The 72089-nt window shown below is 47.4% G+C and overlaps 2 protein-coding genes across 2 annotated transcripts; both read left to right on the top strand.

Moving 5' to 3' along the window:
• The first annotated feature begins 13570 nt into the window (after window positions 1-13570).
• On the top strand, window positions 13571-16558 carry LOC149367996 (uncharacterized). Its single transcript, XM_089569222.1, has 2 exons — window positions 13571-13720; window positions 13870-16558. Exon 2 carries the CDS (start codon window positions 15302-15304, stop codon window positions 16556-16558), a length of 1257 nt encoding a protein of 418 aa, XP_089425348.1. The 5' UTR covers window positions 13571-13720; window positions 13870-15301.
• A 12759-nt stretch (window positions 16559-29317) lies between these two features.
• Window positions 29318-54592, top strand: LOC149367995 (uncharacterized). Its single transcript, XM_089569205.1, has 4 exons — window positions 29318-29501; window positions 47928-48069; window positions 48652-48874; window positions 54425-54592. Exons 1-4 carry the CDS (start codon window positions 29318-29320, stop codon window positions 54590-54592), a joined length of 717 nt encoding a protein of 238 aa, XP_089425331.1.
• Window positions 54593-72089: the final 17497 nt, after the last annotated feature.

Raw genomic sequence — 72089 nt, 5'->3', positions numbered from 1 at the left:
CCACGACTTGAGGGAACTTGCAACTGAAGATGAGACTGAAGCAGCGGTGCCGTCTGCCGCAGGCTTACCATGCATGGTAATGAAACAAAAAGCGCATTATTCTGACTTGGTGTTTCACTCCGTAGAGCACATGCCGCAAGAATACAGCCCTTTAGAGTTGTTTTAAGGCAAATAAATATCCATGTGTGATTAAAATATTTACACAGAGACAACATAACTACACCTCACTTCTGACGACGACAACGATGAATACAAGGTTACTGCCCTTCCTGCTTCCATTTTCATTCCGGAAAGCAGTAAAACTTGATACCCGGTGAATTCCAATAAGCGCTGTTACTACCAATAACGCATCTGCTAGCGTTGCTCCTTTTATTGCCCTGAGGTGCCAGTAATAAACACCGCAACGAAACCGAAGATGGCAGTGAACTAACTTCCCAGCACGCCGAGTTGTCGTTGCCATCCTGCTTCGACCGCTCGTGCCGCCGCTAGAGCGCGCGCGTCGCTCCAGGGTTACAAGCCCACTGTGCCTACGGCATGCAAGTTGTTAGACACTAGGCTGTTGAGTATTGACTGGCCAAAAGACACGCGAAAATGCACGCTGTTTCTGTTGTCCTCTGCGATCGGACTGTAGAGATGTCGAAGGTTCTGTGAAGTGCATGCTACCTCTTATGAAATCCTAATTTTGGAGCCTCTCTGGTAGACGAAAGCCGAAACAAAACAATAAAGGTTAGTAGGTATTACCTACCCTAGCACAGCCCTATATACTTAAGGAGTATTTTTTCGAAATTAGTTCAATACAGAAACCGTAACTAAATGAAATTGTGCTCTAATGAGAAGCAAGCGTAGACATGTGTCCTTTGAAAAAAAAAAACCATCGTAGCTGAAGTTGCCCCACGAGGACTAGAAAACCAGAGCGCAAAGCTTAGTCCGAATAAAAAATGAGTCATATGCTGCTGATGTACGGATTAAACGAGCGAACTCTACCCATGAGAGCCTTCTTTGTCTTCTTGAGCCTCATTGCTTGGACTGTTTCGAGCGTGGTTTAATTTTATTTCTTCTCCAGTTCTACTTTACGATCCACTTAACGAAGCCACTTGTATCAGCGGCGAGTGCCAACATCACTTTCTTTTTTGCTTAAATTTGAAAAACGCTTTAGAAATGTGTGCGGTTCATCATTTGCAAAGCCGGAAATGAGCATAGGGTGGAAGTCCTACTGGTTTTTGACTTTTTCATTTCGTTCTCATATTCAGCAATTCTGGACGAGAGAATTTTTGAACGGGAAAACGTTTATGGACGCAACCTTTTAATTTATTGAAAAACTTCACGATAACACTCAATATACCGGCAGATGTTCCTTCGACAGGCTGGCATTTGTTTGCTATTAACGTCTTTGCTATCGTGAAAAGCGTTCCCGGTTGGTTTTCTCCATCCCAGTGATGGAAAAACTTAAAAGAAAGATTTTGCTATGCATCATAAGATTGGACAATTACCTTCAATATTTCCGTAAAAGTACCTTGTAATTATCGAATTTTCACATTTTTTCCGGGAATTCAGTGCAAGTTGGAAAACAATTCTTCAGTGCGATGTTTGTACAATACGTTAACAATATATTGAAGGGTTTTTTTTTTCTGGGAGTGAAATTTCGTTCGTATTTCTAATTGAGGTTCTTCTCCGAAGAAGTGAGCAGTAGTTTGAGAGCGATCTGAATAATGCATAGTAAATTAGAATTTTTATTTTTTAAGGTAAGAGCAACATCTGGCTAGTGCTCCTGATGCTGAAGATAGTGACTTGCGTAATGAATTCATAAGGTGTGTCCAGTTATATATGCCATAAATGCCACGCTGCGGATCTCATGCTCATTTGCAATTTAGCTAGCAGCAGTACCCAGCGTTAAATGATAATATAGGGTATGTTTGTTTCTTGGCTTAAATAATATAGTTTTAGATTTATTCGCCTGATATTTGAAACAGTTCAAACTGCACCAGTCTGTTAGGTTTTTCAGCGCAGTGTTCGTCTTTTTAACCACATCTTGTATATCGCGACCAGAAATAAAGAGGCTGGTATCATTGGCATAGAGCACATAACAAGCATTGGTATTGATTTGAACATTATAATTTACATATACATTAAAAAGAAACGGTCCCAAAAACTGCCTCAAGGCTCGCCATAAGCATTGTTTACAGATGAGATATAGCGCCTAATACCGACACACTGCAGTCGATTAACCAAGCATAGCTCAAACACTTGAGATATACCGCGGACTCGTTTAAGTTTTCGAAACGTCGGGTGGCCAGTTTGGGCTGGTCGGATGCTCGTCGTGAGCGACGAATGACGATGGCACGTTTACCAGTGATCGCATCCATGGCGTTAGCAGTACGAAGAGCACTTCGGGTCTTCGTCCTCTCGTCCGGTGACTCGTTGCCGGTTGGAGCAGCAACTCCAACTTCTTAAGAAACAAAGCTGCTTATTAAGGACGGGACCGCAATGCAAGGCAGCATGAGAAACAGGCAGTTTTAACGGGAGGCTGTCTAAAAGCGGCCGAGGCTAAGATTCGGCGCGCTTTCCTTGAACTCTTTGTTTGAAGCAGGTTTTAAACCCTCCGATAATAAGGCGGAGCTGTACTGTCCAGCTCTTTCCCAATTTCGACCAATATCCAATGACAATAAACCCTTTTCAGCCTTCAAGAAATATTGTAAACGAGTTCTTTTGTGTAGAAATGCTGCCTATTCCTCTCTTAAAAAATTCTCTTCCTCGAATGACCAGCCCATTTTTTTAACTACCATTGATTTTTCTGTTTGTTTCAGCGCACTTTTATGCTTGAAATGTCTTATCTGTACACCCACCTACCGTGCTTCTTCGTTCATATGTTCTATTTTCGGGACTGTTGTAAAAAGAGTAGGAAAACACGGACATCAATATGCTGTCTTATGCTGCATATGTATGGATCTTTATTTATCTATGATATATCTTGTTCACTGCCTACATCCTTATGAGAATGTACCTGTATGTATTTTTCTGTATACTCAGGCTATATTTGCGCCCATCATTATTTTTGATTTCAAGTCCTGATCGAGGACCTGTTGTGTACCTGCCTGCCGCACTATTGTATTTTCACGTTCGTCATTAATGTAACAGCGAGCTGAGGCCCCGTCACGTGACACGGAGCCTGTAGCCTCAGGCCACTTTTAGCCAAATTTCCAAGCAACAAACAAAGGAAGAAAGAAGGCAAAGAAACAACGCGGAAAAAACTGTTCCGCACTGGAAGAAAAAATATCCGAGTACGTCTCTGCATTAGTTGTGGCTCACCTGCTTTAGAAGTTGGGAGGTATAAATACTTGGGAGTTACGATTCGTAACAAACTCACAAGATTACCGCACATATCCGCATGTTCAGCATCATGGAAAGAAATTTTGCATATTGAAATATTGTAAGGAATTGTTATGGAAATATTCAGATTCAGATTCAGACTTTATTTCAGCATCAGACGAAACACAGAGCCTGATGCAGGGACAGAAGCTAAAGGCTAATGGTGCCTGACGAGGCCTCTGACAATACACAGCTCACAGCGGTACAGATACAATACGCATCTTAGAAACAAAATAATAAATCGTGCCTCCCAGCTCCAGTCACAAAAGATAAAAAAAACGCAACATTTGACACCTGACATAAACGTATTGCATATACAGGTGCACACACAAACAACAAGTCGCACATAATCGGACGTTACACAAATACCTTGAATAAATTAGCACAAATATCTGCTGTACAAAATAATACATAAATACATAATGCACTTTTTAAATTGTCAGTGAAAACTTCATAACACTGTTTGAAACGACAAAAGCAAGATACAAGCAACTGATAAAGTCATTTTGAGTTATACAGAGTTTTGTGTTTCTTTTTTGAGGCGACAGGAAAACATAAAAAACACTTCAATTATGACTATATTTAATTTGACAACATAACAATAGCTCCCTAAGTTGGCATTTAAAGGCTTTTAATTTGCATTCAAAGTTTAGCTTGCTATCAAATTTGTTTAAGATGGTAGGTATTTGATACGCCATTGTCTGTCTTCCATAATTTGTTCGGATTTTTGCTGTACGGTGTTTTCGGTGCCTCGAAAGGTACTCAGCGTTTTCGGAGGCAATAATTCCGTACAGTTTCTCCTGGTGTATTACTTGCAGTGCTTTGAAATAATACAACTGGTCTGCCTTTAGGATGTTGTGTTTTTTAAATAGAGGAGCGGTTCTTAAGTCCTGTGGAATGCCACGATAAGATTCGAAGCAGCGCAGGATTTTCTTCTGTAAAGTAATCAGCTTAGTATAATTGTATTGTGTAGTAGTGCCCCAACCCGTTAAGCCGAAGGTTAGTTTGGAATAAAAAAGTCAGTAATAAATATTCTTTTTCAGCCAGAGAGGTATGAGCGCAGATATTCTGTAAAGACATCCAACTGTGCGGGCAAGTTCTACACCTAGGTTTCTTACGTGTACAGACCAGCTCAAGTCTCCCTGAAACCAAACCCTGAGAAATGTTTGTGCCTGAACTTGTCTTATCAAGGTGTTCTCAAATTTCACGTCAAGGTTGTGCTAAAGAGGTTTGTTGGCGGGACGAAATATGACATATGTTCTTTTTGAGGCATTTAATCTTAACTTATTCCTCCTTAACCAGTTTGAAAGTTGTACAAGGTAGTAATTTACAGAAAATTCAAATGTCATTAGGTTATGTGAAGAGAAGAAGACATTGGTATCATCTGCATACATTATAGCTTGAGCCGAACTATATATTGATGATAATGGTTCATTCTTCCGATGCGAAGCAAAATATTTATTTTAAGTTTTTCCGTCCCTTGCACACAGCAGTTAAGACTGCCATAGAAAACCAATGGGGACCGTTTTTTTACGATAGCAACAATGTGCAAGCCTCCCGATGGGAGATCTGCGCATGTATTGATTGCTGTAGTAAAATCTTACAATATATGAAAAATTGCTTTCATAAACTCTTTTCCTTTGAAAAATGCCTTTGTCCAGCATCGCTGGGTACGGATATTTGTACAACGGCAGTAAGAATTCAAGGTGCTCCAGTAAATGCTATGATGATAGGCTATAAGTCTCTTGTAACATCCAAACTGGAAAACGCAGCATTAGTGTGAGCCCCTTATAATAAAAACAAATTAGTGGATTGCAGCGAGTCCAAAGAAAGGGGGTAAGGTATATTGTAGTGTCCGTTCGTTTGCCCAAGGCCGCAGGAAAGGGGTGTTATCATTTTTGTTAGTGACGCCAAAGCGACCGGACTAATCTCGATTGATCACAGCCATCAAGAGCTGCATCTTCGTGTTTCCAGGTTACTGTAGCTGATCTTGACCTGTTATCTCGAAGTTTCCTTGCCGGCTTTAAATTGAGCGATGACACGCGAACGCGGGAATTCGTAGTTCGACGACTGACTTTGTCAAGTTTGTTGCTTACACCGCATCTGAGTTATTCAGTTCTTTTCGGGCAAAAGTCAGCCCAAATAAAGAGCCTCGTTTGGAAGTCTTGTTGCTGTCCTCATGACCGCTAGACTGCCGTCACTACAACGTGACATGAAGATAGAAGAAAGGGTATAGCTGCTTATGCGAGGAGTAAAAGAGCAACTCTTTGCGGGCCTCGTCCGCAACCCACCGAAAACCGTCGCGGAATTCGTAGAAGAAGCATCCACCTTGGAAAAAACTCTTGATGCCAGAGCCCGCCAGTATGACCGCCAGCAGCGCGTTTTCTCACCAAGCTGCCTGGACACCGTTAACAACGATAACCTGCGGGACGTTATCCGTCGAGTTGTGCGAGAAGAGCTCCGACGATTGCTGCCAACGGGAATGCTGCCGCAGCTGGCATCGCTCACTGGCGTCACCTGGGACGAGGTTCAATAGGCCTTGGGCGTGACGCCGACAACCACGCAGCCTCTGCAGCCCCCAGCCATGACGTACGCCGCAGCAGTGCGCCGCCCTGCACCTCGACGACGGGACCCAAGCCCCTATCGCCCTCAGCCAGCTGCGTTGGACCGCCACCCTCTCGCCCCAACCTGCCCGTCTCACGAGTGTCGTCGCACACGGCCGAGGAAATGCGACGAGTGGAGAACTTTAACAGAGTACACTGTGGGGCCAGTTGGTCATACATAATCTGAACGAACAAACGTAGCGTTTAAAACAGGACACAGAAAGATGAGGACAGGACGGGGCTACAACTTACAACTGAATGAAATCGATAAACGAAAGAAACATCCCTTCTCGAGCAAAGACACGCATGCGCAAACTTGAAAGAACGACAAAACTGTGATAAACTAGAAAAAACCGGTAAAAGAAAAAAGAAAAAGAGATGAAAAGGCGTGGAATAGCCACCGGTCATGAAACTGTTTACAAACATTAAGTGCGTCTTAGAAAGTTTCTTTCTTTTTCCATTAGATAAATAGATGGTGTGCTAATGCACGTGTCACTACCGCGTTGTGATATTTCATGGAAGCTCATGAAGGCTACGCCGTGCGTGGACGCTCCCCCGCCCTGGAAGGTTAAACTGAATAAAGCAGCCTCTGGAGGTGAGGTTGCTTCTGAGCGCAAGAACAAAGATCCTCCATCTACGAGAACGCAAGACCATGCCTCAACTACGACGACAACACGACGACGACGACGCGGCCAGACTTGAAGTTTTTACCACCGCCCAGAGAAGTAATGTCGGAGTACACCCACCGCAGCCTCACTACTCGACAACGCCGAGATCGTACACCGAAGACAACGTGCAGTACGAAAACGTGAACAAGTTACCTTGAAGTTACGGTCGACGGTCACCCGGTTACTGCCTTGGACGACACGGGAGCTGAGTACTCCGTCAAGAGTGGTCTACTCGCTGTCCGGCTTAGGAAAGTAACAACAACTTGGGATGGCCCGCTGATCCGCACCGCAGGTGGTAACCTGATTACGCCGTTAGGACGCTGCACCGCGAGAGCTACAGTAAATGGGCGAACCTATGCTACAACCTTCCTGGTCCTACAGAAATGCTCCCGAGACGTGATTTTGGGAATGGACTTCCTGAATGAACATCGGGCGATCATCGACCTTCGATCTAAGTCGATCAAGCTTTCCACAGACAAAGCCATATCTGCTGCGACGATTGCGACTCATAACGTTGCCTTAAACGTTCTCGATGAAGCATTGAGCATGCCGACCCGATCCCGTGTCGTCGCCTGCATAGGTACTGGAGACATCGAAACTGCCGAAGACATCGTCGACGAGAACACCCAATTATTCCTGGATCGAGGAGGACTAGGCGTCGCAAGGGGAGTCGCCCAAATCCGAAATGGTCAAGCTCAGGTGCTGCGAACTAATTTCACCGAAGAATACCGGCATCTAAAGAAAGGTACAATGCTTGCTTTTCTCGACGAGCTGGCAGATATCAGAGACATATTTGCCCTCCCCGACCAACCCGTAGAAGCATCTGACCGAGGCCAACAACCCACGTTCGATATCAACCCAGCGTTACCATGGAGCAAACAAGACCAAATAGGCAGACTTGTTGAAAGGTACAGCGATTCCTTCTCATCAACATCGAATGTGCGATGAACCCGGATGGCCAAGCACCGCATTGTCACAGACAAACACGCCCGACCTCTGCGGCAGAGCCCCTACCGCGTATAGCCGCTAGAACGCCAAGATATTCGCAAACAAGTTGAGGAAATGCTTCGAGACGACGTCATCCAGCCATCGAGGAGCCCCTGGGCAGCACCAGTCGTCCTAGTGAAAAAGAAAGACGGCACCCTTCGCTTTTGCGTCGATTACCGCCGCCTGAACAGCATTACGAAGAAGGATGTCTACCCCCTCCCCCGCATCGACGACACATTGGATCGGCTGTGCAACGCTAAGTGCTTCTCATCGATGAACCTGAAGAGCGGTTACTGGCAAATTGAAGTCGACGAAAGAGATCGCGAGAAGACTGCGTTCATCACGCCAGACGGACTCTTCGAGTTCAAGGTCATGCCATTCGGCCTCTGTCTGCCCAAGCGACGTTCCAGCGAGTAATGGATACGGTACTCGCAGGCTTGAAGCGGCAAATTTGCCTAGTCTACTTAGATGACGTTGTTGTCTTCTCCTCAAGCTTTGAAGACCTCCTCACAAGGCTCTGGATAGTGCTGGAAACAATCACGTCTTCAGGCCTAGCATTGAAACCAGAGAAGTGCCACTTCGCCTGCGAGGAGCAGCTGTTTCTTGGTCACGTCGTAAGCAAGTATGGAGTTCGCCCAGACCATCAGAAGACGGCTGCGATCGCAGAGTTTCCACATCCTGATGACAAGAGAGCTATACGAAGATTCCTTGGATTGTGCGCTTATTACCGGCGATTCATCAAGAACTCTTCCCGCATCGCTGAACCTTTGGTCTAACTTACTAATGCTGACGCGCCTTTTAAATGGGAAACGCCACAAGAGGAAGCCTTCAAAGAGCTGAAGCGCCGCTTACAGTCTCCTGCTGTGGTCGGGCACTTTGATGAAAACGCCGAAACCAAAATCTATACCGATGCAAGCAGTGTGGGCTTAGAAGCGGTCCTCGTTCAGAAAAATGGAAGCCAGGAGAAAGTTATCGCGTACGCTAGCCGTTCACTGTCGAAAGTCGAGGTCAACTATTCGACCATCGAGAAAGAATGTCTCGCCATTATTTGGGCCACGTCGAAATTTCGCCCTTACCTGTACGGACGACCATTCAAGGTTGTGAGCGATCACCATGCTCTGTGCTGGCTAGCGAATTTGTAAGATCCGTCCGGCCGCCTTGCTTGTTGGAGCCAGCGCCTTCAAGAATTCGACATAACTGTAGTATACAAATCTGGCCGCACGCATTGCGACGCATACTGCTTGTCGCGAGCCCCCGTTGACGCAGCTCCGGAAGAGGAAGACGGCGACGCTTTCTTAGGACCGGTAAGCGCCAGCAGTTTCGCGTAGCAGCTGCGCTCGGATCCTTCGTCTTTCACAATAATGTCCTTCCGAAGAAGAACTTCGAGCCCAACAGGACAGTGCATCTTCTTCTTATGCCCAAAAATCTCAGGCAAGAAATTATGCAGGAATGTCATGATGAGCCGACTGCAGGGCATCTCGGGAATGCTGGCACGTTGCACCGCCTCCAGGAGAAGTACTTATTGACCGCGGCTTGCTGCCGACGTTTCCCATTGCGTGAAAACATGCCGTGAGTGTCAGCGACGCAAAAAGCCTCGGATTAGACCAGCCGGACTCCTGAACACCATATCACCTCTAACTAAGCCCCATCAGCCAATAGGGATCGACCTCCCCGGCTCCTTTCCGACTTCTTCATCGGGTAACAAGGGGATCATCGTGGCCACCGAATACATGACCGTCTACGCCGAAGCAAAAACGTTGCCTAATGGTACCGCAACAGAAGTCGCAAAATTTTTTGTCGAACGAATTCTCCTGCGACACGGCGCCCCTTTAGTACTCATCACAGACAGAGGAACGGCGTTTACAGCGGATCTGACGCAAGCCATTTTAAACGACAGTCAGACAAGCCATCGGAGCACAACTGCCTATCATCCGCAAACCAGTGGACTCACAGAGCGTCTGAACAAAACCATCGCAGACATACTCTCCATGTACACCGACGCCGAACACAGGACGTGGGACACCATTCTGCCCTACGTGATCTTTGCTTATAATACTGCCGCCCAGGAGACAACCAGGTTTACCCCATTTCAGCTTGTATACGGCCGGAAGCCCACGACAACCCTCGGCCCAATGCTCCCGCACGTTTCAGAGGAAGACAACCTCGACGTCGCCGCTTACCTTCATCGCGCCGAGGAAGCCCGAAAAATTGCGCGGCTTCGTATAAACATCAGCAGCACACCGACGCCCGACGCTGCAATCTGCGCCGTCGAGGCACGCATTACAAGCCGGGTGATCGTGTTTGGATATGGACGCCAATTCGCCGTCCTGGATTGAGTGAAAAGTTGCTGCGACGCTACTTTGGCCCGTATAGGATTCTCCGCCGCATCGGTGGCCTAGACTGTGAACTCATCCCCGACGGCACGGCAGCATCTCAGCGAGGACGCACACGCCCGGAGGTCGTACATGTCGTTCGCCTTAAACCCTATTATGAACGCTAAAGGACTCGATGTTTGCATTCTTCGTGTTTATTTCCATTTTAAAGCATCGAGACGATGCTTCTTTGGGAGGGGGGTAAGGCCCCGTATCATTGTAGTGTCCGTTCGTTTGCGCAAGGCCGCAGGAAAGGGGTGTTATCATTTTTGTTCGTGACGCGAGAAGCGACCGGACAAAGCCATCACAGCCATCAAGAGCTGCATCTGCGTGTTTCCAGATTACTGTAGATGATCTTGACCTGTTATCTCGTAGTTTCCTTCCCGGCTTCAAGTTGAGCGATGCGGCGAACGGCGGGCATTCGTAGTTCGACGACTGACGAGCACGTTTGTTGGTTACACCGCCGCCGAGTGATTCAGCTCTTTTGCGGGCGCAAGTCAGCTCAAATAAAGAGCCTCGTTTGCAAGTCTTGTTGCTGTCTTCCTGACCGCTGGACTGCAGTCACTACAACGTGACAATATGCTCGGGAAAGATAAAAGAAATAATGATTCACTGACTCAGTTAATGCAGAAGTATGGCCCATGTACTTCGCGATGTAAATGCAAGTTAAAGAGCCCCAGGTGGTCGGAAATTCCGGAGCCATTCACTGAAGCGTCCCTAATGGCCTGAGTCGCTTTCGGGTGCTAAACATACATAAATCATAAATCACAACAGCCTTTCGGGGAAAATTAATATCGAGCTACCCAGTTGCGCGAAGACAACGAGTTCCAGAAAACTCGACATCGTCAGGATTCAGTTCCCCACATTTTCGCGGAAACATACTCTTATAAGTACCGCTTCTTCCCACGCAGAGTTTCAGATATGGATTAGTTAAGAATAATTTAAACACGACATCTTTTCACAAGAAAGACCATCTTGACTAACAAAACCAATGCTAACGACGTCTACGATGAATCCATAAACTTTACGCGTGTATACGAGAGAGTTCCGCTAAGGATACAGAAGCATTGAAAAATGTCCAGAAAACAATCAGTTACCTGTGAGTATCGAAGAATAGGTCACTACCCGCCGCGCTGGCTCGTTGGTTATGGCACTCGTCTGCTGGCCTGAAAGACGCGAGTTCGATCGCGGCCGTGGCCGCTAAATTTAGATGGAGGCGGAATTCTAGAGGTTCGTGTATTGTGCGATATCAGTGCACGTTAAAGAACCCCAGATGGTCGAACTTTCTGGAGCCCTTCACTAACGCGTCCCTCATACTTGAGTCGCTTTGGGACGTTCAAGCCTAATAAACCAAACAAGAAGACATCACAAAGAAATTATGTTCGGTACTTCACTCACAAAATCAGGAGCCGACATGCGTTTTGCTACACGCAGCCTATATGTATTCTTCGATCCTCGTTTCTTCGCGAACAAAGGTGAACCTAGCATATGCGTTGTCTTACGATTTTATGCTAATGAGTAGGTGTGTCATCAGAATGGAAGACAAAAATAAAAATAAATAAAAACAAAACGTAAATACAATAACATCTTTCCTCTCGCATTGAAAGTACGCGAGCTTTCTTTCTATAGCTTCACTTTATTATTCGGAAAACAGCTGTTATGGCGACGGCATGCTTCAGTAAGAATGTTCTATCTGTATCATGTAGAGGCATTTTTTCGTTATAAAGCGTACATCAGTCGTTGTCCAGAGCACTCAAATTCTCGCACAATGATTGCCTTGTCCGGCGCGATTAGCAGCTGCCATGCTACGTCAGCAAATTTGTTGCCAGATATGCTGAGCTAACTCTCTCTCACCGTGGACACTTTTTCAATTCGCACGCTTCAGTTTCTTGGGACTAGTATCCCCAGTAGGAAAACATCAAAGGACATTGACTGCCAGTTGCTCGAGGCGCATTCGATTAACGTGAACGAGCAAACGCGCATGAAGGAACGTCTGTTCTTTTTCATGTAATAAGTGCTGGGCTTGACCGAACGGAAGTGACAACTCGACGCACGAAGTTTCAATTTTTCTTTTTGTAATTTGTAGCGTCTTGCGAGGAGGCAGACTAATTTGCTTTGCTACCGAGGTGCTGCCTCGGTGCGAAGCAGGTGCTTGAAAAGGCGCGAGGCCCTCTCTTTCACGACACACACGCACTTAAATGTCTTTCAAAGAGTAGAATAGATGCACCAGGGACTCGAGGCAGAATTCAGGAACATGCTATTACGACGAAAGTGTTCATGGCTTAAAGTCAGCGTCGCTGACGGGGATCGGAGAGGCTGGTCGAAGATGTATGGAAGTGGCCAAGGAGAGACAGTCCCCGTGCTCTTTCGGTGACACTCTGATACAGTTGGAGGAAGGTCGGGTCAGTTGCTCCTGATAAGACAGGCAATGGTATGCAACCAGAAAGCACTGCAGCGACAGGGTCGAAGCCTCCAGGCCTGGAGTCCTGGATCCAAGAACCGCTGCTCCCACAATAGGTGGAGAGCAAGCGGCAGCAGCTCAGGTGTGGCGGCCCGTGGCAGGAACCTCGCCTTGGGTCTACAAACACCCGAGCGGGACAGAAGCAGACGCCAGGCCCGGAAAGCCCAAAGGTTGTCCTCTTTCTGCTCCACATGTTCTTCGCTCTTTTCGCGAACACCACATTTGGTATGAGCCACACACCCATGCCGTACTGTAGCCCTCGCTTCTCACAAATACCCCCAACTAAAGGTTTAATGAAGATGTACATTTAGCGCCTCTGCAGCAGCTGAGCAGCAGCTCACCAGTATCCCTCAAGAGGAAGGTACATCTTGCCACTATTCATCAATGGGGAAAAGCTTGAAATTAGGTTGAGTGCAGCGCAGAAAACCGGGAAAAGGCAAATGATATGTGCACAGTTGATAGCCAGGAAGAGAGCAGAGTGGACTAGTGGAGAAAAGTGTGTTAACGATGTATTTTAGCAGGATTCAGCTCAAGAAACAAATCGCGAACGCCCCTAAAAGGAGTCCCTCCAGCCAATGGCGTGGACCGGTTCTCATGACGTTGAGGTTTAATCAGCAAGCGTGAAATCGCTGGCGGCTGGCAGCTGCCTCTGTGGAATGGGAATAACCACGACGGGATGGCAATCGGTCGCTTCTATTGGCGGGCCTCCTTTGAGGGACATTTGCCGCTGCCTCCTAGAGTTGTATCGGACTATAGAGGAAATCAAGAAGGAGAAATGGACACGGGCAGTGCATGCAATGCGAGGAAAAGCAAAGCCACCTAGACTAGACAAGGCCTGTTCGCTCCTCCTCTCCACAGGGGCCTACGTCACACTAGTTGCCCGAACCGCCCGACCGGTCCGACCGCGAACGACGGTGAGAGCTCAGTGGAACGCAGCACAGGCTCATAGAAACGCAGGCCTGTGGTTAGGTTAGGCAGCGAACGTGCTGACATTTCTCTTTTCCGACTTCTAGGTTTTCGAGCTGCAGTGCGTCATACCGTATTCTTCTGGCTTGTGCACGTTAAAATCATGATGTCGTGCTAAAGAAAAGCACATTTTGTAATCGCTGCAACATGGGCCGTTGCTGTGTGCCGGGGTGCCGCAGAAATTATGACGGTGGCCCAAAAGTTAGAGTGTTTGGTTTTCCCAAAAATGAAGCTCACAGAAAAGCTTGGATTAGAGCAGTTCCTCGCAAGGATTTTACGCCAACCATACATTCCAAGGTAAGTAACTGAAATTTAACTTCTTTGGTAGCCTTAGCTTATGTACCATAAAACCCAACACAAAGCAAAAGCCTTCCGTAACTTTAAAAGTTGTTGAAGAATAGCTTCGAGAGAACCGGGTGTAATTATAATTCAGCTTTCTCATGCAGGTATGCGAGCTCCATTTCCATGAGCAAGACTTCATCACCAAGCTCACACAGCATGATAAACAAACAGGAAGAACCATAGAGCAAAAGCGCGATCGTGTTCAACTTCGAAAGGGCGCAGTGCCTTCGGTGTTCCTCAATTGCCCGTCATATCTTTCTTCTACACCTTCATGTCGCGAGTCCCCAGCAAGAAAGAGGGCACGTCGGGAAAATGACGCCATCCAGGAAGCCATCAAAAATTCTTGAAAGGCAAGCGAGGAAGAAAAACGCAAAAATTCAGTGTCTTCGTTTGAAGAATTGCAAAGCAAGCTAGCCAACATCTTCGACACCAAGTTTTGGACAGTCACTGCGGACGAAGAGTCCGTCATGTTGCTTCGTGTAGAACCTGAGCCATCTACATACGTGAAATGTGCTGTCAGAGTCCTTCCAGATCTGACAATATCTGTAACTATAGGCATGGTGAGGCTGCATTCACTAGCATGTGGCAGTGCAGTTCCAGACACAGTTTGCAACGCAACAGCCTTGTCTGCGCTGCTTGAAAATCTATAAGGTCAGCTGCGTAAATGTGCCGAAAAATCAGGCGGCCAGAAACGTGACGTTTTGACATTTTTTAGATTCCTGATATCCGAATTTATTCAAGACACTGAAGAAGGAACGGAAGATGTTGCGCTGTTAAAATTTGTGAATGAACAAATCAGCCTTTTCCTCACGAATAAGCGTGTTTACAGTTCAGAAATGTTAGTTTTTGCCAGCATTCTTTACTCCATTTCGCCCCATGCTTATCACTTTGCAAGATCTGCATCTAGCTTAATTTTGCCGCATCCATCAACTCTACGCCGTGTCTGTTCCAAATACCAAGGTGACCCCAGCGAGGAACAAAAACAAGTAAATTTCCTTTCGTACATACGGGAACGAGCGAAGTTATTGAAGCCCCACGAAAAAACCGTAACACTAATGATTAACGAGATACATCTTAAACCATTCTTTGACTTCAAGGCAGGAGCAATAGTTGGAGCATCAGCCCATTGGTCAGAGCCAGCAACAACCGCCCATGTCTTCATGACACAGTCACTGCTCTCCTCGAACAAGGATGTCATACATATTCTGCCTGTGTGTAGGATGAATGCTGAAACCCTGCACCAGTACACGAGGAAGATAATAGTCGGCATTAAAGAAATGGGGCTAAAAGTAATAGCTCTCATAACGGACAACAACTCTCTGAACCGCAAAATGATGTCCCTATTTTCAAAAGAGCCCGAACTGAGCATTGTGTACCCTCACCCAGTAGACAACCAACGCCCGCTATTTTACATTGTGGATCCGGTACACTTACTGAAATGTATAAGAAATAATTGGATTAATCATAAAGCCCTGCAACTTGCTTCTATTTCCCAGAAGTTGATTTGTCTGGTGTTATGCCTGACGGGCCCCCCGAATGAAAGCGGCATCCTTCGAAGCTATTAGGAAACTTTATTCATCAGAAAAAACAGCACTCGTGAAAGCTGCTTATGGGCTTAACGCGAAAGCTGTAAATCCAACAGTTATGAAGCGCCAGAACGTGAAACTGGTCCTAAATATTATAAACTCTTTCGTCTCGAATGCTCTCCGAACTCGTGGATCAGTACTGAAGATCCCGCTTGCCGACTCAACCGCCTTGTTCATAGACACTGTGCTGGCGTGGTGGAGAATAGTGAACGTGAAAACTCCTCACAAGGGTCGAAGAGTCAAGGGCAGCCTGCAAGAACCGGTACAATCAGTCACAGATCAACAGCTGACCTTTCTCAGTGGAATCATAGACTGGCTTGACGCCTGGAAGTCACTTAACATGTCCAGTGGCACACTCACCAGGGAAACCCACACTGCCCTTCGGCTGACCTGCTATTCTCTTGTGGAAGTGTCCCGATACTGTTTGGAGGAGCTGAAGTTCAAGTACGTTTTGCTTGGGAAATTCCAAACAGACGCTTTGGAAGACCGTTTCGGTAGTTATCGCAGGTTGGCTGGCAGGAACTACCATATTTCGGTGCGTCAGTTGTATGAGTCGGAAAAAAAGCTGAGGCTACAAAAGCTCCTGACATTGCCAACTGAACCGGCTTCAACAAGCACCAAAGAGGATGAACAAGCAATTGTGGACACAGAAAACTTTCCTGTTGTTATTACAGAGGACGACATTACTCGGTCAAAGTGTGACATGGACGTGATAGCGTACAGAACTGGCTATTGCGCACATGCTGCCCTAAAGAAATTGTCTTGTTCCTCGTGTGCCAGCGCAGTTGTTGTTGAGGACAGGGTCCTGGAAGCTGAAGACATGAGCATGATCCTCCACCTTTCCAGAGGTGGACTCAAGTTTCCGCAGCCGTGTGTTGTTAAGATGGTTCTTGTCTGCAAGCTCGTCGTTGAAAAGCTTTCAACAGGGGAAAATGAAGAGAAATTTTTGTTGAGCCGCAATCAACACTCCATTGCAGCTTCCTTAGTGTCTTGCCTGGTTCAAGAAGACTTTCTGGTCAGCGAGTGCGAAAACGGACATACAGGGAAATCACTTCTGCAGCTCATGGTAAAAGCCGCAGCCAACACAGTGCTGAGTAATTTTTGTAAATTAAAGAATGACGCCATTCAGGACTTAAAGAATGCCGCCATTCAGGACAGCAGTCAGAAGAAGGCAGCTGCCAGGAAACTAAAAAAATTAAAGAATTGAAATATTTTATTGCAGACCACTGTGACCAATAAAATGTCCATAAAGTATTCATGTTACTGTTTTCCATGACTTCGTTCATTTTGTTTGTTTTGATGTCTAACACGCCATCCGCTTTCGAAAATGACAAAAAAACATACATTTCTTTAAAAAGCAACAGAATGCATGGGATGCAGCAGGTACTGCTTCTCATGCATTCTGCTCCATTCTACTGATTTTCTGTCTAGGAAAAAAAATATTTTGAAGTTAATATGAACTAAATGCGATAAACTGAAGAGCAGGAACTATAGCAGTGCAATGCTCTGCCACAAGTATTATCATGCAGCTATAAAAACGAAGCATTTAGCTGCAATACGAAGTATATTGCAAGGGCTACGAAACATAGCATAAATTATAAATTAACACGGAAGATATTTAGCGAAATCATGCTCGCGGTTAAAAAGCTGTTGTTTAGTCGCTAATTCATATCTATTGACTCACTTCTAAAGCCATTGTACCTCGGATAGTAAAAAAGTGCGCTTAAAACTGCTGGCGAAACCCCGCCGTCGCGAGCGGAGGACGGACAACTAGCGTGACGTCACGGAGCAAGCGGAGAGGCCTTGCGTAAGCATAGGTGGCTTTGGGAAAAGGTACCAATGGGGTGTTAGGGCAACGTAGTAGGATCTAAGAGAATGTAAGAGCAGTATGGGACGGCAGAGTCACACGGATCAGAAAGTTTTGGAGATAATGTGGGCACAGTTTCAGGTTAATTCAAGCGATATGTAAGATGTTTTTGTCCCGCCGGGAACGCATATATACTGATGATGGTGATGAACTTCGCCTCACTCTATCTGCAAACTTTCCCCACCGTCCGTCCACGCTATTAGAAATCTGAAAACTAAATACACCTGAAACAATATTATATGTCACCGGGTGTCGAAGCTACGTCCCTTTGGTTCACGGTCGTAAGCAACTGTGTGCAACGCTTTTCATGGCTCGGCTGTCGCCGCAGCGCACACCGTATTTGTCTCGCGTGGACGGCCAGGAAACGACACCGGCCTACACGACAACCGTAACACAGGTGCCTTCAATTCGGTTAACGCGCATCTTTCCGGCAGGCATTTCCCTTCGCGTAAATCAGTCGACTACATTGAGCGCGAAGGAGTGACGCTTTCTTGACAGAAAATTAGCGCGCAGAAATGAGAAGCGAAGCAAAAAAAAGAAACCATCAACGCATGGTGGAAGCCGAATGAACCGCGTGAAAATTTGCTCGCTCCTATGAAAGTAGTAGAACAGAAGGGGCCAAAGAGGGTTCAAAAGGGGTCAAAAAAGAGTTCACGGGTTAATTCCCCCGGCACCACGGACGCTAGGATGAAGCAAGTGCGGCGTCTCTCCGGCGAAACGACAGTAGTAATAGTATCGTCATCGCAAGCAATGGGCAAGAAGCATAGAGTTTCTCACTTTTCACCAGAGGAGAAAGCTTGCGGCTGTGCACTTCGTCCACCTAGGACACCCGAGGAATGCCGGGAACGCAGCGCTTCTGAATGACATCTCGTGGCTTGTTGACAGTGCCATGCATTGGATTTTTTTGGTTGTTCAGTTTCGTTTTCAGAACTGTAGTTTTCGCTGATGTTATGTGCACTCTGTGCTGTGGTGTAGTGCCGCTACGCACGCAGCCCATTCGAGATCCAAAGCATCCGAAGGCGGACGAAGTGAGCTGAACACAGTGTCTGGTGCCTGCTAAGCTTGAAGCCCATTTCCGCGAGGGAACGACACCGGCCTACACGACAACCGTAACACAGGTGCCTTTAATTCGAATAACGCGCATCTTTCCGGCAGGCATTTCCCTTCGCGTAAATCAGCAGTCCACATTGAGCGCGAAGGAGTGACGCTGTGACGTTCCCGCCTGTCGGGGGTCAGTCACAATGCAACACAGTTGTTTGTTGCTATCTACGGGTTCTGCTGAAGCGAGGAGAATTGAGCCAACACACAACGCCTCCGAGTCAACCTAATTTATTCACACTCTCTGTCTGAAGGTGAAACTGGGAGTTCCGCTCACCGCTGTCTTGTATCAGGCGTCGCGGTGCAGTCCGGCCAACAGGTGCCTCGCTCTCGGCTGCTCTGGCGGGGGTGGCGCTCAGGCTGGTGGCGGTCCCACGTTTCGGTGACTATGACGGGTGGTGGCGTCAGGCTTCTTGGGCGTCTCAGCTGGCGGTACTCTGACGGGTTGTGGCGTCCGGCTTCTTGGGCGTCTCGGCTGGCGGTCAGTTTGCAACGGATGCCCTCGGGTCCGGCCTCACCGACTACAGACCAGCGCGATCTCCTTCCGTCCGTACACTTCGCCCGTCACTGCCCGTCCCCTTTGTCTCTCCTGTCTCCAACGCGTCTCTCTGAGGACTCTCTTTCCTTCGGTGTCCTCCTCGCCCAAAGGTTTTTCGCCGTCGCTGCTCATGCAGCCGACCAAGGCCGCCCGCCGATTTTTCCACGAAGCCGCGAAGGCCGGCGGTCCCATTGGGGATGTGTCGAAGGGGATCAGGTGTCCCTCGGAGGGCGACGGTTCTCCTAAACCAGCGCCTCGCCTCCGCTGCTGGGAGCCCTCCTGGTGCTAACTTGCCGGCCTCCCTCGCCACCTCGAGCCATTAGTAAGGCCGTCGCGTTGCAAGACAATGCAGGCCAGTGGGCCCGCGAACTCCGGCAAACTGTTTGTGCCGCGAGCGTTCCGGCCTACCCTCGGCGCCGCGGGGTGCCGGCCTCTTCGCGAACGCGGAGCTCATGTTCAGCCGAAGACGCACTCCTCTCGAAATTGACATGTTTATGAGGGTCACGGCTGTCCTCTCTCTTCTTGCATCGGAACTCGGGGTGGTCTCTTCCAAGAACCGCGGCTTGGTCACGCGACCACGGCATTCGAAAACTCGGCCGTCAACGGACAAAGCGAGTCTACCTCTAGCAGCGGAACAGAGCAGCTGTCCGGGGAGACAGTCTATTTTCCAGGGACCTGGGGCCCTCTTCTCTTTTTGGTTAACTTCCCTTAATAAAGACCCAACTCCTAGCCTTCTCCGAGTCCACAGCCCGTACCTCGCAACAAGGCCGTCTGCAGGCGTGCATGCGAGCACACACAAACGCACAAACGTGCCTGTCTCTGCGCCAAAGGGGAGGAAGTTGGGGACGCGCTGCAAAACGGACCACAGGGATGCGTGTGGTCGCGCAGGGCTCCCCGCGCGGCCTCTCCTCCTTAGCCCTCTGGCTACTTCGCACGTCTTTGTGTTGCGCCCGCCGCATTCTACACAACCGCCTTCGCTGACGGGGCAGGGCGATAATTTTAAGCCAGACACAGTGCCTCTGGTGTTAGTCGATGGAGAGAGTTCTTTTGGGCCATGCCTAGGCCTCCCGTACACAGACCTTCACAACGCTTTGCCCTGTCGCTTAGGGCCATTTACGCCTCAACCTGGCTTTTTCCAGCGAAAGCTCGGGCTATTTAAAGGTGAAAGAAGGGAACAAAGTTTTTCGTTACTTGAAGACTCATCAGTCAGCTGCTGTGACCGCTCTGCACATTTCTCGCAGGAGTTTCGGACACACTTATTGCAAAGTACATCGACAAGCGCTGCTTATGTTAACCGTATTCGCCAAGGATGGCGTTTCCTTCATTTAGAAGACTGACGTTGACCGCGCATTGCATGCAGGGACGACTTCCACTTCATGAATGAATGCACACAAACACCCGCATGCTTCACTTGCGAGCATAAGCACGGTCCTGTCGCTAAGAGCCATTTACGCAGCAACCTGGCATTTTCCAGCGAAGGCCTGGGCTATTTAAAGGTGAAAGAAGGGAACAAAGTTTTTCGTTACTTGAAGACTCATCAGTAAGCTGCTGTGACCGCTCTGCACATTTCTCGCAGGAGTTTCGGACACACTTATTGCAAAGTACATCGACAAGCGCTGCTTATGTTAACCGTATTCGCCAAGGATGGCGTTTCCTTCATTTAGAAGACTGACGTTGACCGCGCATTGCATGCAGGGACGACTTCCACTTCATGAATGAATGCACACAAACACCCGCATGCTTCACTTGCGAGCATAAGCACGGTCCTGTCGCTAAGAGCCATTTACGCAGCAACCTGGCATTTTCCAGCGAAGGCCTGGGCTATTTAAAGGTGAAATAAGGGAACAAAGTTTTTCGTTACTTGAAGACTCATCAGTCAGCTGCTGTGACCGCTCTGCACATTTCTCGCAGGAGTTTCGGACACACTTATTGCAAAGTACATCGACAAGCGCTGCTTATGTTAACCGTATTCGCCAAGGATGGCGTTTCCTTCATTTAGAAGACTGACGTTGACCGCGCATTGCATGCAGGGACGACTTCCACTTCATGAATGAATGCACGTAAACACCCGCATGCTTCACTTGCGAGCATAAGCACGGTCCTGTCGCTAAGAGCCATTTACACAGCAACCTGGCATTTTCCAGCGAAGGCCTGGGCTATTTAAAGGTGAAAGAAGGGAACAAAGTTTTTCGTTACTTGAAGACTCATCAGTCAGCTGCTGTGACCGCTCTGCACATTTCTCGCAGGAGTTTCGGACACACTTATTGCAAAGTACATCGACAAGCGCTGCTTATGTTAACCGTATTCGCCAAGGATGGCGTTTCCTTCATTTAGAAGACTGACGTTGACCGCGCATTGCATGCAGGGACGATTTCCACTTCATGAATGAATGCACGTAAACACCCGCATGCTTCACTTGCGAGCATAAGCACGGTCCTGTCGCTAAGAGCCATTTACGCAGCAACCTGGCATTTTCCAGCGAAGGCCTGGGCTATTTAAAGGTGAAAGAAGGGAACAAAGTTTTTCGTTACTTGAAGACTCATCAGTCAGCTGCTGTGACCGCTCTGCACATTTCTCGCAGGAGTTTCGGACACACTTATTGCAAAGTACATCGACAAGCGCTGCTTATGTTAACCGTATTCGCCAAGGATGGCGTTTCCTTCATTTAGAAGACTGACGTTGACCGCGCATTGCATGCAGGGACGATTTCCACTTCATGAATGAATGCACGTAAACACCCGCATGCTTCACTTGCGAGCATAAGCACGGTCCTGTCGCTAAGAGCCATTTACGCAGCAACCTGGCATTTTCCAGCGAAGGCCTGGGCTATTTAAAGGTGAAAGAAGGGAACAAAGTTTTTCGTTACTTGAAGACTCATCAGTCAGCTGCTGTGACCGCTCTGCACATTTCTCGCAGGAGTTTCGGACACACTTATTGCAAAGTACATCGACAAGCGCTGCTTATGTTAACCGTATTCGCCAAGGAAGGCGTTTCCTTCATTTAGAAGACTGACGTTGACCGCGCATTGCATGCAGGGACGACTTCCACTTCATGAATGAATGCACGTAAACACCCGCATGCTTCACTTGCGAGCATAAGCACGGTCCTGTCGCTAAGAGCCATTTACGCAGCAACCTGGCATTTTCCAGCGAAGGCCTGGGCTATTTAATGGTGAAAGAAGGGAACAAAGTTTTTCGTTACTTGAAGACTCATCAGTCAGCTGCTGTGACCGCTCTGCACATTTCTCGCAGGAGTTTCGGACACACTTATTGCAAAGTACATCGACAAGCGCTGCTTATGTTAACCGTATTCGCCAAGGATGGCGTTTCCTTCATTTAGAAGACTGACGTTGACCGCGCATTGCATGCAGGGACGATTTCCACTTCATGAATGAATGCACAAAAACACCCGCATGCTTCACTTGCGAGCATAAGCACGGTCCTGTCGCTAAGAGCCATTTACGCAGCAACCTGGCATTTTCCAGCGAAGGCCTGGGCTATTTAAAGGTGAAAGAAGGGAACAAAGTTTTTCGTTACTTGAAGACTCATCAGTCAGCTGCTGTGACCGCTCTGCACATTTCTCGCAGGAGTTTCGGACACACTTATTGCAAAGTACATCGACAAGCGCTGCTTATGTTAACCGTATTCGCCAAGGATGGCGTTTCCTTCATTTAGAAGACTGACGTTGACCGCGCATTGCATGCAGGGACGATTTCCACTTCATGAATGAATGCACGTAAACACCCGCATGCTTCACTTGCGAGCATAAGCACGGTCCTGTCGCTAAGAGCCATTTACGCAGCAACCTGGCATTTTCCAGCGAAGGCCTGGGCTATTTAAAGGTGAAAGAAGGGAACAAAGTTTTTTGTTACTTGAAGACTCATCAGTCAGCTGCTGTGACCGCTCTGCACATTTCTCGCAGGAGTTTCGGACACACTTATTGCAAAGCACATCGAAAAGCGCAGTTTATGTTAACCGTATTCGCCGAGGATTGCGTTTGCTTCATTTAGAACACTGGTGTTGACCGCGCATTGCATGCAGGGACGACTTCCACTTCATGAATGAATGCACGTAAACACCCGCATGCTTCACTTGCGAGCACGAGCACGTTCTTGTCGGTTAGAGCGATTTACAGAGCGTAAATTGCTGGGCTAGTTGGTTCATAATGTTGTTAGGGTGGAACCAGTGGAACGCAGACGCAGGACAAGAAAAAGGACGTACACACACCGCACCGCTGGACTTGCAACTGATTTATTTCCAAGAAAACCACCATATTTAAATGTTTCCCTGCGCAAGCGCACACTCTGGACGATGGGAACAACTGTATTAAGATAAAAGAAAGTTATATACTTTATCCGTGATAAAAACCGAGGGATTTCTGACACACATCTCCTTCTTTTTCCTGATTAAACACGCTTCAAGAATTTCACGCTCGCGTCTTGTTCTCCCTGACCGATAATGCTCGTGCGGTGAAGCAAAGGAGAACATCCTTTGCATACCTTAACATGCAAGGCTAAATTGCTTCTAGTGCCTGAATTGAACGTTGTTCGGTGCTGCCTCAGACGTTCATTGATGCACCCTCCGGTTTGCCGGATGTAGGTTTTCCCACAGGACAATGGGATGCAGTACACCACCTCTACTTCATACGAAGTGAACCTCGTCTGGTGCTTGCCTTTACAGGTCCCCTTTTTCTGTGGACCACCAGAAATATGGGCGCACAAACCAGACAGTTTCGGGGGGGGGGGGGGGGGGGGGGGCAGAAAAAACCGTAGTGACACCGAATTTTTGTGCCACTTTTTTCAGACCATGCGATGTCTTGTGGCAGTAGGAAGCACTTCAATCTTCTTCCTGTTCTCTTGCGATGGACTTGCAGACTTAGCCGACAGTTTCTTCATCTTATTCCCCAGCCAATGCAGATACCTCGGTTTTGCACCACGTACTTGCTCTCATATTGAACAATTTTCGAATTTAAATACACCTTCAGCAGCTCAAGGAAAGATTCCAGAGATATGCCACACTTATTCTGGAAGGAAATTGTCCCGGTTCTTTCGATTAATTCACGTACAGCACCAAATAGTTCATCATGCGGAACAGAGTAAAACAAGTCCACAATGTCCAAAGAGAAGGCTGCATTGGCACCGGAAAAACCGGAACAGAGGCACTCCACCAGGTTCATTGAGCTGTTCACCCTAAAGGGATCCGTCGGCATCAGACCCTCGAAGGAAACCTTAAGGTAGTTGGAGACCACTTTTTGCCAAGAGACTTCTTCTGTAACGATGGCCCCAAAGTGATAACCAGGCTTATGAGTTTTAGCGCTGAAGAACCGCGCAACAGCCGAGCAGGTTGCGCGGTTGTCGGATTCTGGGTTTCCCCGTCGGTTTTGCTTGCGGTGGGTGAATCACTGGGGAATAAGATGAAGAAACTGTCGGCTAAGTCTACAAGTCCATCGCAATAGAACAGGAAGAAGATTGAAGTGCTTCCTTACTGCCACAAGACATCGCATGGTCTGAAAAAAGTGGCACAAAAATTCGGCGTCACTACGGTTTCTTCTGCCCCCCGGAAACTGTCTGGTTTGTGCGCCCATATTTCTGGTGGTCCGCAGAAAAGGGAACCTGTAAAATCAAGCACCAGACGAGGTTCACTTCGTGTGAAGTAGGGGTGGTGTACTGCATCCCATTGTCCTGTGGGAAAACCTACATCGGGCAAACCGGAGGGTGCATCAATGAACGTCTGAGGGAGCACCGAACAACGTTCAATTCAGGCACTGGAAGCAAGTTAGCCTTGCATGTTAAGGTATGCAAAGGATGTTCTCCTTTGCTTCACCGCACGAGCATTATCTTTCGGGAGGAAAACAAGACGCGAGCGTGAAATTTTTGAAGCGTTTTTAATCAGGAAAAACAAGGAAGAAGACATGAAGGAGCTAGACACCGCAGCGGACACGGGACAGAGAAAGAAGACGACACAGGGCGGTCCCGTGTCCCCTGCGGTGTCTCTGTCCCGTGTCCGCTGCGGTGTCTAGCTCCTTCATGTCTCACCAACTGGCCTACACATCTACTCTCCTAAGTTAAAAAACAAGGAGATGTGTGTCAGGAAACCCTCGGTTTTTATCACGGATAAAGAATATAACTTTCTTTTATCTTAATACAGTTGTTCCCATCGTCCAGAGTGTGCGCTTGCGCAGGGAAACATTGAAATGTGGTGGTTTTCTTGGAAATAAACCAGTTGCAAGTCCAGCGGTGTGGTGTGTGTACCTCCTTTTTCTTGTCCTGCGTCTGTGTTCTGCTGGTTCCACCCTGACAACAGAGCCATTTACGCAGCAACCTGGCTTTTTCCACCGAAGGCCTGGGCTATTTAAAGGCGAAAGAAGGGAAGAAAGTTTTTCGTTACTTGAAGACTCGTCAGTCTGCTGCTGTGACCTCTCTGCACATTTCTCGCAGGAGTTTCGGACACACTTATTGCAAAATACATCGACAAGCGCTGCTTATGTTAATCGTATTCGCCGAGGATTGCGTTTCCTTCATTGAGAAGACTGGCGTTGACCGCGCATTGCATGCAGGGACGACTTCCACTTCATGAATGAATGCACGCAAACACCCGCATGCTTCACTTGCGAGCATAAGCACGGTCCTGTCGCTATAGCAGGTTTCCGCTTCCTAATTTGTGTTTTTCCTTGAAAAAACTTTGTAAGCGCAGCGCCACCGGGACTTGGCGAGAACAGGCACTTAGCCGGTGCAGACTGGTTTCCCATGGGGAAGCGAGGGCTCGGACAAGTTTCTCACGGCACGAACCAGAGCCTATGCACGGACATAGGGCGCGAACCCGCAATAGAAAACTACACCAATAAATCGTTTTTTTTTTTTTCAAAATGCGAAAATAGAATCTTCTATAGTCTACTATTTTAATGCCTAACAATTTTTTTAAAGAATATTTGCTGTGAAAAGTGTGTCTGTTAAACGCAAAAAAATATGTTCTATATTCGGGTGTATTTCCATTATTTCCATTATTTAGCCCACTCCTGAAAGAGCCTTATTAGGCTTACAGTATGATTAAATAAATAAATAAATAATTTGGCGGCATGAAGCCCTCTTTCGCCAGGCAATAATTAGGTGCTCGTTTAAGTACAACTGTTTTTCTGCTCATTGATTACAATGTGCAGTAAGCATATTTTATAAAAGGACATATTGATTATGAAACAACAGATCCGGGCATTGTATAATTTTGCGAAATTCTGCAGTCGCAATTATGTTTTAAGGCAAACACTGCACAAGACAACTAAGAAACCTCGGCTTCCGTGCCTTCCCGCAGTGGATCAAGTGCCCTTTAAGAAACTCGCATAGACGGTGGCACCAGCTTTCCCTCTAGGAAGCACTTAGACACTGTAAGGCAAGACGCAATATGCGGCAGTTATCTTTTAGAGTGGCGCCTCCGTCGTATTGTCAGCTAAGCCTTCACGATGCCGTTGGACACTCGGATGCAGAGGAAGCTTGACCGATGGACGATGTTCCTTTTGAAGTTGTCCTTGGTCACTTGGCCGTCGTCCGGAGCGCCGACACGGAAGACAGTCACAACGAAAAGAATGAATAAAGGTTTGTTTACTAACAAAGCTTAATTTGTATGTATAGCAGCAAAACATGGCGCAGGACGCATGCATTCGTGTAGTGGGGCGCACCATGGATTAGATTACAACCAGGCGCGTGAAACTTCTTGAACCTCCCAGCGGCCGCGAGTTTCAGACGCTAGCGCCAACTCCTGCTTCAGCTCCGTTCGTACCGATTCATGGCGCAGTTACGGCGGTGTATTAATCTTGATGACAACGGTCGACCGATACACGAGGGCGCGGGGGGTGTTCACATGGCATCTGCTCCAAGCTCAGACTGGTCCAAAATCGGGCCTGCTAGGGGAGGTGGGCTGATGTAACGCGGTCCGCCTGCTCTGCGCGCGGCCGCACTCCCCGCGTTGCTTGGGTTTTCGTACACCATTTCTTTGCGGTTGTGGCATGTTAAAATTAGTTGCGCTATGGGTCAACAATGGTAACCACAGCGCTGGGCTAACGTACGGATAAAAGAGAACATGTGCCCCATGGTTTTAGTGATACATATATCCTTCCCGTTACTTTCAGTCTAAAAGAGAGATTCCTCAAAATACACTATGTGTTTATGTTACAGTATTACGTACAATAGAGATAATGTGTGTCGACACGCCAGAGGTGTTGAGTGTATCTCAAATGGCGCAGCTGACAGTTTCAGCACATCATTTCGTGCATCAATCACGCCATACTAGAGGGACCATTCCGTGTATAGGGTTCACGCAGTAGAGGAGGATCATTCTGTCCGCAGTGAGTGCACGCAATTTAATGCATGCCCGATGTACCTTCTAATCGGAGGTAATTGAAAAAAAAGTTGTTTATTATTCATGTAAACAAGTTAAAGCAAACCACTATCACGCAGTGGCCTTCAGTGTCCATGCTACTATATGCGACTCCAATAGAATTCAGTTAACATACCATTGCATAATCGGTTTCCATGATGTGCCGACTCTTCGCGGACTAAACACCGATGACTGCTTCCTAAACAGGGGTGACTAAATCACATTTCGTGATCCAGGGCGCCTAAATGAGCAGTGACTCATTTTCGCCTAACTTGAAATAAAAAGCGTGTATACAAATATAACCACGTGTTTGTTTTTCGGCGGATTTGCCTACGTGCGCTGGTTCTTCGTTTTACGCGTATTGTCTGAATGCTCTAGATGGCTTTGCAGTAAACCGCAGTTTGTCTGGCAATATCTCATTGTTGCGAGAGCTCAGTGCTGCGGCAGTGTAGCGGCCACAGTGAATATTCGCTGTTTTGTTCTGAATTCAACGTCGCTGTAGCCGCAGGAGACGTCCTTCTGTGCATGCGCAGGGCGAGTTGTTGCGCAGTGAGGTTTGCCTAGTGGTTGAGGAGCGAGGTAATGGAGCATGAAGCCAGAAATGGGAGCTCCGAGGGAGGCCTAACAGAGGCTTCCTCGTTAAGGCGAATTTAGAAGTTGATGGAAGGAAGGATAGATGCTATTCAGGCAACCTCCCTGAGGTAAGGAGCGTTATAAAATTTGGCCCTAAAAAGGTGTGAGAGGTCACAGGGATGAAAATAAGTGACATTTACGTTAGCTGTGCTGAGTTTCATGACTTGCGAAGTACAGCGGAAGCTTATTCAGTTTCCCTGCTAAAACATTACTTGGCTCATCGACAGGAAAACCTGGCGTCGCCCAAAAAGTGTCGCAGTTATAAAAATTGCGAATATCGAAACGGTGCGACTTCATCGAAGGCGCGAAAATAAGAAACGCTAACCAGTATTAACTGTTACAACTGCACTAGCTACAACAGAACAGGATATAACTGGGAGAGAACTGGAATAGAATTGAAAAAAATGTTAACCTGTACTGGTACTTAAAGCTCCACCAACTACAACAGAATAGAATATAATTCGGCTACAACTGGAATTCAATTGAAATATAATTTGAATAAAGTTGGAATGGAATTAGAATGGAATTGGAATGTAATTGGAGTACAATAGCGATGCTTTCGCATTACTCGCACGTAAGTTCTTTCAGTGTCCGCATCAAGTTCTTTTAACACGACTGCATTGCCGCACAAACTCGACCATTTTGTGAAACAATGTTGGCACCGCGGACAGGCAGGTGCTCGCTTCCGCTTCGGCTGCCGGCAGGGGTCGCATACGGCCGCGCTCGACCGCACTGCAACTATTGCGCTAGATCTACAAGTGTAGGTCGGAGTGTAGCCGCCTCAGTCTACGCCCGTGCGCTGCCTACCGTGTGTGTACCTGCGTGCGGCCAGCAAGGTGCAGCGATCTCACGCATCTTTGCCGGATGTCGGGTAAGAGGAGGAGGAAGCATTTCATATTCCGAGATCAGGTCGAATGCATACTTGTGGCTGCGTCGTGGATCCGGCTCATCGGAGCTGCGCACGAACTCCCCACCACTGACGCATACGAAAACACATTCGCACTCACACATGTAATCGAAGGACAGAAAAAAAAAAAGAAAGTCAACTGAACCGTGCAAGCAGCGTGTGCAAGCTGGTGGTGACTGCTTCTAGCTCAGTGTCACCCTTAGTCCAGAAAACTTGCGCGCTGCACCAGATATTCGATTCGCAGTGCGTTTCGATTGTCCAGCGCTTCACATGCCTCTGCGGAACCACGGCTGCAAGCTCTGTATCAGTCTTCAGAGCGAGTGGAATGCTGACTGCTGATGCAAACCTGGTGGGGCACCACAGTGACGTACGGAGTTCATCCTGCACTGAGCAATCTCTATACCCCGCCTGTATTTCTTCACCTTTTGCAACGGAGTAGCTCAAACAGATAGTTTACTTGCACCGAGAAGCTGCTTACGTGCCTGCTTGGCGCATGGCGTAGACGACGCACCTGTTTCACAGGGCGGCATGTGCCCCGTCGATACACTTCCCTTTGCATGGCGATGCGGTCGACCCCGAAAACCGTGTCATCGGTGACGACGCCCGTCTCCGAAGGGGGCGCGCCCGCCAGCGGAGGCTTCAAAAGGACTGCGCGGGCGGGCGCTCCGTTTCACACCATGGTTGTGCGGATAGAGGAACCCCGCCGCCGGGCGCAGCTGCTGTGGGATGCCCCGTCTCGAGGTAAATACGCCCTTTTCACGCCAGCTTCCCTGGGGCTTTCGACCACCCGGGCGCGATCCAGTTTCTTTCTGTTGCCACTACATCGTAATTCTTGACAGCGAAGAGGATTAATGTCACTGCGTATTTAAGCACAATTTCTAAGCAGTGAAATGAGGTTCGTAAGCAAATAAAATGGGCGCTGGAATTCATCAAAATCTGAACGGCGGGCAACGCAAAACAGATAGCCAGTCTAACCACAATGCCGATCTTATGTAGCACGGGGAGGCTTTGTCTTTGTCATTGTCTTCTTCGTGGGCAGCATAAGGCGTGGCCGTTATGGGTCGCTACAGGGGTAATTTTGGAAGCAAGTCTTGTTCTTCATTCATCCACTGCCGCAGACCCACCCTCCCTCACACTGAGCCCAACCACTACTAAAATTATTTAAGTTACTTTGAAACTAGGGGCGGACCTCCGCCATCGCATATTCAAACTGCGACGAAACAAAATGGACTTCTTGGCTCTTTATGTGCGGCTGCTCACATTTTTTCGACTTCGCGTCGTGACTAGCACTGTATAAGGAGAATAAACCGGAGCTTAGAGATACATTTTAGGTCACCTTCATCAGCCTGCGCCCACTGCAGGACGAAGGCCTGTCCCATTCCTCTCCAATCAACCCGGTACTGTGACAGCTGCGGCCACAGTATTCCCGTAAACTTCTTTTTCTTAACCACCCACCGAACCTTCTTCCTCGCCCTGCTCCGCTTGCGTTCTCTTGAATCCAATCCGTTACCCCTAACGGTCATCGGTTATCTTGAGTTCACATCACATGCCCTGCCGAAGACCACTTCTTCTTGATTTCGACTAGGATGTCATTAACGCGCGTTTCTTTCCTGGCCTACTCTACCCTTTTTCTCTCTTTACCGTTGCACCTCTCATTCTCCTTTCCATAGCTCGCTGCGTTGTTCCCATTTTAAGTTGAACCCTTTTCTTTAGCCTCCACGTTAGAGCACCATAGTTGAGCAGCGGCAAGGTACAGCTGTTGTATACTTTGCTCTTGAGGAATATTGCTAAAATGCTATTCATGATCTTCGCGAACCTGTCAAATGCGCTCCACCTAGCTCTTATTCTTCTAATTATTTTACTTTCGTGATCCGAACCTGCGGTCACTGCCTGCATTAAGTAGGCGTATTTCCTTAACACTTCCACCGCATCGCTACCAATTGTATACTATAGTTCCCTTGCGATATGTTGAACATTGCTTTTGTTTTCTGCATATTCATTTTTAGACTCACATTTCTACTCTGCCTGCTGTAACTCATTTATAATGCTTTGCAGTTCATCTCGTGAGTGACTGAGCAAGGCAACGCCATAAGCGAATCGCAGATTTCTGAGGTGTTTTCCATTAACTCTTACCCGCAGCTGTGCCCAGTTCAGGCCTCTGAATATCTCCTGTCAATAGCCGGTGAATAGCATTGAAGAAAATATGTCTCCCTATATGCCACAGGCAGTGGTTCTGTAAGCTACTCTCGCGTACTTAGCCAAGGAATACGTGCAGCATACCCACATCTTCACCGACTGGTCAAAGAAACTTCTTGTGGACTTTATTCGCCCACAACAAGCCATGTCACTTCTTATCGGCTCCAGCGGATGACAACCTCTACGACAGCTTAACTTCGCGGCATTAAAAAAGCGGTTTCCTATGTCTTGCGTCGAAACCCCAGCCGATCGATTATATTTGCCGAATCCAAAGCATCTCTGCAGATCCGGTCCAATATGCTGAAGAAAACCACTCATTAGCCCGCTCCCTTGACATATGGTACCTAAATCATTTGGCTGTTCCCACAGGCAAGTGCACAACATTCCAGTGGATAGCAGCCGACGGTGGCATTCTGGCCGATGAAAAACCAGATAAAGCGCGGCCGTAAAGACCACCAACATGGTAGAGTAGATACATTCGGTCTTTCACGAAATCTGGTGCAACCCAAATGGCTAAAACATATGCTTCAGAAGAAACACGTCGGCTCTTGCGCTTACCGGCTCATCACTACCAGTTTTTCTACTCAGTAGGCTGACATATCAGATCAGGACTCTCACCCAGAATTCCTCGCCATCTGGAAACACTTTATCACAGACTTCTACTGAACGCCGCATTTACAAACGGCTTGCATACCGTTTCGGTCAAATGAACATTCCGCTTTGTGACAAGTGTGGACCAGTCGAAACTGTGGAGCATACTCTGCTTGTGTGGTGTTTGCATGCTGACGAGCGCGCTATGAAAATGGCATGGAGAAGCTCTCCCCAGTGCCTTTAACAGTGGACAGTGCTATAGGTGCCTTAGCCTGCCTTAGGCAACAGAGACGGGCAATGAACTTTTGTTGTCATATTTCAATGATATTGGGCATGTTAACAAGCTCCAATTTCACCTTGCATGTAACCCTTATGCATCATTCACACAGTGAACTTCGTTAGCTCATTTGTTGTACTTTGCAGATCATCATTTCATACGCTACATTATTACTCGCTGACGCACCTTAATACGCATTTAATGGCCGCATTTTATCTTCACACCTTATATTTCTTTTATGTTACCTTTCCCGCACCTCTCCCCTTCGTTCTTTATCTGCTGAATTCCCTTCCCCATGCCAAGAAGGTTGTCAGTGATTTTCAAACGACGGCTAAATTCTCTGTTCTTTCATTGAAGGGTTTCTCTCTCGTGTCTCCGTGCGTGAAACCCCCTCCTCATTGGAATTTTAATGCTGACGTTATGGAAGGCTATGGCTGCTGCGGAACCGATGTATGTATCGTCCAGTATTTTTACATAAGGCTCTTCCAGACCTTGATTCAGTAAGGGCTTCATGACTGCTGCAGTTTCGACCGAATCCGATGCTTTGTAGTAATATATGAAGGCTATATGTAGGGTGGTTGCATTTGGCGCATTTCTTTTTCAAGACAGGCACTTTGAATATGGTCTATTGTCGAGTAGTCTTTACTAAAGCCTGCCTAATCAATGAAGTCTAATGATGTTCCGGCTCCATTAGCGATTACCTAAGTAAATGTCTTGTAGGCAACGGACAGTAAGATGATCCGCCTATAATTTGCAAAGCCTTTGAAAATTCTTAGGTAGTTTCTATGAATAAGGTGTAGTTATTTAGAAGCAAGAAGGAAATATTGAATTTCGGAAGCGCTTTCTTTTCATTATAGGTGCCGCCGTTAGAAGGAGACTAGAGACACCAGGAGACGTGACGTGAAGCCATGGCAGTTCTGTTTGTGCATGTATAAAGTTGCAAACTTGCGCCACGCGCACGCGCATCGCCTATTCTCTGCTGCTTCACTCGTTTTGATGAGGTAAGAGGTGGCGCTCCATCAGCCGTTCTGCAGCTGACCAGTGACCGCATTTATCATAGCGCCTGCACGCTTTTCGGGCACCGCTTCAGCTGTCTTTGGACTTTTGCTCGTGATGGCACATCGTTCCATTCCGTTAGTGCGCGAGAAGAACTAAATGTGGTAGGCTTAGTGCAATGACATGTACTTTTCGCGGTTGTTCACAGCTAATGCTGGAATATATTGACATCTTAGTTTGAGGAAAGCAATTGAATCTGTTTGTTTTCAAACAGCGCACTTACATCATCATCATCATCATCATCATCATCAGGCTGACTACGCCCACTACAGGACAAAGGCCTCTCTCATATCTCTCAAATTAACCCTGTCCTGTGCCAGCTGTGCCAACCGCATCCTCGCAAACTTCTTAATCTCATCCTTCCACCTAACTCTTGGACGCCCCTGCTGCGCTTCTCTTCTCTTGGAATCCCCTCCGTTACCCTTAGGGAATAGCGGTTATCTTGCCTTCGCATTACATGCACTCCCAAGCCCATTTCTTCTTGTTTATTTCGAATAGAATGTCCTTAACTCGTGTTTGATTCCTCACCCACTCTGCCCTTGTCCTGTCTCTTAACGTTAAACCTATCATTTCTCTTTCCATAGCTCGTTGAGCGGTCCTTAGCGTAAGTTGAACCCTTTTTGTTAGTCTCCACGTTTCTTACAAGAGGCTGAAATTATAAAAAAAAAGGTCAGAGAGGCCCACAATGACATCTGATGTCTACTGATTATAAATGGATCCACTTCGCACTGTTTAAGATGTGTACCCCACTGCGGCCTCGATGTTTCTGAAGTAACTAGCGCCTATATTTCCCTAACACGCTTCGAATTCATGCCGTTGCAGCGATAACGCTGCTAATAATAAGGTAATGCTCAGCTCCACAGGAAGAAAATTGACGCGGTTGATATGTAGATTAGACGATAATGATGCACTCTTCTCACTCGACGCCTTTGTCGCCAGTTGTTGCGGATGAAACGGTGCTTCTTGAGAGAAATATTGATCCCGGCACTAGAACGTGGTTAAGTCAGATAGTCGGAAAGTTACGTTATTTCTTCGGCAAGGGCTTGTGACCACTTTTCGGTTTCTCTCTATAGAAATAGAGAGACTCTTGTGCTTGTTTTAGGCCACCTCTGATTAGATGACAAAGGTGGTGCCCTAAAAGCCATTGCCATTGCTGTCGTCATTAGGTATGCTAAAGGTGCTGCACTGCGAATGCGCCCCCCCCCCCCCCCCCCCCGATGGGCGTTCATTGACTGCATTATAAGACAGCCGCGGCTTCCGCAGTCCGGCAGATCTCCTAATCGAATACCTCGGTTTGCGTCAGCCCACGGTTCCGTTTACCTTCCTGTGGAATCCTGCGAAAGGTTGGCCAAGTCGGCCAATATTGCAGAATGCGAGCTGACCGCGTTCAGTGGGGTTCATCGTTCATGCGGTGATAATGCTGTGCTGTAGCTTTCCTTGTTATGACATGCGCGGTTATCCTTATTTGCGGCAGATTTTATTCGCGCATCTAAAAGATCACTTATTATAGCTTGAAAACCTCCGGGTGAGGCATTACTCAACGGGAAAGAGAAGCGCATAAAAATAACAGAAAATGGCCTAGTCTAAATCAAGAGGAAGAAATGGGCTTGGCCAGGGCATGTAATGCGAAGGCAAGATAGCCGATGATCGTTAAGATAGCTCATAAGGTAACCGATTTTCGCTTAAGATACATAAGATAACCGATGGCTGAATTCCAAGAGCGGGCAAGCCTAGTAGGGGGCGTTGAGATAGGCGGGCGGATAAGATTAAGAAGTTTGTGCGGGGATAAGGCGGCCGCAGCTGGCTCATGGCAGGGTTAGCTAGAGAGATATGGAAGAGGATTTTGCCGTCTAGTGGGCGTAAACGGGCTGCTGCTGCTGCTGCTGCTGCTGCTGCTGCTGCTGCTAATGATGATGATGAGATGACCAAAATAGAAAGTTATCAATCAGAAGCATTCAATTGGAAAGTTGCCATTAAAATGAAGGCGCTGTCATGAAAAGAAAAAGGTAGCAGCGTTTTTTAAGGTAATATGAAATATTGGGCGTTCTTTGAATCTAATGGGACCACGTTCGATGACAACAAGGTCAGGAAGCTGATTCAACTCTTATATTGTGTCTGGTAAAAAAAGATTTTTTACAGCCGTTAGTTGATTCTTGTAAACGCTGGATACTCATGGAGTTGAACAAACATAATGATGTGCGCGCAGGTGGAATTGGAAGGGTCGCACGCACATTCAGAAAGTTGTCTTATACTTAAAAGATCAGAAATAGGTGACAAAGTTCACGTCTTAGGGCTAATGGACTGATACCGAGAGATGACTTAATACTTCTGATGGTGTGACGAAAGTCATAATCTGAAGATATAAAACCAGCCGCGCGATTCTCGATGGATTCAATGTCGTGAATTAAGCCTGATGAGCGGCTCAAAATGCTGATGCGTACTCAAGCTTTGTGCAAATAGTTTCGCATGTAAGCATACCGATAGACAGCCGAGACCGTGAAAAAGACCTAATAAGCCAAGTGCTCTTGAACTGCCAACCACGACTTTTGTGATAGGCTCACTTCATGTCAGTTTGTTGCTGTAATGGACGCCTGCTAACTTTATCACTCTACTAGTGATATGATGATTGAGTTTAGAGAATATGGATCGGTAAAGTGGGAACTTTTAAGTGAGACTTGCATGAATTTGGCTTGGTTTGGCTTATTGGGGTTTTACGTCATAAAGCTACTCAGGCTTTGAGGCACGCCGTGGTGAAGGGCTCCGGAAATTTCGACCACCTGGGCATGAATTTGCACTTAGTTACATTGAGTACCATCATCCAATCTGAGCAGGTTTAGATTATTCGTAAGTCATTCTTAACGGTTTATTTGGACACCGTGAGAAAAAATGCGACGGTATAACAGTCTTCAGCGAACAGACAATGAACTATTATATGCCATGACATGAAATTTTAAGCGTGCAACCAGACGAAGACAGTGAAGAAAGACATGTATTACGGTTAGGCTGAGAAACAAGAAGAACCTGAAAAAATGGCTCTGCCTGTGTCACTTTCGTAAAACAGCCTTAATCTAATTTGAGGATAGAAGAAAAGGCCCCTGGGCAACGATAATTTTACCACCCGTAGGTGGGGAAAAAGGAAAAAAAATGGGGGTGAAGCTACTGCAGCAACCCACAGCCGGGGGAGCAGGGCAGGTGAGACTCCCCTGATCTCCCCCTGGGAAGTAGCGGAAAGGATGGGCAAAATGGATGGGATGAATGGTTGTCAGGGAATGGGTTATGGGATTTAGGGTGGGAATGGGGACAGCGAATTGTTTGATCTGATCCTTCAATCATCTCGACTCCATTTTTGGCCTGCCTGGCCAGGACAAGGAAGAGCATCGAGATTGCCCAATGGTGCGGCCCCGCTCACGGGATGCACGATCAGCCACCAAACGCAACGGGCTCCGACCGCCGGAGACAGGAGAACATAACACGGGGTCAGCTACCTGGGGCCCGTCCATGACAGGGTTTGTTTCTGACCTGCCAGCTACTAACCGTCGAGTACTTTTCGCGGTTTTTTCATACTCCAGAAGTATGTGTGGTGTGATCCGACCAGTAGAGGCTTAGGTACCCAGCCTATCAGCCCACCGGCCCTCGGCCCCATGACCTAACACCTCCGGGGGAGCTACCTGCGCTTCCACCCAATCAAGCATGTACTTTTTTGCTCCCCTAGCTTGCTCTTCCCCTACTGAGGAGGGAGCGTTCAAGGTTGGGCTGACCAGAGTGAGGAAAGACAGGTAACGCACGAGCCCTAACTTGCAAGAATGCATTATGAATCGCAGGGCGGATTATATAAGCAAGTAATAAGACATGACGCATTCGCCGCCAGCAAAATAATCAGTGACAACACATGTATCCCCTAAAACTGTCAATCAACTCTGCCTCGATGATTTCGTGCTTCAGTTGGCAGCTGCTTTTGTGATGATTGTGCAACCATGATACAATGGTCAACAGTTTGATTTCGCACTGGGTTCTTCCCTTGGGCCAGAAGTGGTTAGGCAGTAGGATCAGCATTTGGTTCACATTTCTTACAGTGCTCATCGAGGAAGCCCCCGCTCCTGTCCGTCACATTTCTGCGGTGTCCACGCAGGCGATAATTCACACACCTCCCATTCTGACCTAAATTCGTCTTTTCGCAAGAAATTGTTAAACTATAGACGACTGATTCCTCACATCTGACGAACTTGAATGTGAGTCTTTCTGCACCCAGGCTTGTGAAAGACACAAGAATTTGCCATTGTGCTGTTTTTTATGCTTGTCTGGAGCCAAAAAAAACAGCTTTAACATTCGCCCTTTGCTCAATACTTTTAGTCGATGGGACAAGCCGTGAATGTACGGAATCGCCGCGCTTTTCTGCTTTCTAGCAGAAGAAAGGAAGGTGTCATGCTGTTTTGATGATTACGCTGTAGGATCCCTTCTGATACACTGACCAGGACATGAGTGGGGTACCCAGCAGCAGTCAGCTGAAGTATTTGTTCCTTAAAGCTTGCCGCCATTAGTTCCGGGCAAGACTTTTATAAGGTTTTCCAAAGGCATACATTGGCAATGCCCTTCTTATGAAGTTTGGAGTGAGCAAAGTCGTACGGGAGCAGTGACTTGATGACGCGTGGTTTGTACGTCCAGTAAACCTGCTCGCCCCGAAATGAAAGTCTAATATCAAAAAATATAATGCTGTTATCTGAAGGCATCTCGTAGGTTTTTTCTAGCGGCAATAAGCCTGCGTATACGAACGTTTGTGTGTTATTGGCTAAAGATTCAAATGAGTGTGGGCGAGCTACAGTCAGGGAATATTAGGACGTCATCCACGTACCTAAATTCTTGGTTACATTGAATGCAGCAAGGCGGCTGCCAAGTTGTGCTAGAAACAAGTCACTGAGAATGAGGGTTGCACAAGAACCCATACAAAATTCATCTCTTTGCAGATATGGCCGCCCGTCCCGCTGAATAAAAGTAGATAGAAGGTAAAGACTAAAAAGTTGTAAAAAGCTACTGCTCTACGTTCCGGAGACATCCTGGAAAGCCAGATTTCCAAACCTGTCGATGCAGTTTTGAACACAAGAAAGCATGCTAGACTGCGGTAACGAATAGACCAGATCTTTAATACCTGCGGGATACGGCTTTGAGTCGTAATCATTGTTGTTCTTCACACTCGTTTAGTTGTCCGCTTAAATTTTAATGTCATGTTATATCAACACGCCCAACCTACAAAGTTATTGCATTATATGACACAGGGGAGGTGATTCTGAAGATTACGAAAAGCAGTGCCACAAGGAGAGAGCGTTGTGGCACGCCCAAGATCATTTATGACTGGCGGAATGATACTGTTCGATAACGGTGTTTTGAGAGCACTTCGTGAGGAAATGGTCGATATAGGATAAGGGCGCTGGATCAATGCAGAGGCATAAAATTTCCGACATCAGTCTTTGCTGAAGGACTCAATGAAATGCTTTAGAGCAATGTAGAAATAGGACATTGCTTTGGAATTATGAGTTAAAGTTAATGTGAAGGCCGGTAGTGAATCAAAGAGTTGGGTCTCACAGGAAAGACCAGGGCGGAAGCCATGCTAGTTCGTTAAAAAAAGAGTTATTGTAAAGGTGGCTCGTCACCGGAGAATAAGTGACGTGTTCCGTGATCTTACAGGCAGTGCATGTTAATGAAATGGGGCGAAAATTTGATGGGCTGGAGCAGTTTCCTTATTTCAAAACTGCGGCTGCCCCACTTAGTTGCCAGTCATCCGGGATCGAACTGTATAGAATGGGTTAATACCATTTGGAAGAAGATAAAGCTAAAAGTTATTTGAGGAGATTTAAGTAGCTTTGCAGTAATGCCATCAGGGCCGGGACTGTTTGACAGCTTTAGGTTGTCGAGTTTTACGAATCCTTCAGTAGTAAAATTAAAGTGAGGCACATAGGAGTAAGTACATTCCAAAGTTTTTCCGGGTTAGTGCAGAAGGTTCTGAGTCAGTAGTACTATTGAAGGTTCTTCTTGGAGCGTTCTAAAAGACTTGTGTATTCCCCAGGCAAGCAAAATGTATTGCTATTTAATACCATAATGGAGTGTTTCAGCTGCATGAAAAAGAGGTTTTTAATGCGATCGCTTTTAGTTTGTCCTCTTGCAGGAACCATCGGGTTTCTCCTTAAAGAAATTCATTAACTGGTCGAGGGGGCCGTGACATCATCACCACCGCCAAATTTGAAAAATCTGAGGGCTAGGACGTTCAAGTACCTCAGGTTGAATTATCATATGCGATTACATTAACCGGAGCCGCTCTTCCACCATAATCCTCTCACTAATCGACATACATCCACTGTTAAACCCCACCAATTCACTTTAACTCACTGACCTCCATCATTGACATCCACCTTTACCATTTTCTGGGGTGGGCCTACTTCCAAAATTTGAGGTCCTTTGGAATATTAGCGGCCTGGCCAACTTCATCGCATCATTTTCTTTAAGATTGTTGAAGAAGGGCTCACGTTTCTTTGGGATAGTTTTATCAAAGCGTTAGAGTTCCAGTTCCAGGGTTTGGTTGTATCGCCACGAACGGAAACGAGATGTACGTAGTGGTGAATTATAGATGAAGATTCGCGTTTGTATAGCAGCCAGTGTTCCTAGCGGATCTGCGAAAGGAATGAAAAATATTTCAATTTCTTCGCTGTGTGATACGAGAGAAGTTTACCATGTGTATGGTTTATTAGTTTATTGGGGTTTACCGTCCCGAAGCAACTCAGGCTATGAGGGACGCCGTAGTGAAGGGCTCCGGAAATTTCTACCACCTGGAGTTCTTTAACGTAAACTAACATCGCACAGTACACGGGCCTCTAGAATTTCGCCTCCATAGATATTCCGCCGCCGCAGCCGGGATCGCACCGAGCAGCCGAGCGCACATCGGAGCCACCGCGGCGGGCCGTCTACCATGTGTAGTCGCATATGTAGTTACTTAATATTTGTCGAAAAGAGGGGGGGGGGGGGGGGTTGATGAATAAGTTGAATTACAAAATTTCATTATCGCTCAGGCTATTGGCACATGGCACTGACTGCATCAACTCTGTATCGGTGGACAAGGCCAAAAAAGAGTGCTGATTTGGCAGGCTGACGAATTGGTAAAGTTGAAACATGAGAACGAGGTAAATAAATTCCTTGGAGAGGCGGGACGATCGAAATGAGCGGATCCAGTCAAAATTGAAAAAGTAATAATTACCACAACTTATATAATAGGCGCAAGGAAATTGACAATTCCATTTGAACAGGACCGAGCGGACTACAGTAGAGTTAGTTCTTGGGCTAGTTGGTATACTTGGTTTACACTCATAGTTTTTCAGCACAACGGCACACAGCCAAAGAAAAGAAGCAGGAAGAGAAGAAGGACGAACACAGCGCTGACTGTCAACAGTTGACAGTCAGCGCTGTGTTCGTCCTTCTTCTCTTCCTGCTTCTTTTCTTTGGCCGTGTGACGTTGCGCTGAAAAACTATGAGTGTAGACCGAGCGGAGATCGTTAGTAAAGGAGATACCAAAATTCAGCGCTCGATAACAGGCAATCGGTATTTGCGCACTTCCAGGACGGGAAAGTTAGTGCAGATATTTTCATGAAAACAACTAACAATAAAGTGGTGGAAGGCGGACCCAAATTTATGAACACGAGAACATTAGCGCTCCTACGACCAACCTTATCTAACCTATGATCAGTGAATAATGATATGTGATGAAGTATTTCGCTTATTATGTCTGTAGTCAGTCATGTCTCAGTGAATACTGCAATAGCGGTACAATTACCTTTAAAAACAGCTTCCATTCGTTCCTTCTTGGGAACGAACCTATGAACGTTTGCAATGATGACAAGCACGGTTCGAAACGCAAGCGCACTTACCGGAGCTTCAACTGGCTGGTATGGCTGCAAGACTGAGCGCCATGTGCTCTCGGTGGCTGCTGTGATTTTAGTTCTTGCACAGAATGCGAACCATAGGTAACACTGTTTGGTGCCAAACTTAACGAAGTGCATCTTGAATCTGGATATGTCCCCCAAAGCTGCAAGCGTTCAAGAGCAAGTTCCTTCAGACAGGGCAGACCCTTCTGTCAAGCTTCGTCAGAATCATCAAGATGTGAAATACGCATTTGACGTGATTGAATCTGGAGGCTATGCGACTGTGCGTGAGAAAAAGAGCGCCGGAGCCTTTTCGGATGAAGATGCCGCGTTGTGAGGAGGCAGAAACCGGCTGTGCCACGCAGACTGTACGGTACTGATTTGCAGCACGAGTCGGAAGCATTGATTTTGTGGTTGCCTGCGCGCTTTCTTCCTGTACAGCCTTACAAACTTTCATTATGAACGCGTGAGAGTCGCCAGCCGTGTCGATAAGCGCCGTTGTCACGGAGGACAGCGGCAAAACGTGCGGCAACACGTGCATGCGCACAACGAACAGTAGGTGGAAGTGTCCTCTGGTTGGCCGTTCCGGGAAACGGGCCCAACCTCTGTTTTTATTCACACATTGTCTTATTCCTCTTTTTTCGTTTTTTTTTTAATGTATGCTGCCATCAAGGTATATATAAAAGAGCACGTTAGCGCGATAACAAGGACATCTGGTCGCATTATTTGGCTTTTACATCGACACTTTTCGTTGCTACTGGATAAAAGGCAGTACATGTTGCATATTCTAATCTGTTCACAGCGAGGTGCAGGAAACAGGAAAGAAGGCGATAACGGACTCAAAAGTTAGTGGGGTTGGGTACGTTATCCAGAACAGCCAAGCAGAAGACCTTCCGCCTTCCTGTTCATTGTATGCATGCGGGTGTTGCCGCATATTTCGCCGCGGCGCTCTGTGATACGGCGCTTATGTACTCGGCGGTCGACGCTCGCGGGTTCATGCTAAAAAAAATTACAAGGGTTGACAGTCGGGAAATAAAGTTTGTGGACCCCGTGTTCCTCAAACGAAGCCGAAAGCTCTGCTAGTAGCCAGGGTCTGGTGACCAGACTTGAAGAGTTGAAACTCAAAACTTGGTTCTTTCATCTCCATAAGTGTGGTTTCAGCCGCCGGCTAATAATACAGCTATCGGCTTGGTTTGAGGAACACGTAAAGCACAGACTATTGTCACCACCAAGTGTACATGTGACCGACAAGGGAAGCGCTCGATGATATAATACTTGTGGAAGGACGGTGTGAGCTCTTTGGACATTCACCAGCAATTTGTGGCAGTGTGTGGCGGGCAACCAGCATCCCGAAGAACCGTATTCTATTGGGTAGAAACCTAGAAAGCAGGCGAACAGCAGAAAGGGCAGCTGTGGACTGCCTCCAACAGTGCGATAACGCCCACCAACATCGGACTGATGGAAGCAAGACCTTGGAAGCAAGCAAGGGCTGATGGAAGGAAGCCGTCCACCCAGTAGAAGACAGTTCTTCGGGATGCCTGCTGACCACACACTGTCACAAATCACCGGCAAATCTCCAGAGTGCTCACACAATTGTTCCACAAGAACCATGTCATACAGTGCTGCCCCTGCCGGTTATTATCCATGCTGCGCGCACGGCGGCTGGCATGCACAGGAAGAAAGGGCTTTGGCAACCACAAAATTAATGCCTGCGAGTCACGCTGCCGTCTGGTGGTGGAGTACAATCCACAATACGAATAATAGTCGCACCGAACGACACGGTGGACCATGTGGCGCAGGAGATACAAAAGTGCGAATCATCATAGTGTCACGTTGTAGTGACGGCAGTCCAGTGGTCAGGAAAACACCAGCCAGTCTTGGAAACGAAGCTCTTTATTTGGGCTGACTTGCGCCCGCAAAATAACTGAATCACTCGGCGGCGGCGTAAGCAACAAACGTGCTCGTCGGTCGTCGAACTACGAATGTCCGCCGCTCGCGGCATAGCTCAATTTAAAGGCGGCAAGGAAACTTCCAGACAACAGGACAAGATCATCGACAGTAATCTAGAAAAACCTAGATGCAGCCTTTCATGGCTGCGATCAATCGAGATTAGTCTGGTCGCTTCTCGCGTCACGAACAAAAGTGATAACAACCCTTTCCTGCAGTCTTGAGCGTGAACGAACAAACACTACAATGATACGTGGCATTACCCCCCTTCCAAAGAAGTATCGTCTCGATGCTTTAAAATGAAAATAAACACGGAGAACGAAAACTTCGAGTCCTTTAGCGTTCATAATATGGCTTCAGGCGTACGACATGTACGACTTCCGGGCGTGTGCGGCGTCGCTGAGATGCTGTCGTGCCGTCGGGGATGACTTCATAGTCGAGGTCACCGATGCGACGGACAACCCTGTACGGGCCAAAGTAGCGTCGTAGCAACTTTTCACTCAATCCACGGCGGCGAACTGGCGTTCATATCCAAACACGATCACCTGGCTTGTAAGGCGTGTCTCGTCGGCGCAGATTGTAGCGTCGGGCGTCGGTGTGCAGCTGGTCTTGAATGCGAAGCCGCGCAAGTCTTCAGGCTTCCTCGGCGCGATGAAGGTAGGCGGCGACGTCGAGGTTGTCTTCGTCGGAAACGTGCGGGAGCATTGCGTCGAGTGTAGTCTTGGGCTTCCTGCCGTATACCAGCTGGAATGGGGTAAACCTGGTTGTCTCCTGGACGGCAGTATTATAGGCGAAGATCACGTAGGGCAGAATGGAGTCCCACGTCTTGTGTTCGGCGTCGATGTACATGGAGAGCATGTCTGCGATGGTCTTGTTCAGACGCTCTGTGAGTCCGTTGGTTTGTGGATGATAGGCAGTTGTGCTACGATGGCTTGTCTGGCTGTAGTTTAAAATGGCTTGCGTCAGCTCCGCTGTAAATGCCGTTCCTCTGTCTGTAATGGGCACTTCGGGGGCGCCGTGTCGCAGGAGAATTTGTTCGACAAAAAATTTTGCGACTTCTGTTGCGGTACCAATAGGGAACGCTTTTGCTTCGGCGTAGCGGGTCATGTAGTCGGTGGCCACAATGATTCACTTGTTACCTGATGACGAAGTCGGAAAGGGGCCGAGGAGGTCCATCCCCATTTGCTAAAAGGGCTTAGTTGGCGGTGGTATGGGGTGCAGGAGTCCGGCTGGCCTAGTCGGAGGCGTTTTGCGTTGGTGACAACGTGACATCTGGTGGAGGTGCTGGGTGGCCTCCCATGTTCCGGGCACCCCCTACAAGTCGTGACGCCAGCCCTTTGAGTCATCTACCGCAGGACCTGAGTCCAGTCCACCGCGCAAGCCGACGCCTGCAAGGGGACGAACCTGAGTTCGGGATTTTGCCGGACCCTACCCGGAAGCGAAAGCCAGCAGCAACGTCTACCATGAGCTTGCCCCAGACGATGACTCCAATCATTCTTCAGCAGCCCCGGGTGCCACCAACCTTCGACGCTTCGCCTTGCACCGACCCCGAAGAATGGCTGGAGCAGTTCGACCGTGTGGCTATCTTCAACAACTGGGACGATGCCACGAAACTTAGGTACGTGATCTTCGCGTTGGAGGGACCAGCAAAAGTCTGGTTTGAGAATGAGGAAGCAAACTTCACGAACTGGGAAACCTTCAAGGAGCAGCTTCTAAAGACCTTCACGAACGTCGTGCGAAAGGAGAGAGCCCAGCAGCTGCTACAGTCTCACATACAACACCTAAACGAGACCGTTGCTGTGCACGCTGAGGAAATGAGGCGTCTCTTCCGGCGTACCGACGCAAACATGAAGCAAGAAGAAAAAGGAAAGGTGCTCATGCGAGGAGTTAAAGAGCAGCTCTTTGCCGGCCTCGTCCGCAACCCACCGAAAACGGTCGCGGAAATTGTAGAAGAGGCATCCACGATGGAAAAAACTCTTGATGCCCGAGCCCGCCATTATGACCGCCAGCAGCGCGTTTTCTCAGCAAGCTGCCTGGACACCGCTAACAGCAATGACCTGCGGGAGGTTATACGTCAAGTTGTGCGAGAGGAGCTCCGACGATTGCTGCCAACGGGAACGCAGCCGCAACTTTCATCTCTCACTGACGTCATCCGGGACGAGGTTCAACAGGCCTTGGGTGTGACGCCGACACCCACGCAGCCTCTTCAGCCCCCAGCCATGACTTATGCCGCAGCTGTGCGCCGTCCTGCACCTCGACGACGGGACCCAAGCCCCTATCGCCCTCAGCCAGCTGCGTTGGACCGCCGCCCACTCGCCCCAACCCGCCCGTCCTACGAGCGACGCGCGCAGCCGAGGAAATGCGACGAGTGGAGAACTCCCGACCAGCGCCGCCCACTATGCTTCCACTGTGGCGAAGCCGGTCACGTCCTCCGCCACGGCCCATACAGAAGACTGGGGATCCGAGGGTTCTCTTACGACGCTCCACGACCCCGACCCGGCCAGCGACCAGCCGAAATCGAGGAGTTTTTGCGTCGGGAAGAATGCTCACCGCCCAGCCGCCTATCACGTTCCCCGTCGCCTTCGTCTCCGCGCTTTGTATCTCCTAGCCGAGGCTACGTAGTGCGCGGACGCTCCCCCAGCCCCCGAAGGTTAAACTGAATAAAGCAGCCTCTGGAGGTGAGGTTGCTTCCGAGCGCAAGTACAAAGATCCTCCATCGACGAAAACCCAAGTCCATGCCTCAACTACGACGACAACACCGACGACAACACCGCCGACAACACCGACGTCAGCACCTCCACCAGATGTCACGTTGTAGTGACGGCAGTCCAGTGGTGAGGAAGACACCAGCCAGTCTTGGAAACGAAGCTCTTTATTTGGACTGACTTGCGCCCGCAAAATAACTGAATCACTCGGCGGCGGCGTAAGCAACAAACGTGCTCGTTGGTCGTCGAACTACGAATGTCCGCCGCTCGCGGCATCGCTCAATTTAAAGGCGGCAAGGAAACTTCCAGACAACAGGACAAGATCATCTAGAGTAATCTAGAAAAACCTAGATGCAGCCTTTCATGGCAGCGATCAATCGAGATTAGTCTGGTCGCTTCTCGCGTCACGAACAAAAGCGATGACAACCCTTTCCTGCAGCCTTGAGCGTGAACGAACAAACACTACAATGATACGTGGCAATATTATACAGCCCTCGTAGAACACACTCTCCATAACCTGCTGACTCCCGCATATGCAGCTCAGGTTTCTACTGGGTTGAGCCGACGTGACGGAAGATAGAATTCATGCGAACATTTTGAAAGCCGAGTGATGGCACGCATGGCTTCTCGCTTTTTAAGGCTAGCGAAAGGCGACCTTTTTAAGCTGAACTGTGCTCGGGGACAGCACGTGCGAAGTTCATTGGAGTACTCCGAATCTTAGAACGTGAGTCGTCGGGAAGAAATGGAGCACTTGTTCCCGCCAGAGTCTGCATTTGACATGAGCTGGTGCTCCGATTGGTCGCATCGCAGAAAAGTGATGTTGAGGCGCCGTGTGCACGAAACAGGTCATATTTCATTCGCCGTTGTTAATTGTTAATTGAAAGACTAGCGCATAAAACTAGGACAAAGACAGAGAAGGAGACAGGACGAGCGCTAAACATCAACTGAAGATTTACTACAACAAACAGGTACTTAAAAACGCTTCAGTGGCACATGCGCTCACTGGGTTACAAACAGCACAAACTAATCTAAATGTGGCAAACTGCTTCGGAGATACATGGTTTCTTTCCTGGTCAGGGCAAGCCACGTCGTGCTGACACACTTATCACCTTCCCTGTTAATGTGATAAGCCTCACAAATCTCACGGCCTAACCTTGTGCCTCCCCTACCAAGCACACACGTGGCTTCAAACGCCGGCACGCACCCGCACCGCTTACAATGCGTGGCCAAATGGCTGCTCCCCGCCAATGAATCCACCAGCGTGCGATGCTCTCGTAGCCGTTCATTTAGGCAGCGTCCAGTCTGCCCCACGTAGCATCTACCGCAGGAGAGGGGTATGCGGTATACAATGCCAGCAGTGCACGGAACGAACTTGCCCTCGTGGTTTATGGTGCATACCGGTTTCCTCTTCTCATTGACGGCTTTGCACATGCGCACCAGCTTTTCGGGAGCAGTGAACATGACGTCCACACCGCACTTCCCTCCAACTTTTCTCAGCCGGTGCGAAAGCTGGTGTGTCAGCACGACGTCACTTGCCCTGACCAGGAAGGAAACCATGTATCTCCGAAACAGCTTGCCACATTTAGATTAGTTTGTGCTCTTTGTAACCCAGTGTGCGCATGTGCCACTGAAGCGTTTTTAAGTAGCTGTTTGTTGTAGTAAATCTTCAGTTGATGTTTAGAGCTTGTCCTGTCTCCTTCTCTGTCTTTGTCCTAGTTTTATGCGCTAGTCTTTTCATTAACTATGACACACCAACTAGCCCAGCTTTCCGCCTTGATTTCATTCGTCGACTCGTGACTGCAGGCCCATTGAAGTTATGACCTTCACTCTTTTCAAACAGACAATCCCATGAAATTCCTATTTTCCCCTATCTTTCCTTATCATAGATGATTCGAGTTTTGACAGATCAGTTTAGCGGCTTCAAATCTACGGTGCAGCACCAGACATCAGAACTTGGACACTCATGTTCATTAAAATGTATGATCTGCATGTAAATCGGGCACTCTTTTGCAGGGTTTGTCTCTTTGACAGAAATAGGCCGGCATAGGTAGACAGTAGGACGTCTAACGCTCAACGTTTCCCCGTCATCATCATGGTAGCAACGCGGCAAACTTTTACCGCCAATAAAAAACGATGAAACACCACAAAGAGGGCGCACTCTTTGTGGTGTAAACCGCCGCGGTAATTCAGTGGTTATGGTGATCGGCTGGTTGTCTGAAAGACGCGGGTTCTATCCCAGCCGCGGTGGTCGCATTTTGATTGAGCCTTAATGCTATACGCCCCTGTACTATGCGTTATCAGTGCACGTCCGAAGACCTCTATACGGCGTTCATCGGAGCCTTAGTCGATTCGGTACGCTATAATATTCCCATAAAAATAATTCTTTGTGGCATGCCTTCGTTTTTTCTTGTCGATAAAAGTATATAGCGTTGCTACCAATTTGAGCCAGGAACTAGGGTCTTGCACTTTCAGCATCCCCGTGCCCTCTACGCAGGATCCCGCGGCAGCTGGGACTGGAAGCGGCGCGTACTGCAAGTGTTTCTGCTAGTCGTCATCTTGCATCCGCTATGTCTGGCACCCGGTGCCGACGCCCTCTTCCTCAAGAAAAAGCTGAAGCTGCTGAAGGCTAGCAAAGGGTGAGGCACTTGGCCTGCTGACCCTTCACCGTCTCTGGTTCACCGCATTCTTCCTACAGGTCTTCACGTAGCGCTGACAATCATGTTGTCAAATCTTTTTCCATAGCATGTTCTCATCGTGCGTTTGAAATGCCTCATTCTTAATTTTGTGTCCACCTTGCAAAAAAAAAAGCCATACACAGTGGTGGTCACTGCTACATTTATTTTGCAGTGTCGAAAAGACAACGCGTTCTTCTTGAAGGAGTATTAAAATTGAAATTTGTTCTGCCATCACTCTGTAATACAAGAAACACTTTGCACAAACCAAAACTTGTCCATCAGTCCTGGACGATTCGTTCTTTTTCGTTTTAGCAAAAACGAGAACAAGGGGGACATACAATGCTCATGGGAGCTGAACGAGATTCCTGGATATTGTTTTGTTAGTGCCACGCTTGTGAGATGACTGAGTATATTATCACTAAGAGCCGTGGCATGCACCGTGTGGAGGAAGATATCCTGCCCCTTGGGCTTGGGCGGATTCAGGGATGGCTGTGTGCATACGGCGCAGCACCAAGTGGTCCTGACGCGCACGCGAACACGCAGAAAATTGGGCCTTTCGCACCAGCCGAACTATCCTGCTGCTGCCCCGTGGGTGCCTCAGCCCCATTGGGTGCCGCCGCCTCACCCGGTAGCCGTTCCCCCGGTGGCTGTGCCCCCGGTGGCCCCCTGGAGCTACCCCGGCGAGTACTCGGCCTGGCTGCCGCCACCGCAACCGGCGCACGGATGGCTGCCAGGACCTGCGCACGGGGCACACCCGCTACCACAGGTGAGCTGCCGTCGCCAGTGTTACTGACGCCTAATTAAAGGTGAAACGCCTTCTGCGGAGCGTACATAAGCTCTCCCAATCACAGCACTACGTTGTCATGAACACCTGAGCCAGATAATACACTTCTACACGAAGCAGCTAGAGAACGCACAATCACGGGCTAAAGTTGGCGAACCTTTTCCGGCGACTTTTTCGTCCACGCGTCCACTCCTATGTTTTACGCTCCTGTGTATGCCAGCTAAGAGGTGGCTACTAGAGGGTTCTTTTAGACGTCACGCAGTTACCCTGGCCGCGGCCAGTCAGCAGCGTCGCTCCGGCGGGTCAGGAAGCTCCGCCCCTCGAGGAATTCCCGCGCTCGTCAGTCGTAAGGCGGGGAGTGACGACCTTTGGGTGTTCGCAAAGTGGCGAGAGGAGAGGGAAATTTGTCACGACGCTCAGATTAAAATTTTGACTACAGGTAGCTGCGCTTCTACAGAGCGCATTAAAAAAAAAAACTTCCGGGAAGTTATGCGTGGGGCGACGTCCTTTATCAACCAAGGCATTCCAGACATACCCCCACTTTACTGAGAGCCGCTTTCAGAGGCCTTTTAAGCTACACTAGGGTTGCAGTGCACTAGGATATTATACAGTGGCGTGAGATGTGGCTCATCCTGTGTTTTAAGCGCACACCGGTTTTAGTAGAAAGAAGCGACGGCGCTGTCGTCGCCCGCAATTGAACCGAGGCAGCCAGCCCTTTGCTACTTACCACTGCTTCTCGATGCGGAATCTCCCTTTTTTCGCTTCCTTTCCTTATTCTTTGTTTGTAATGCTTGCCGAGCGGCGTTTATATAATTGTTACCTACCAGGATGGACAGGCGGGCATGCCAGAACAGGCCAAGAGCTCAATTATCTCGTTTTAAGGCCCAAAAAACGTGAAGAGCACTGCCTTTTTTGGCAAATAAAGTTTAATACATTTTACTGGCCCAATGCTCCGGCTGTGCTGCGTGTGCATTTCTGCATTTTGAGCCACGTTTGATTTTGAAGGGTTTTACGCTCACATGAGGAGCGCTTGACACAAACAGGCGCGTTTCCAATACTTGTACCTAACCGTCCGCCTATCTCAGCAGGAACACTCCGGTTGCAGAACCATAAAGGAGAAGACAGCGTACGTAGGCACTGGTAAATATTATGGGAGTAATTAGACATGCCACGCAAATAACGCTATTCAAACAAAAGGTAATGGTGCCGCATAGGGGACGCTGAAGCAAAGCCTGTGCCGAATTTCCTCTGCGAATTTCCTGTGTTTGCCGCTCCTTCGCCGCCCTTCGCATACAAATGCATCTAAATAGTTTGGTCCGCATAGATTCCTTGGCTTTACAAGCTCATTATGCGGGTACAGTATGCCTAACACGGCCACAGAAAAAACGTTTAAAATGTTGAATGGCATGAAATCCAAAGATAATTACATTAAATTGAACAATGAAGCAAGAACGCATTCGCACACGTTATATATACAACGCGGTGTGCTAGAATGTCTTCTCAATCTATTACAAGAAAAAAGAAACAAAGGAAAAGGGAACGACAATCGCATGATAAATCTGTGTAAATCGCAATGACTGCCTACGTACGACGTGCCGACGTACCGTTTCCTTTGGAGCTATGTGGCTTACGGTTAAAGGCTAATTACACCCTAGCGCAACACATGTGGCAGCACAAAAAGGTACATGGAACGAGAGCTAAGGAGCGAAGATAATGCGATAGTCCAATCTCTCTTTTTGTACTGTCCCACGTGTTACACTAGGAGGTAATTCGCACCATGTGGAAGCATGTTTCTTCGGGAGATTGTACCGGCATGTGGCATCCAAATTTTTTGTTTGTCTCGGCGTGAGCTGCGTCTTCAGGTGAACGATATACATGGTGTACGTGAAAATAATTTATTTTTTAGGCCTTGGCAAGTAAGCACACTAGTGAAGAAAGTTTTTCGTATGAAAGTGCATCTTCAGTTCGAAGCGATTTACTCTAAGCGTACTGATTCCCCAGGATGTATATTGCTGTCAATGATCTCGCTCTCAGCGAAAATCGTGGGACGTTTGCAGCTAACAATATATTTTACACCCACTTCCCATATTCATCGAAAACTTTTGCACACCATCACAAAACGCCAAAATGGCGGCAAATACAGCGAGATGCGTATTATAAAGAACATATATTTTTTTTCTCCCGCTGCTTTGCTAGGAGGTAGATTCACTGAAAAAATATAAATGCATATATGCGAAGCAAGGTTGCATCGTTATCACTATACGCATCCTAAATACATACCTTATGGAGCTCTAAAAGCTTGGGTTTTTATTCTATGCCAGTCTCGGATAATTTCTTACAGTAAACAGTCCAACTGCGCAAGTCAAGCACAAAAGGAAGCAATGCAGCATCATAATATCATCCCACATATTGAACGCACAGCCGCAAGGAAAAAAATAAAGAAAGGAATAGTTTTGTTTTCTTTCTAGTCTTCCGTTATTTCGTGGTGATAATTAAATCTGCCAGCTAAAATGGCCCGGACAAAGCAGCTTCAGCTGCTTTGCTTTGTGCGCGGCAAGATGACCGTGGTCTGCTGTAGCGCTGCTGCACGACGGCACCAAAGCTAACGCGCTTTCAAGTTCGGTCTACTGCAGCGCCACCGCATCTTTTTTCCGCTCGAGGCCCCCGCAGGCGGAGGATGTCGCGATGCCGCGCCACTAGAAGTACTCTAGTTCACTATACCAGGGTTCTTCGGTGACACAGAGATGCCATTTTGTTTAAATGACACTGAGGCCAACTCTATCCAACTTTCGTTCCAAGTAAAAATCTTTTGTGGGGGTCTTTCTGGCTTTGTTGCTGTTTTTTTGGCAGGAAAATATACAATTATTGCTGAAAAAGTGAATTTAAGAGCAGAAGTTTGTTTCCGCCACTTGAGTCTAATTCCAGATGGCAAGGCTTAATAATAAGGACTCCGAGATCACCGTTTGTAAGGAAGTGGTGACGTGCCCTGACCTCAAGGATCCGCTCTAAAGAAGTACGCAGTTCGCGTGCGAAAGCGGCCGGCGCTGACAGCACCTGTATTTCAATTTGCGACCTTCTCTTGGTTACAGAAGCGATGCTTTCAGTGAAGGGAACCTCTTTATATTAGCGTATGGTAATATATCGATAGAGCCCAAGCTCAATTTGACCTTCATGTCTGGATGAGGGCTGCGGGATATTGTTCGTAACACCGTGTTAGCAGCGGATAAAACTCACCGTGTTATTCTGCGCCAGCTCGTTTAATCTGTGAGGTGCTTTGTTGCTGAAAGTGTAAATTTAATGACTCAGATGGACTGTAAACATGGCAGCAAAGCCATAAACGTTAAAACTGAACGGCTCGGCTGCACCGCAAAGCAGGAGCGCGACACACGTAATCAAACTTCCATCGTCACGCGGGCACTGCCGAGAGATTGCGTTGCGATAAGTTTCCTAGCCAAATATTTAAAAAAAAAAGAACATATGGCGGAATCAAAGAACCGTCACCTTCGCAGCTACAGCGATGAGAGTAGCAACGACCAAATGGCGCTTATGGCGGCTGCCCGTCTGTATTTCCCGATTTGCTCCATAAAACTCTCCGTTACAGTGTATTTGCCTCACAACTCGAGTGCCCTGCAGTGAAGGAAGCACGGACGAGCTTACGAGACTGCCACATATATCTGAAAGATGGCGCCTTAAACATGTACACCCCCGTCAAAAATATTCGACCTAAGGCGTTTGCTTGTGCGTCCTGGCTTCCTCCTAGGCCTCACAAGCTCCCCAGGCCCCAGACTTCCTCCCAGGGCTCCCGTCCTCAATCCTCCCAGGCTTTGGACTGCCAGATGTGCTAGGGATCCCCGCTAAACACTTTTGAAGCAAACCCTCTGGACTGTATACTTTTGACGGAGGCTGTACCTTCCACTGCACGACGAGCAGGTCGTGGCATTGTACTTGGTGGAGTGAGAACCAATATACGCGGACGGAGCGGCACGTTAGCTTTCCTGGACTGACTGCGGCAGCCGTACAGCCTGGTGAGGCGAAGACTGTTTAAAAAATATCATAAGGAGAGTTTTTGATCGTAATGTGGGAGTGTGGATTCTGTAGAATGAGGACGAGGTGGTAGTGCATTGCAGTATAAGTACAAAGCGCCCTCCCCGCCCCCCCCCCCCCCCAAACAAATACAAAAAAAAATAGGACCCATGTAAAGGACAGTACAAGTGCACAGTGGTAACTAATTTTCGAGCGAAGGACGCTGAGAAATAGAGTTCAAAACAAATCACCTCGAACAGAGTCACACCTCTTTTTAACAAGTGCAATATTATAATACGCTGTCAATGCGGATTTGAGAACACATCATTAAAAGTTGCATTGCTAGCAATCCCAAAAGGGTGTATATTGGAAAAGATAGAGGTGAGTGAGGTCATTACCGGCAGTTGCGCCGACTGCACGAAGTTTTTTGGGCTTGCACTTATACCCCCTCGCAAAAAAAAAAAAAAGACTTCATTCTCTATGGGGTTCATAGGTTAATCGTTGTAGAAACTCTTATTATCGCTTCAAAGCAAGGATCCGAGCTACATGAAAATTTACGTCTACAAACAAAATGGGGCGTGCGTTGGCCAAAGGTTCATCAAAATAGTTTGGTACAGTTGCACAACGTGAAGTCTGAGTCAAAAGTCTCTGACCCCCACGGTTTTCTGAAGCATTCCACGCTGCATGCGGGCGACACCTGGCGATGCAGTCCTGGTGTCGAGACCGGAGGCTACACATGGTCCTGTGTGTTCAGCTGTACTTCATGTTGTCACATGTTCATCGCCCTTCTTTACAGTAATGCTGCAATTCACGGCCGCTACGTCACTTAAACTTTCTCTCTTCGCTGAGGCGCTGTGCGAATCGTTCTGCTGTCAGGCTGGTATAAATTATGTGCAGTTTTGTTTCAATCTTCAGATTACAATCAGCTTGATTAAATTGCATGCTTTCTTTGTTTTGGGCTCTGTGCCTTACTGAATATGAAGCGTTCGTTCCGAGCTCGACGAAATCAGAGTATATTCGAGTAAATAATTAAAGGGGATAAGTTTTGTGTTGAATTTTGAGCTGAAACTCTGAAGGCAAAAGTGCTGCTGTATATATTTTGCATACATTCAGTTATTGAAGGATGCCCGCTTCTTTGCACTTCTTTTTTCCTCCCCTCCCCTCCACCATCACTCAATGCTTCCAAGCTAATAGGCTGAAGGTTTGTCATGAGTTAAGAAAGCTTGGTTAGGCGTCAACCTATATCAAAACCAACGCACGCGCATTCTGTTCGAGCTTGTTGAAAGGGAAAAATTGATTTACTCCGCATTTTACTGCGGGCAGAGTACGCCTTAAGTGGTTACTACCATACTGAGGAAAGACAGCTGCATATGTTTCCTTAGCACAGTTTGTGGCGCAGTTTGTGCAAGACCACACCGACTGTTCATTTCTGGCGCCGCTGGCCCAAAAGGACCTGCCCCCACGTGTAGTGCGCTGGTTAACTAAGCGAAGCTGTCCCCTCTTCCGCAGGCGCCCACGGCAACGTACGTGTTGGAAGCACCCGCCGCCGCCGCGTTCGCCCCCGGCAAAGCCCGGCCCCGGCCTCGGGGCCCGCAGGACTACCAGTACACGCTGCACTGCCCCTACGAGCTGTACGTCCCCGTCGAGCAGCCGGCCAACAACAAGGACCGCTGGTAACGCCGCGCCCACACTGCCAACTGAACGAGACAACTTACCCGCACTCCCAGAAGTCAAAACCAGCGCGTAGGCCATCTTCGAAGGAAGCTTCGAGGTTCGCCTCAGGGGAAGACACTGTGCTCGGCGAAATGCACCTGATAAGAGACGATAATACAGAGACACGGAAAGCACGCCAGCAGGTTTTTATAGTGCACCGTCGACGTGCCACAGCGAGAACGCCGGGCTTCAGACACGAGCTCGGGCACGAGACGCCAAACCAGAGTGATGTGTGTTGTGACGGCCGCTGTCGTTGATTAAAGCTGTTTGGTGGTGTCCCCACTAGGCCGCCATGAGTTTGTTGGCTTCTTTCATACTTGCTTGCAGTAGATGTTTTATGTCGTTTCTTTGCCCTTGTGGATCACTCCTATATAATTTCAGTTCCAGCCGCCGCAGTAGTTCTGGCGTTCGGCTGCTAAACCGAAGGTCACGGAACGAAATCCTGGCCTCGGAAGCCGCATTGGTTTGGTTTTCTAGGAAGGGAAATGACGCAGTAACTGTCTGCCACATCTCGGTGGACACCTGAACCGCGCCGTAAGGGAACGGATAAAGGATGGAGTGAACGAAGAAAGGAACAAAGGGGTGCCGTTGTGGAGGTCTCGGGAATAATTTTCGACCACCTCGGTGGTGGCTGTAGTGGAAAACTTTTATTTCAAAGCCTAAAAAAAATAAAATTATCAGCAGCACTGCGGCCGGCCTTCAGGCTGCCGGTTGTGGCGTCCAGGCCGTGCCTAGCATAGACTTTCTTACTATTACCTAGAGGGAAAGCTGGCGGCGCTGCACTTCAGCCACCATGGAAGCTCAAAGCATCATGGGGCGGTGAGCTACCTGTTTCGGGACAGTCGTATTTTTTGGGAACACGGAGTGTTACTACTAAGATGTTTCATTGCAATACGCTGTTCGTGTGTGCGCAGACGGCTTTCGCGCGAACGCAGTGTGCAAAAGCCATAGTAATGAAAACGCAACAGCACACGACGGCAATAAAAGGTTTCACTTTTCTGAAATGCCGTTAAAAGCCTCTTAAAGTGTTTAAGCAACAACATTTTTTCTAAAACATATTTACTTTTAAAAGTGCGCCTGTTAATTACGAAATATTAGTTTCTGTAGTGTTCATTACTTGGCCAATAGGAAAGCTAGCCATCTCTTATTTTGTACAAACTTTGCACTTAAATGCTTTTCTGCTCATTTGTTGCAATCATTATACAAGATATTGAATGTTAGGGCATTTGTAGTCATCGAACAGCTTTATTTTTGCATTATTTTTTGACCAAAAGTTGTAGTTCTGCAGTCGGTGGCTCACCGCCCCACAATGCTTTGAGCGCCCATGGTGGCTGAAGTGGTCTCGAGGGGCCTCCATGCAAACTCCCATAGACGGGTTGTCAGCTTTCGCTCTAGGTAATAGTAAGAAACTCTATGGTGCCTAGCCACGAAGTCCTCTGCCCAGGTCACCAGCCGAAGTTGGAGACTCGCTGGGCAAAGCAGCCTCCCACTGCTGCGGGCTGTTTAGGTGCCGATCCTTACAAATATGAGCGTTGAGTTTCTGGTGTCATGTTCATGCATTCCTTGTGACACATTAGAGAGTGACCACGAAGTCAGGTATACATGTATTTCGACAATAAAAGCTCAGCAGAGATTCTTTTGCGTTAATACAGAAGATTTCCTGATGTCATTGGCCCTCACCCACTCAGGTCACTTTTCTCACCGTTAACTCCCATGCAGAATTATGCCACCACAGATCCAGGTGTTATTTCACACGAATTTCTCTCATGCTATTACACAACAAGAACTCCTCTGTTGTTTTCATGCATTCCTTTGTGATGCGCACAAAGGCATGCATGAAATAAATGCAGCAAGCGCCGGAGGCATTAGCGGGAGGGGGGGGCTATAATTTACGTTTTTATTTTATTTATTTATTTATTTATTTATTTATTTATTTATTTATTCATTTATTTGTTTACCAAATACTGCCAACTGCCTCTTGGTAGTCAAAGCAGGAGTGGACACATTGTTCTTGAACAGCTGCTAAGGTGAGTTTAACAGCGGCAAAGAAAGAAAACATGCTATTGGCAATCAGCCACGAAGGAATGTGCACAATCAGAAAACACACACAAAAAAGAAATAATGAATACACTTCGATAGGCGGACGGCAAAGCAAGAAGCGTTGTAAAGAAATACTTGCTGCATCATAGATAAGATGACACGGCCGTAACAAAAGATTCACTGAGGGCATGTCAGCTACTTCCTAGGGTAAGGCGTTCCACTCGGCTGTGGTTCGAGGAAAGAATGATGAACGGTAGGCGTTAGTTTTAACCTGCGGAATTACAATTGTTTTGCTGTGCTTGCTTCTCGTTTTCCTGGATTCGTTGGATTCGTTTATGACAGTGTTGGCAGTCTGGAAAGAGAGAGAGGTTGGTTACTGCCCAGTGAAGGTTTTGCAGAAGAAAAAAAAAACATTATGCTTGTCGACAGCTATGGCAACATTACCCGGAAAATTCGACTTTTTTTGTTCTTTAGTGTCCAGATGAGTGGTCGTTACCTCTGATCGTTATTCAGTGCGATGAGCGTATTGCGCGGTGGCGTTAATATGAGTGACCAAAAAACGTGCTACCAGCAAGTGTGAAAGGAAGAATTTTTTTTTCTCTGCAAAGTGCGAAATATAAGACACTGATACAGCAACGAACAACGTAATAGGAAAGGCTCGCTGAATCGCAGGCTCCATGTAGTGCGTCACGTTGCTAGCATAAGCGCGCGGTTTTCAATATAACTCCGAACAGCGCAGAAAGGAAAGCAACAAGAAAAAAACTTAAGTGACAAGCATGCGATGTACCAATGCACAAGATAAAAAAGAAGACAGCGCAGTCTCTCCATCTTCAGTCACCTCATCATGTGTGTTTACATTCTTGAAACGTTTAGCTGGATTACAAACTTGTGTGTCGGCACCATGCTCGCAGGTTTTGAAGCTACCTAACGCATTATTCCAGTAATTTATGCCCCGGAGCGCAGTCTTGCACAACGCTGTGGTCTATACCAAGGATTAGGAGTGCTAAGACAGTAAAGCGGACAGCTGTCTTTCTGAGACTCGTAGTTTTCAAAGCGGTTTGGTTTGGTTTATGGGGGTTTAACGTCTCAAAGCGACTCTGGCTATGAGGAACGCCGGAGTGAAGGGCTCCGGAAATTTACACCACCTGGAGTTCTTTAACGTGCACTGACAGAGCACAGAGCACAGGCCTCTGGAATTTCACCTTCATCGAAATTCAGCCGCCGAGGCCGGGATCGAGCCCGCATCTTTGGGGTCAGCAGCCGAGCGCTGTAACCACTGAGCCACCACGGCGGGACCAAAGCGCCTTGGTGCGGCCAATACGCTGTATGTCAAGGCTCGGAATACGTGGGCACTCCCAACAGGCCTAAAAGGACCGCCTGAACAACGCTGTTTTCCCGTGCGAGCATGTAGCTGCTGCTACATTTACACGCAATGGAAAGGGCTGAAAACAACTGTGGCCGCATATATCACGCTAGGTGAGTTGTTTGGTGACGTGGTGTAGTGGTTAGTGTGGTCAGATAGGGTGTTAAAGGTGGACGGTTGGAATCCCCGTGTAGGGCAGTTTTTTTCTTTTTTTATTTTTGCTTCACTTTTTTTATTTTGCCTCTTATTTGCAATACTGATCCCCCATATTTGGGTCGTCTTTTGCAACGCCAGGTAGGGCATCGGAGAGTCAAGAAAAAGTGATCAGAAAAGCACCCATTAAGAACACGCTAGAACCACGGTGGCCAGTTCATTTTTGAAAGCCATTAGGAATTCATTACGAAAATCTCCAGAAAGTAATGAGAAAGGCATAAGATACTAATGTCAAAAGTCACTAGCCTTTCTAAAGAAAGTCATTAGATGTTTTTTTAAGGGAAAGAGGCAGGGGGCAGGTGTGCTAGGCAGGAGAATAGGATATGAGCGTAGTCGGCTTTTGGGCTGTCACATAAGCGGCAAGCCGGCGAGTACGCTCCGGGGTGGAGGAGGACAAGACGTGCGGGTTTGAGAAAGGTGTTGGCCTGAAGGTGGCGCCACAAGCGTTGGTGGTGCTGGGAAAGGGATTTGTGTGGAGGGGGCGAAGTGAGACGAGAGAGGGGGTAGTTCAAAAGTAATGTCATGGTGCGTGAGGAGCGCGTCGCGCGTATCCATTCCCGGCGGGGGCGGGCATGGAGTAAAAAAAAACTAAGGAGGGAGCGTGACGTCACGCGGCCAGCGTTCGCAAGCCGAGTGTTTACGAAGCCGTTTTCTCCCTCAGTTTTTCGCTCTCCGAGTCTGTCCTTTATGTTTTGATTCTGGTAGGTTTTAGTGCGCGCGTATGTGCGACCTGCGGCGCGGGCGTCTACAGCAAGGAGGTTGATCTACACAGTCAGTCTGTCGCGCTACTCTGCGCATGCGCGCGCGCAGCGGGGCTAGATTTTACCGCACGCTATCACGTGGTGTGATCTCGGGGGGACACAGTCTCTTTTTTTTACTATATTTATTTATTTATTTATTGGTACATACTGTCAATCCCATATGGGATTATAACAGGAAGGGCATAAGTTGAACAGTCTAAATAAGTAAGCACAATAAGGCAAAGAAGCATAACACAAAGGTAAACACTCAGCGTTGTGAGGGCAAGGCGTTTAACAAGAACTCAAGAATAGTAGTAAAGGGGTATAAACTTACAAATGAACGGAACAGAGAACAGTAATCATAGAACAGAGAACAAACACTGGAAGCCAATGAATCAATATTTTAAAATAGTATGCAAAAATGGAAGGTAATGCAACGGAAGAACATGTAGAAATGCGCACACAATGAACACGATCGGTGCCTGACTGGAAGGCGGGTACATACGCAAAAGTACGTAAAGTATTTATTCCGTACCCAGTTGGTGTTGGACGAGGGCTACAAAGGTGTTTAATGATGAGCAGCTTGTGATAGTTGGGTCAAGGGTATTCCATTCGCGTATGGTTAGTGGGAAGAATGAATGTTTAAAGCAGTCAGTCCGGAAAGTGTACTCGTTTAAAGTATGAGAGTGCTTATGGCGTGTGGGCCTGGTATCTGTAAAAGATAAATACTTAGAAGTGTCAATATGCAGCTGATTGTTGAGCAACTGATGCATGAATCTAAGACGTGCTAGTTTGGCTCTCTTCTGCAAGGTAAACATACCAGCTTTATGGAGTAGGTCAGTTGGTGAGTCAGTTTGGCTATATTTATTAAAAATGAATCTGATTGCCTTCCTTTGTACTTGTTCTAGTTTACTTACATGTTTTTTAGTAGAGGGAAACCAGACAATATTACAGTATTCAAGAATTGGCCTTACAAGGGTATTATAGGCTAATAGTTTTGTCTCTGATGGTGCTAGTTTGAGGCGCCTTCTCAAGAAGAAGAGTCTTTTTAGAGCCTTGGATGTAATGTGAGTTATATGGGAGCTCCATCTAAGGTCATGGGATATGATTACACCGAGGTATTTGTGTTCCACGACTTGGGGGAGTGGGATATTATTAATGACATACTGAGATGCTGATTTTTGTATTTTCCTGGTTATTGATAACGCGGCGGATTTTTTTACGTTTAGGTTCATTTGCCAATCGTTACACCATTTATTTACTGCTTCAAGGTCGTCGTTCAGAGCTACATTGTCTGCGGCTGAACTGACCTCGCGGTATATTATGCAATAGTCGGCAAAGAGCCTGATGTTAGAACAAATATTTGATGGTAAGTCATTAATAAAGATGAGGAACAAGACAGGGGCTAATACGCAACCTTGTGGCACTCCGGATGTTACAGGCACTAAGTTCGAGTTTTCCAGACTAAGCGAGACGTATTGTGATCTGCTTGTTAAATAGTCTTTGATCCAAGTAACTATGGGGCTATTACCTAATGCAGATTCCAGCTTCATTATTAGTTTACGATGGGATACGCGGTCAAATGCTTTCGAAAAATCTAATAGTAATAGGTCTATTTGTCTTTGATTATCGATACTGAAGGATAAATCATGCACTAATTCAATTAGCTGCGTAGTTGTGGACAACCCCCTTCGAAATCCGTGCTGTAATGGTGATAAGATGTGTTCCCGTTCCAGGTATGTCGTTATATGTTTTAGGATGATGTGTTCCAGGAGTTTACAAGTCGTGGAAGTGAGTGAGATGGGCCTGTAGTTTGCGACATCGTCCTTGTTTCCGGATTTGTGTATCGGTGTGATTTTTGCAATTTTCCACTCATTCGGAAGAGCACAGGATGACAATGATTTGTTAAAGATTATGCATAGATATTTGGCTGTCCATTCGGCATATCTCTTAAGAAATGAGTTCGGCAGGTTGTCTGGGCCTAGTCCTTTCTTTGTGTCTAAAGCAAGTAATAAATTTAGTATTCCTGACTCGGTCACAGTGAGTGGTTCTAGCTGCTTTTCGTTGCTGTAGTTTAGCTGTAGTTTTACTTGTTAAGACTAGGCTTCAAGGTTGTCGCCGGCCGCTCCCTCCTCAGTTTTTTTTTCCTCCATGGTGGCGGGCTTGCTCGGTCGGACGAATCGCGAGCAATATAATTAGCCGCCTCGTTGCCAGGATGGGCCGCGTGAGCAGGCACTCAGGTGATTTGGATGGGGCGAGAGGGAATGGTGTCTGAACGTAAGATGCCGATAGCCGGGGGTGCCACCCGTCCAACCGCGTAGTTGTAGACCGCAGGCTTGGAGTCACTGATAATGTATTCCCCGGAGGTCTGCCTGATGGGAAGGGCAATAGCTGCAGAGGTTGAAGTGTAGACTGAGGCAGTAGGAATGGGTTGGAGAGATTAGAGTTGGAGAGATTAGTGAGAGTGGGTTGGAGAGAGCTGTCGGTGACTGCAAGGGCGTGGGCGGGGTAGTGGCTGTACGAGGCGGCATCCACATAAGCTCCGGCAGGTTTCCGTCCATGCTCACGCCAGAGCGCGGAGGCTCGCGCTGCTCTGCGGGAGGGATGGTGTTCAGGATGCATATTCTTAGGAGTGGGATGAACGGTTAGGAGGGAGGAGATGTGGGAAGGGATGGGCAGGAGGTAGGAAGGGGGAATTCAATCAAATGAATTTATTTTCCATGTAGACATAGAGAGGAGTAGGAGGAAAAACTTTCATTACAAAACGATTGTTTCCTTGTCTTATTGAGTGAAGCCCTCAGTGACATGGGGAAAGCCAAGTGAAGAAAGCGAAAAATTGTGGCTTTTTTTGAGCCTCAGACCCAGCATCGTTTGGCAGCAGGCAGCATACAAGACGTATGAAAAGAAACGACAGCGCAACTTCGCGAGAAACTAAAAAAAATCGGCAAACAATCATATAAAGAAGTAAATGATAAGAGAAAGAAAATCATATCACACAAGAAAACAGCCCTGCAATTGCTCAGACCACGTCACCATTTCACACACACAAAAAAAAGTGGTGGGGTTTTAACGCAGTTAAACCGAGTATAAATGCGAAAACATGTGTATCACCTCCTTAGCTCATAGTTCTGCTTTTCTGGGTCGTCAGCTAGCCCGGCGACGACATTGGTTCGACAGCAGTATGAGCTGATGAAGACGACGACGTTCAGTGCACAGCGCGAAGTTGTGTTGTAGTTTAACTAGAGGCGTAATAAATAGGCTGCGGTGCTAGCATACCGCTGTCGTGGACACGCGACCGTAGCTGATCTGTTCGTGACACCGCGGGTTCTAAACCCAGTGACGGCGATATTTTGAGTGGTCTTGGCGGCACCGGTTTGACAACGACAATGACCAACCCTCTTCTGTTGTTCTTTCTTTTTTAATGCTATGTTTATTGCCTCAGGGCATAAAACGGCATGTAATGATAAATGAGGATGCCTAAATAAATGAGTAAAGGTTCGCTGATCTAATGAAATCGAGCAGTGAACGATGATGAGGTCCTTGTGTCCAAGCGGTGTATGAAGCACTGTTATCGGGCGAAAGACCCGCTGCCGCCAGGTGCCGAATTCTTGTAGGCTTCAGCGCCGGGCAAACCCACAGCAGGTGGTGAATGTCGGCCTCAAGATTTCTGTTCTTGCAGACTGGACACCCGGGGCGGGGAAACACTCCTTCGAATTGCGGCCTCTTTCGTGTAACGGCCGGAGTTAGGGCAACCCCGACCCGGATCCTCCGAAGCGCAACCTCCTGTGCACGGGTAAGACCACGGGGGAGGGTTACCGCAGACGTGCTCTCTTCTGTTGTTCTCACAGGTGCTGCTGCTGCTTTGTTCTTCGCCAGAGCAGGCCAGCGGTGAATTCTTCGCAGTAAGGCCAGATCAGGATACCTACATCAAGACCGACAAATTTGACCACCACAGGCATTTTCCCGCCGAGTTGCTGCGGGCGACGATTTCACTTGGACAACGCCAGGAAAATGGACATCAACAGAGGGGGCGTTTTCTTCGGGCCGGGATTTCCGTCGTACCGTCAGTGGGCTTGGCGGCACCAGTTTGACAACGACAATGACCAACCCTCTTCTGTTGTTCGCACAGGTTGGTGAAAAGCGTTTTGTACCTGCTATCAGAGACGACTGTCGTGGCCTACTTGTGCTGCCAAGCCCACAGGCACTTTGTGTGATTATTGCTGACTTTTGGGACACAATGGCACTGTTGCTGATGTGTTGCGGGGATATTGAAGCAAATCCAGGTCCTGACAGTGACATAATAGGTATGATGCAGATGCTTTTGGACGGGCAGCTAGAAATTAAAGCGGGTATAGCTGAATTGAAGCAAAAGCTTGTTGACCTAGAAATGGGGCTCTCGAAGACCTCTGAAGAATGTAAGAGGATTGAGCAGGCTGAACATGAAATTGCAGATTTGAGCTCCAGTGTTGGAGGCGTATTAAAAAATCTTGATGATATCGAAAATCGTAGCCGCAGTAAGAACTTGGTGATCCGGGGCATTCTTGAGGTACAAAATGAAACCGAGGAACAATTGGAGCAGAAAGTGATTGCTGGCCTCTTCGCGCAGAAACTGAACGTAGCAGTGACGAGTGCAGAATGGGTACACAGAATTGGAAAGCCTTCTACGGGAAACACGAGACCAGTCATTGTGCGGCTTGGAAATTGTAACGAAAAGAAAGAAATACTGCGCTACCGGACCAGACTGGAAGGAACAAAGATCTTTATTGACGAAGACTTTTCATATGAAGTAAGAAGAAAACGACAACGTCTTTGGAGCAGCGCAGTAAACGATAGGAAAAATGGAAAAAAAAGTTACACTTGTTTTCGACAAGATTAAGATAAATGGTGTGACTTACGCGTGGGACGAAGCGACAAACCGGCGCTGTCGTGTGAAAGAACAGCTACCCGATAAAGCGTCAGCGGCTCACGACCACGCAGGGGATTGACTCGCGCATAACGGAGTGTTCAGGCTGCTGAACTTTAACGCTCGTAGCCTTGTAAATAAGTGTGTTGATTTCGAACATGTGCTGATTAAGCATGACCCTGATGTTGTTGTCATGACCGAGACCTGGTTGCACGATGATGTACGTGACTCCGAAATATGCCCGCCTGGTTACAACGTGCTTAGGAACGACCGTGGCAGCAGAGGGGGCGGGGTAGCTATTTTCATTAAAAAGCCGATTAATTACACATTGATTTGCAAAATGACCGACATCGAAACATTATGGTATAAAATTTTTTTAGGAACAAAAGAGCTGTTTGTAGGGGCGATGTATCGTGCACCTGGGTCTGGTTCAAACGGTATTAATAAGCTAAACGATTTTCTTTATGACCTGCACGCACAGCACAAACATGCTGTTATTGCTGGAGATTTTAACCTTCCGGATGTAAAATGGGATGAAATGGAACCGGGTTCACGGGAGAATGAAGCTGGGATAGCAGCTGTTGACATGTGTTTTTCCCACGGGCTCACACAGGTAGTCAGGGAGCTTACTCGTGTTTACGGTGATGGTGGATCCGTTCTGGATCTAGTCTTCATAACAGACAGTGTAGCATCATGGCTGCACAAAGTTGCCATTCTGCCTGGAATTTCGCATCATTCCTTAGTCAGTATAACTTTGCAGTTGGGTCCATTCTCTTGTACGCAAAAGCGCCTGACATACTACAGAGATTTCAATAGACACTACTATACTTGACGAATTAAGCTACCGTTATGAATACTTCGACAAACTAAGCCACGATGAGTCCGCACACATAAATGAACTATGGCTAACTTTCAAAGAAACTGTTCACAAATGTATAACACAATATGTACCCTTGAAATGCAAGAAAAAACGTATCCACAATCCGTGGATTACGAGAGAAATTCTTCAACTAAAAAGAAAAGTGTCCAGACGTAAAGCAAGGTTGCGGCGATCAGGGAACCCGGCGTTACCTGATGACTTAATGACATTAAGTGAAAGGTTGAAGTCAGGGATTAAAGAATCGAAACATAAGTTTTACAACATCACAATGAGTAAATATCTTCGCGAATCTCCCCAAAAGTTTTGGAGACACTTGTCGGCATCCAAGACACCAATAACAAAAATGAATACGCAACAGGGTCTCACTGAGGATAAGGCTAAAATTGCGGAGGCTTTCGATGGGTTCTTTGCAAGTGTTTTTACTTCAGATGACGGAGAACCGACACAGTTAACATCGCATAACAATTTACCCGAATTAGACGAATTGCAAGTGTCATACGAGAGAATTCTGGCTTCACTGCTGAAGCTAGACACCTCAAAGGCTGCAGGCCCGGATGAAATACCGAACTTATTTTTAAAGAGGTACGCTGAATGGACGGCTAGGTATCTCTTCATAATTTTTAGGAAATTTTTAACCACAGGTACGCTTCCTGATGACTGGAAGATTAGTAAGGTTACCCCAGTTTTTAAGGATGGTGACACTGCTAATGTTTCCAATTTCAGGCGAATAGAACTAACATCAGTGTGTTGTAAGCTTTTAGAGCATATTGTATCAAAACACATTCGCCAGCACTTAACGCGCAATGATTTTTTTAGTGAATACCAACATGGCTTTCGGGGGGGCTTGTCAACAGTGACGCAACTATTGGAATGTTGTCATGATTTTTGTAAAGCGATCGACTGTAGGGGACAGATGGATGTTATATTCTTAGACTTCAAGAAAGCCTTCGACAAGGTTAACCACAGAAAGCTTCTAATTAAGGTAAAAACTGTTTTTTTGGGACATAACTGTGTAGTTCGATGGGTAGAGGGCTTCCTAAGGGGTCGCAGACAGTATGTTGTCATTGGGGATAAGAGGTCCGATTGTTGCGAAGTTAGATCGGGTGTACCCCAGGGGTCAGTTCTTGGCCCCCTCTTATTCCTGATATACATTAATGACATGATCCGGGATTCACCAGTAAAAGCGAGGCTATTCGCAGACGATTGTATTATCTACCATGAAATTAGATCCGTTAATGACCAAATTCAGCTTAATGATTATCAGCTCCAAATAGATAATTGGTGTACGGAATGGCAGATGTCACTGAACCCGCACAAGACAGTTTGCATGACAATTACTCACAAGCTTGAGCCCCTGAACTATGTGTATAACTTGCAAGGTAACCCGCTTTCCAGAGTAACCGAATACAAGTACCTCGGCGTGACCATCACCTCAAATCTTAGCTGGGCAAAACATATTGACAACGTCGTCGCGAAGGGAAACAAGCGATTAGGCTACATTGGGCGCGTCCTAAAACAGGCTTCTACGGACACAAAACTGACAGCGTACAAGATGCTTGTACGGCCTTTACTTGATTACGCATGCGAAATATGGGACCCATATCACAAAAAGTCTGTCTCTAAGCTTGAGCAGATACAGAGAGGGGCGCTACGCTTCATTTTCTCCCGGTATCGACGATTGGATTCAGTGACCCCTCTTTATGCCCAAGCAGATGTGCCTCTTCTTTCCCACAGACGAAAAGAAAAACGACTAACTCTGTTTTATTGTGTAATAAATGGTTTAGTCTTTGTTAAGGTAGAACAATACATTAACGAAGCAAAGACACGCGCCACTCGTAATAAACATAATAAACACGTCCAGGTAGAAAATTTTTTTAAGACTATTTTAAGTACTCTTTTTTTCCTGCCACATCGTCCGATTGGAACAGCCTTCCTAACCACGTTGCGAATGCCCAATCCCGAGAGCAATTTGCTACCCTCATGTGCAAATATTTAACGCAGGAGTGCACATAATTTGTACACTACATTGACTGTATTTTGTGAACTGTGTTTGACTGTACTGGCTGTTTTATCGTACCGGCCTGCGTTTATAAATTTTGATGTTGTACCCACTCCTATCTTAGTTCCGCTAAGGACTGACAGTATGTACAAATAAATAAACAAATAAATAAATTTTATTTTTCGATTCGTCTATTTAGGCTCAGAAGTTGAATTCAAGGTCAGGCTTCAGCGGTGAAATGGCTTTTGCAGCTTTGGTAGGGAAGGACAGCTCTCGCTCTGAAAGAAATAAATCGAAGAAGCACTGAAAGTGTGGCACGTCTGAAGAGCAGCGCATGCACTCCACGTCTATACGGCATGCTTGTGACACCTCACTATTTGCGCCATGAAAGTTATTTAAAGGGCTACTGCATAGGTTGTAGAAACCAATGAGCTTAGATGATTCGAATGCATCAAACTTAATGGTAAAGCACGCGAAGTTGTTTTGAGCTAGCATTTCAAATGGTGTTTTAATCGTCAGTTAAAATTGTGATGGCCATTGAGCTTCTCCGCCGCATACAACGCTAAATGGGGGGCGCATGATGACGTCATCGAAGGTGCCGATACAGTTACAATGCTTAAACGCTTCTTCAGGGAAAAAAGCCTACGTCACTGAAGGAAAAGCCCGCCGAGAGTTGCTTGGCAGCATCAAACGAGGCACAGCAGAGTGTGGTTCACAGCGGCAGCAATTTGAAACCTTACCTTACGTGACGTCGCACCAAAATTGCCCGCAATTCTCCGGTGCATTAAGGAGAAGCCTAAAATTCAATCATCGCTTACATCACTATTCTAAATGCTAGCGCAAAAATACTTGGCAAGCTTTACTTACTGGCAATACAGACGTGAATCCTAGAAAAGTAGAGCAGTTGCCCTTTAAGAGACTGGCAGCGCGTTTGCTAGGCTGTGATACTCAAGCGATGGGGGATATTGAATTAGAGGATTATTCATTGCATAAGCCTATAAGGAACTAACGGCACACTGCTCCGGCGAGCGCTGCGAGCAATGAAGATAACGATGACCACAAGAGGTGGGGACTGAAGAAGGGTGGCTGGCTGGCGCATAAAGGGGTCAGCGGAGCAGATTCGGGGAGTACATAGGGCGTTTTTCGTGTTCTGGGAAGTCCCATCCTGCCAGACGTCGAGGCGGCCGACCCTTCAGTCCTGGGTGACCAGACCTGGACTTCTGCCGTCCCAGGTGACCAGGCCTGGGTGCCCACCGTTCCAGACCCGAAGCCCTTGTCCTGGTGCTTTGAACACGCGCGTTCGGTGCCGTGCTGTGCTCTCTCGCCGGGTAATTTCTCGGCTGCACTACATGACATTGACGCTGGCTGTTGGCTTCCGGCATCACCGTAACGTCATCTTACCGGACCGGGGATCTCCTTGCCTGGTGCGGGACAATCCGGTCGCACTCAGCCAACCTCATTCCCGACCCGTACCATCTTCATCCAGGGACCTCCCAGGCCGCCCCCAGGACTGGTTCCCTTGCGCTTGCGCAACACTACTCACCTGATGATTTGCCTCAGCCCTTGCAAGCGTCTTTCGTTTTATATATGTAACAAAATGTCTGGTTCCGAGAGGGCCGGTCTGGATTGTTTTACTGGTGCCACTGTAGCGAACTACGGTGGTTACACTTTCTGCTTCCGAATCTCACAAAGCACTTGGTCGTCCTTCTTTCGCGTTGGAAGAAAATATGAAGTGCATTGCTTTTTCTTACTATAATACTTGGCGGCTGCGGCGCAACTCTCTTAACTCATTTTGGTATGACTGTAGAGTGATTATGTCAAGAAGACTGAAAATTTTTCGCTCAACTGCACAGTTATCGAAAATAACCGTACTCTTGATGTTATGTTAAATATAGTGTAATATATAAAGGCAAGGAAAGGAGAATAGCCAGCACGGAAGCCTGAGGGGCACCGGAAATAGCTTGCAAGTGGCGTGAACAGGATATGTCACGTTTTCATCAATTCGTAGCCAATCCGCAGTCCAATCCAAAGCTACCAACAATCCAATTCATATTCCAATCCTTAATCCAAACAGACACGAACTGTCAATGAAGACAGCTAAGAAAATTTGCGTCTAGGCGGGAATCGAAACCGGGTATGCGGCATGCGAGGCGTAGATGGTTCCACTGCGCAACATTTCTTTTTTTTTCATGGTATTTATTCTACATGGTTATGTAGATCATGGCCACCATGTTATGGCCACCAGCAGCAGAATTGGGCACCTCACACCGAGACGGCGCTGCATGGTCATCCGCTAGTTCTTTTTTCTTTTTTTTCATGGTATTTATTCTACATGGTTATGTACCCCATGGTTACCATCTTGACGTGACTTCGAACTAGCCAGTCGCCGCTGTGTCTGGGCCTTCGAGTGTCAGTGCGTCGGTCGTACCCCAAAGTGCTGCCGCGGAGTGTAAAGAATAAACGGATGACCATGCTGCGCCGCCTCGGCGTGAGGCGCCGAATTGTGCTGCTGGTGGCCATAACATAGTGACCGTGGTATGCATAAGCATGTAGAATAAATACAATGAAAGAAAAAACAGAAATGTCGTGGCGCAGTGGAATCGTCCACGTCTCGCACGCCGCATACCCGGTTTCGATTCCGCTCCACGACATTCCGGCCTTGGCAGATGAATAAAAGCGCGTAATGAATGCAGAGTTGTCTCGGAAGCACACATGGGTAGTTATAAGTATATAAATTACAGATGCCGCAACTTGCCAAGTAGAAAAGTGCATTTCCGGTAAATTAACTTCCTGCTTGGCCTTTCGTAGCGCTATCATGCGGCACCCACTGAAAACCCCCTCGCTACGTACGACGCTGGCCCAGCAAAGAGCGCTATAATGCAACCACAAATGCTTTGGCATTAACGCACCCAAGTTGTTTGAAGTGCCACCTCCTTGAAGAATCTTTTTCTCATCACTTGTTTTGTCAGTGATTTTCTGCATTTCCGATCTTCAGTATTCTATTTCATATCGCTTTTACATCTTTTGGTAAACCACTACTGTAACTAACGTTGTAAAACTGAAGGCGTCCGCACAGATTTGTCCTCGGCTTTATGAAGCGAGAGTAGCACTCAATGTGGCTGACTATTTAAGCACCTTGACATTTTGAATGTCTGTCTAAAATGGAGTTCCTTCAACAGGTGTCGGGATTAAACTGCGAACAGATGATGTGTGTGTTTTGTGCCGCCATACGGAGTCGAGCAGGAGGTCTGCAGCAACTGCTAAATGTTCAGAGGACACAAAATGCTAAGGACACCTGATGCCCTAAATATGCATTCTAGTAATACCTGATGAAATAGGCAGGCTGTTTCGCCGCTGTACACGATGGTAGTGTAAAGAAAGCAAACTTATTCCGTCGAGAATATACACGCTACTTTTGTCGATAGAAATAGACATGGTGTTGCGTTTCCAGGTGTGACCTCAGGAAGGGCTAACTTTTTCTGATATAGAGATTTCTTATATGTAGAATATTTCTTTTCTCAGGTGTATTTCTGCAGCACTGCGCAACAAACCGCATTTTCTGGATTTATAAAACCACACTGCGTCTATGTGTACGCGTCGTTATTTGCGGATGGATATACAAAACTGGGCATTTAAAAGTTTGTTTTGTCTATATTTTGTACGGCATTTTGTATTTTATATTTTGTTCCATTCTAGCGGCCCTGAAATCCTATTATTTCAGTATTTCAGGATATATTCGCTAAATAAGACCCATCAAGGTCGTTTCGGATGTATATTTGAATTTTTTTATGCGAAGCATATTACTAGAGCTACACTACAGCCCGTCGAGCGCGGCGGTGGAGCTACCATTGACCTTTAGCGTGACCACGTGACACCACGTGACAACATGACGTCACAGCAGAGGAGAGATGGGCTGCCGGCTCGCGCGGTCGGCCGCGGCGGTGGAGGCTCCACATCAGAGACGCGGCGGCTGACCACGTGACAACATGACGTCACAGCAGAGGAGAGATGGGCTGCCGGCTCGCGCTGTCGGCCGCGGCGGTGGAGGCTCCACATCAGAGGCGCTTCAGCTGACCACGTGACGCTACAGCTGAGCTGACGATAAAGCTGAGCTTGCCTCGCTCTCCGGGCACTTACGAGGCGGCCAGGTGTTATGTACTTTCCATGGGTGCCAAGAATGCTGTTGTAGCCGGTGCTGGGGCAGCGGTTGTACACTCTGCATTGAATTCACCGATGATCCCGTATATAGCTGCCACGGCAATCCTTGCTACACTTCTAGTGGCTGTATTAAAATGACCAAGTATTCAACCAAGGAAAGCCATGTATTACCAAGCCTAGCCATCAATATGCTTCGCATCTGATTAGGCTTAACCTTAGCTAAGCCTCAGCCATTTTTTGTATTGAGTCGTAAACATGTTCAATTTATGAATGAAAAAACGTGTTTACGGCACCAACGGCTGAACTGCGCACGGAGCAAAGGTCTTCTTTGACTTACAGCTTTCACGTTTGCTCCCAGTTTTTGTGTTCACTATGAAGGAGTTCACACAAGAAAGAAAGAGAAAAAGAAAGATAGGAAGAAAGAAGGAAGGAAAGAAAGAACAAAAGAAGGTAAGGCAGACAGAAAGACTAGCTTCCTTGATGCACCGCCTTTGTTGTCAGAACGTTTACCATGGGGTGAAAATGTTGATTTTGTCGTGCAGTTGACGAAGATTTCTTAGCGTGTATTTCGAGAAAGGCCGCCGGAATATCTATAAGTTATATTTCATGGAATATACCAGGAAGTGCGATAGTGAACATTGTTTTCATTGTGTCTACTTTCAACTGTGTTCTTAAGGAGCTTAACAACACTGAAGCAAGTCGTCCTCATTGATGGCTTAAATGAATGGCCCTCGACTGTCGACGACGCGCGTGCTCAAGGAGTTCAAACTAGCAGAAACAAAGGTAGTAACAGAGGCCTTGCAATTTCTCATTTAAACGCCAATTCAAACTCTTTGTCCTAAAAAAACACATGCCTTAACAGAATGAACCATATTATAGCTCTTCCCATCCCATTTTCAGCTTGCGGTTCCTCACTAAATTGTAGTACACTGTTGGGGTGTTGACTGCAGATGAGAAGAGGATTCGTGCTTAGATATCACGAAATACTTCCTGGCAACGTGTGCATCTAAGAAACTCACAGGGCAGCTTTTGTTGCCCTTTCAATTTTTGCGCATCAAAGGTGTTTTCAAAGACTGTTAATGCTCTGAGCGAGTTCCACGAACAAACACCTGACCTTGAAATAATTCCGTCAAAATGAGCTCGAATATGGTCAGAAATGCCTGAT

The sequence above is a fragment of the Amblyomma mixtum genome, chromosome 1 (assembly GCF_055824585.1).
Source record: "Amblyomma mixtum isolate Tamu chromosome 1, ASM5582458v1, whole genome shotgun sequence".
In the NCBI taxonomy this organism is placed as follows: Eukaryota; Metazoa; Arthropoda; class Arachnida; order Ixodida; family Ixodidae; genus Amblyomma; species Amblyomma mixtum.
Note: the sequence above shows the minus strand (reverse complement) of the source record. Positions and strands in the feature narration are given on the sequence as shown.

Excerpts from the sequence above, each read along its gene's own strand:
- LOC149367996 (XM_089569222.1), top strand. The coding sequence starts at position 15,302 with ATGAAAGCGGCATCCTTCGAAGCTATTAGGAAACTTTATTCATCAGAA.
- LOC149367995 (XM_089569205.1), top strand. The coding sequence starts at position 29,318 with ATGGCGATGCGGTCGACCCCGAAAACCGTGTCATCGGTGACGACGCCC. Across the intron at positions 29,502-47,927 it reads GTGGGATGCCCCGTCTCGAG|GATCCCGCGGCAGCTGGGAC; the intron begins GTAAATACGCCC and ends CCCTCTACGCAG. Across the intron at positions 48,875-54,424 it reads GGGCACACCCGCTACCACAG|GCGCCCACGGCAACGTACGT; the intron begins GTGAGCTGCCGT and ends CCTCTTCCGCAG.